General features: G+C 43.3%; 2 protein-coding genes across 2 annotated transcripts; one reads left to right on the top strand and one right to left on the bottom strand.

The window, feature by feature from the left end:
* Nucleotides 1-1407: 1407 nt before the first annotated feature.
* MFSD9 (major facilitator superfamily domain containing 9) lies at nt 1408-8701 on the bottom strand. The gene is made up of 5 exons (XM_056861886.1): nt 8617-8701; nt 6899-6942; nt 5384-5513; nt 4492-4701; nt 1408-2192 (listed from the first exon to the last, which is right to left on the bottom strand). The coding sequence occupies exons 1-5, from the start codon at nt 8684-8686 to the stop codon at nt 1408-1410; spliced, it is 1239 nt and encodes a 412-aa protein (XP_056717864.1). The 5' UTR covers nt 8687-8701.
* A 12778-nt stretch (nt 8702-21479) lies between these two features.
* On the top strand, nt 21480-46588 carry TMEM182 (transmembrane protein 182). Its single transcript, XM_056861887.1, has 5 exons — nt 21480-21620; nt 21957-22056; nt 30307-30405; nt 40466-40603; nt 46316-46588. Exons 1-5 carry the CDS (start codon nt 21480-21482, stop codon nt 46537-46539), a joined length of 702 nt encoding a protein of 233 aa, XP_056717865.1. The 3' UTR covers nt 46540-46588.
* The last annotated feature ends 25501 nt before the right edge of the window (nt 46589-72089 follow it).

The following is a 72089-nucleotide window of genomic DNA, read 5'->3' as shown; positions in this document are numbered from 1 at the left end:
CGTATTATGCTATACTTCAAGCATAATATGCTATCATATTATGCTATAATACTTCAAAACAGAATACCCTTGTTTCTGTTTGCCACATGAATGGCACTTAACCACCTTGAAAAACGGAGCTAACTGAACTCTCCTGAAAGTGTGTGTGTGTGTGTGTGTTGGCTGTAGTCGAGGGAGGGAGGGTGCTCCAGCCACAAACCTTCCCAAGTTTCTCTGTTGCTGTGGGAGGACAATCCTCTTCCTTGCTCTGTTTCTCCATTGCAAGCACAAGGGACACCTTTTGGGACATGGCACTTTGCACCATTGGAAAGAACAATCAACCATCAAAAACCAAGTAAAAGGAAGTAAAGAGGCAGGTGTGAGAACCTCCCTGGAATGCCCAGCAAATCTTCCTGTGTATTTCAGCTCTGGCTTTGTGACCTCCTGGGCTGCTGTACCCCAGGAAGAATCCAGCACAACATGCAATGCTAACATGGTCCCAGAGCAAGGATGAAAGCACTAGTGAAGAAAACGTGCACGAATTGTATATAGCCAGGTATCTGTGCCACTTGCAGTATGTGCAATGACCTCAGCACTGTGGGAAGGCCTCCGTCTCATCCTGCATCCATTCCAGCAACTGACTGCGCCTCTTCAGGACCTACCATGTATTTTGAAATCTCATTTTATCTCCAAATCAGAGGCTCGTCTCATGAGCTCTATTCTCCAATGTCAGGTATATTGGTATTGCACAACTGTAATAACTCTTTAACGACCCGTAGTATCAAACATTTGGAGACAGGAGCTGCAGACTGTCACTCTGGCCCATTCTACCACGAAGTTAGATCAAAGCTTATTTCCCCCCTACTTGGTAAATTCCCTGAAGAGTCAGTTGAGCTTTTGGCAAAGAAGCTCCTATTAGAAGACCCTCAGCTTATGCTCCAAACTGCCAAGTTCTGCGTGGTTGCTATTAAAATACGCAGAACTTTATTAGAAAATGATTGTAAGAGTATTTTACAATTTTATCAGTTTTAAGATGATAATTTTAACCAGGGGTTGCTTTTATTGATCTTATACCTTTATATGTCTGTGATTCTGCGGTGCAAAACTACTGAGTCTGGAATTTTTGATGTGTTGGCAAGTGGTCAGTCAACCGTATTAATAAATTTGAATTTGACTGTCACTCTGTCTTTAAAAAAAATGCTACAGCACCACCTTCTGTTCGCACTAGAGGCTGTAGCAATCTTTAGCTGTGTGAGTCTCACTGCAGTACTGTCCAGGCGACGGGTCAAGAAATAACTGGATCTACATGACTTGGCAACATACTTCCTGAAGAATTAATTGGAACTTCAGTGTTTCAGATGTCTGATACCATATTCTCATTTATCTCAACTGCTTGGCTATTCATTCAAGTCTGCAACAAACGGCCCACTACGCAGCTTTCAGTTTGGAATCCCTATTGCTACAGTATCGTGGTTGATTAAAAAACATGATCAGAACAGCAACAAACCCCAACACAGCTCCGAGACTGGGGGGGCCACATGGACTGAACTCCTGGGCAATTCCTGAGAGAAGAGGGGCAACTGTGCGGCCCACAGCTGACACAGATTGGCCAATGCCTATGAGCATGCCACTGGCCTGGTTTCCGCCCAGAGTCAACTCTAGATCAGTAATGCAAGTACGCCCGACAGTGGTAGAAAACGCTAGAATTGTGGAGGACAAGATCACTGTCCATATACTGGCTGATGAAGAATACAGCGTTAACAGCAAACTAGTGAGGATGGTGGATCTTAATAAAATGGCATAGTTATTGTGCTGATATAGTCTTGCGATTGGTCCAAGCAGAAAGCCTGCAGCTACTCCAAGCGTGCTGCTGTAGCTTATGAGGTAGCCAGTGAGTTTAGGCTTCATCCCAAACCTTTCTTCAAGTGCCAAGACAAAGTTGCTGTGATACAGCATTACTGCAATAGACATCAGTAGTCGTACAAGAAAAATATCCCACAGATCAGAACTTGCAATGTTGCTAAGATTCTTCGGCATCGATACAAACCCAGCCCAAGACGATCTGGTAAGAATATTACACTTTACAGCTTCATAAGACACAGGTTGAATCTGCAGGATTTGTTCTGCTTCTGCTGAGGGCCTTGCCTTGTTGCTACTGATCCATCCCTTACCAGGCATGTTTTCTTCATCAGATAGCATCATCCAGCAAAGGCCTGTGAAGGGAAATGGCACAAATTTAGGGACGGTGTCCAGTCTTTATGCAGTTGTGCAAATGAGAGATGATAACATTCACACGTTTTTTTTTAAAGTAAAATGAAGAAAGAAAAGGGTTGGTTCAAGGGAGCAGAATGAAGCAAATGTGAGTCATTCAAAATGGTATTCTCCACTGCGGATAGTCACCTAACTTGTAAGGCCTGAAATTGCATTAAAAGGAAACAGAATTTTTAGCCATGATGTGACTATGCCAATCCTTTACTGAAACGTTATCCAATTATTTTACAAGCATGTATTGGACTGCTTTCTAAGAAAGATTGCCTAAGGTGGCATACAAAACTCAGTACACACTTTGTTATCCAGCACCTGATTATCTAGAATGCTCAGTTGACTGTCACTGCCCCTCAGCTACCATATATAATATAAAATCTAGTTTATAAAGTTTATTATGCTTACACTATTTTAATACAAACTTATGGAAGCAGTGCTAGAAAAAATACAACCTAACTTTTTTATCTGTGCTAGAAGAGATCTAATATTAGTGGTCGGACTGCTCCAGCTACCTGGGGCACCATTAGTGCATGAGGGACTAAGGCTGGCACAAGAGAAGGGCACTGTTCCGCTGAGATGAACCCATCTTCCAGGGACCTTGAATCCATTCAAGAAAATCCATTCAAGCCTAGCTATTCTCCACATATCTGATCCCCTCAAGCTAGTAATCAGGCATTCAGAGGAGACTGAATCAAACATCTCTGGTCTGACTCACACCCATCCTAAGAAACTCCTCAGACATTCCTTCACATTCTAATATCTATACCAAGCAATTGCCAGCAATTAAGCAATCATACAGACATACTCTTCTTCTTTGAGAGACATTAAGCCTCTCCGCTCTTTTTCTTCGGACTCTGGAGGAGCAATCAAGTTCTTTGCCCCTGGTAAACCTTTCTTTGCCAGTTTCCTCATATTGCCCCAGGACTCATTTAGAGGTATAAATATTAGCCATCATGGCATTCATAGTGTGTGTGTGATTTTGGATCCAACACTCACCCCTTACTTGAGTGTAAGATCTCTCGCTTTCCGGAGATGCTGGTTCATTTCCCCCTCTACAGCTTTCACTCGGATGTCACTCTTCAAGATTGGTAATTATCACCCAAACCGATACTCTAGAATCCAACCCTTCCACCTTTTACTTTCTTTAGCTCTTGTGTGAATTGCGTGTATGTTTATACTGAGTGGTTGAAACTATTTTATAATAAAACCCCATTTATTATCCCCGTATAAAAAGGCTGCAAAGATCCTGGTTACCCAACTCTTGCAAAGCTTTGTCTCCATGCTAATTCCCCCAACGAAAACGGAGACACTAACAGCCCATTCCTGAGCTGAGGCGTACGGGGACGGTGGGGAAGAGGCGCAGCCTTTCCACGCCGTTGCCGGTGCCACGGAGGGGGGGAGGTGCAAATCCACGTCGCTCAGCCGCCAGTGGGACTGGCCTTGCCGGCGGCGTGAATGTGTGTAATCACATGATTACACGCATTTATGCCGACGGCGAGGTCACGCCACCTCCTATGGAGTTTCGGCCCCATTCCCAGGAAGGGGCTGTTATTCTGGTAACTCTAAAGTCACACAGATGAAATATTGAAACATCAAAAATGGTTAACGAAACACGGTTGAGGCTTGCACCCTTTTATTCAAACTGTTTCCAAAATGTAGAACACTGGAAGCTAAAGCCCTCTTCCCACTGTACAAAAAACTTGTGTTTGCTTGCCATAGACAAACCAACACTGCAATGAGAATGTGAAGAGTGTACAACGGGTATATCTCTTCTGAACATGCAATGGACAAGTAGTATAGTTGTGGACCAGACAAGTGTTGCATAAAGTACAAAATGGCTCTAAGAGATTTGTGAGGGATGGAGTATGCCAATCAACATGTCTTCTCTTAAGACATTCAGCAACACCAATTCATAGATAAAAGGTACTTCAGAGCACCAGAGAAATTATTCTGGGCAGTCAAAGAATAGCCCTGTCCTAATCAGAGTCATCTTCTATTTTTAAGCTGAGTCACTGGCATTGTACAATGAACGATGTGGTTGCAAACAACTCTGAGCAGCCACCAGCAATGTGCTTAACACATGCCTAGGGCAGTGGCTTCACATCAGCATGTATCCAGCATGCAACCCATCTCAAACATCTGCATTACTCAAACAACTTTATTCTCCATTAAAAACAACAATTACAAGGATTATAAATGACTATCAGCTTCCAGTAGCTACTGAGTGCAATAATTCAAACAACGTACCAGCATTCAAGATGAAAATTGAACCACAGATGAAGGCTGTCAGGTAAAAGCCACCCTCTAGCTCAGTAAGGTAGCCTCCAACCACTGGTCCCAGAATGAATCCAAAATTGGAGGCTGAGTTGAAGCGTCCTATGACGAGAAGGCGCTGTCTCTCGGAAACCAAGTCAGAAATGAGAACTTTTGAAACAGAGTGTGTGTGTTTAAAAATCCCTACAAGTTAACAAGAAAAGTTTTAAAAGTAATACAGCCACAAACTATCAAGTCCATATTACAGAGCACAGACTGCAGAGATAAGCAATATAAGCAGAGGCCATTTTCAAAGATATATATGGTATATAAGAACATAAGAAACGCCATGCTGGATCAGACCAAGGCCCATCAAGTCCAGTGCTCTGTTCACACAGTGGCCAAGCAGGTGCCTCTAGGAAGCCCACAAACAAGACGACTGCAGCAGCATCCTGCCTGTGTTCCACAGTACCTAATATAACAGGCATTCTGCTCTGATCCTGGGGAGAATAGGTATGCATCATGACTAGCATTCATTTTGACTAGTAGCCATGGATAGCCCTTTCCTTCATGAACATATCCACTCCCCTTAAAGCCTTCCAAGTTGAACCTTAGAAGAAGAAATATTGCTTCCCCATTGAGAAAATGGAACTAAAAAGTGCTTAACTTTTGCCAGATTACTTCTACTGCATTTAGTGATTCATGATTTCTTCTTCTCTCATCTATACAATGAGCAGTACATTCCTAAGGAGAGTTACTCCAGTCTAAGCCCACTGAAATGAATGGGCTTAGACTGGAGTAACTCTCCTTAGGAATGCACTGGAAATGATTTATGATTCCTATTGTCAACCTAAAGATGGACATAAATAGCCAAGCAGCTACTTACCAACAATAATCCGGGCAACAGCAAATAAAAACACATTGGTGGACATGCCAAGGACAAAATAACCGATTGCACTGAAGAAAATGCAGGAAAGTAGGCAATAGGGTCTTCCTACTACATCACTCCAATATCCCTGGACAAAACAGAAAAAGTGTTTTCATCACAGATGTGTCTACCATAAGTAGTTCACATAGTCTACATATTGATTCCCTTTAAATATATGAGAACATATACAACTGAAATAAGTTATCAGCCATCTTCATTTGTATTCTGCGATGATAATTTTAGTGTAGCCCAATATTTGTCAATCATTTCTATACAACAGATAAAGATACAACTACGTATTGTAAGTAGCTTGTTTCTGAAGCTATGTTCATTCTGAGCTAGGACTTGATTTATCTAAGGATAATAATGTTTTATACATTCAGTTTTTCCTATGATGATTTCTAAAAATAAAGCAAAAATTGCAGTATAATCAAAACTATTTCACTTTTTGATAGGATTAATATTGTGAAAATGTCTTTATTTCCTAAGATGTTACTTTGGTTTTATAAGAAAAATGGAAATAGAACTGATTAACAATGTATGCAGTTAGAACAGCTGAAAATGCTGTGTGTTATCTGGCTGAACAAGTGAAGTTGGCAGTATGTACAGAAAGGTGTTGAGATAATGAAAAGGAAAAATATATATAAGTATTTCTTTATAAGCTCTCAGTATGTTTATAAACATATAAGCTCTCAGTATGATTATAAGCTCTCAGTATGATTATAAAGAGATGGATTGGCTCAATAAAGGAAGCCACAGCCTTCAATTTGCAAGATCTGAGCAAGGCTGTCAAAGATAGGACATTTTGGAGGACTTTCATTCATAGGGTCGCCATGATTCGGAAACGACTTGACGGCACTTAACACACACACATGATTATAAATACTTATGGTGATGTAACTAATATCCTTTCAAATAAATTATACAGCAGTTACCTGATGTTATATTATAAATTATACAGCAGTTACCTGATGTTAGTCAATTCCCTATATTATAAACTATATTGTTTTCACTCATGATTTTTGAACATAATGGCGGTTTCACAAACATTTGTGGCAGATGGGTCAATTTAAAGAAAGAAGAAAAGGGGGGGGGGAGGCCTTTTCTGATCTTGCCTTCTATGCTTATCCAGCTCCAAACTGCCCATTATAGTTGATGTTGGCATCACAGTATCTCTTCCACAGTACTTTTCAGCCTACACAGTATCCTATATAACAAACATGCAGTGGTCATAGGAGGTAGGTGCCCAAGAAGCAAAGAAACTAAGCAAAACTTGAATCTATGACTCCAGGCTTGAAGTCTACAATACCCTTCTGCTAAGCTGAGGAGTCTTTGTCTGGAGGACAGACTCTTGCTTAGAATTGATAGGATACAACCCAGAGTGTTCAAATGCAACACTCTTTGTCCACTGCATGGGTCTATTCCAGGTCATTGACAATCAGCAACTTTTTAAAGGTCCAGGAACAAACTTACCACCAAGGTGCTGGAAAAGAGCTGCAGTACTCCATATAAAGATCCTAGAAGTACAAAATGCATACAAAGCAAAATATTAATGATCTTACTTAACTACGAAGGAGTTTTGCAACATATTTTCAATCATGGAGGAACAAGCATCTCCCATCACAAGCTGTGATAGTAGCCTTTGGTTGCCTCTCCTGGTCCGATCAGTTCCTTAAAGAAAGTTTCTTGGGATAAACTCATTATTTAGCAAGTTTGTTAGGAATACCAGGGAAACAGGATGCACCCCAGTATAATTTTTAATCCTAGGAATTCCACAGCTGACAGGCACAGAGATGACCACATAAGAAAAGGACAATCCGAGGGTAGGAAGCTTAAGAAACAATCTTCCAGACCAAGGCACCTCTGCCTTTGTGGAACAGCTGCTAAAAAAGCTATTCTTTGCATGCCAAACTTGGTCAACAGATGGCATAGTTAAACTGAATCTGCCTGTTAAAGATTGTGATAAGACACAATATCAGTACAGCACATATTTACGCACACATAAATAAGGAAGCATCATAGCAAACACTTCAGAAGAGCAGGAAATACAAGTTTTACCATATGAAACACATTGAGGAGATGTGCTCAAATGTTTCCTGTTTGCTTGAAGGTGCCTCAGTGGGGAGAATAAAACTAAGGCTCCTAGCTAAATTATTTTAAATATTATTTGTAATGAAACAGGAAGAGAAAATGGGGATTTTCCAGGGTGGCAGCAACATAACTAATTCCAGGCCCAAAATCTGATTTTGTGATTGGCTGATGCTGGAAAGGGGCTTCACCCTCCCCCACCCCAAAATCATTTCACCAACATGAAATAGGGGCTTTTTAGGGGGCTCCATGTGTCACATCCAGTGCATAAGCTGTCTGCAACAGGGCAAAAAGCAACCCCTGGGCTTTTTGGGTTGAGAAAACAGCACAGAGCTGAAGCCCCCTCTCCCGCAGTGAATGAGGGCTTGTCTGCTGATGTCTCTGAGTAACAGAGAGGACCTGCGAGGGGAAATGGTCAAGGCTCTCTCTATATTTTAAAAGAGATGAGAAGGGTACCAAACGTGATGGCCTGACCTACTTGTAACCCTAAACCTGAGAGAGATAGGTGTAGAGGGTAGAGGGTGGAAGGCACTCTGTTTGGAGAAGTGCCATCACAAGGGGTCGGTTACAAGCCCCCTGATATCCTAAGGCAAAGGTTCCTAAACGTTTTGAGTCATGGAGCACTTTTCAGGAGAGAAATTCGTCACAGAGCACTAATTTTCACCTAGCACCCATATACTAAACCAAACGACAGCAGTATTTTTTTTTGCAATCACTTCATGGAGCACTAGGAGATGTTTCGCGGAGCACCAAGTGCTCTTTGGAGCACAGTTTGGGAACCTCTGCCCTCAGGGAACCGCTATTAAGTCTCCCAAGCAAGTTCGCTGTCCAAGTGTCACGTCCTTCGACTGCCACATTGGCTCAGCTTTCCTGAAATCACAACTTATGACAGCACAGACAGCCTTTTAAAAACCTGGCCCATGTAGGGCACACAAACATTCCAAGGTCCACTTTTGCTAAATTAAGAATCAAGTTGTGTCTTTATACCAAGATTTTTTGAAGGACGTCTCGCTAGTGCAGATTGGTTGAGTGGTGTTGAGAGACTGTTGCCACAAGAGACTCGCCTTCCTTATTTGCTTATTAACGCATTAGGATGTGCTTACCTACCACTCCTGCCACCGTCGGGCTCGCTCCCAAAGACTTGACATGAAGGCTTAATAAGGGGACCACCATGCTGACGCCAAAGAAATCCTGAAAACAGACAACACTGATTTTTAGTAACTTAAGCATAGCCACAAAGACAAAATCATGTATTTCATGGAATCATAGAGATGGAAGGGACCACCAGGGTCATCTAGTCCAACCCCCTGCACAATGCAGGAAATTCACAACTACCTCGCCCCATATCCCCGGTGACCCCTATTCCATGCCCAGAAGATGGCCAAGATGCCCCCCTCTCAAGATCTGCCTAAAGCCATAGAATCAGCATTGACCTTTAGTTCACTATCACATTTCCCACACCACCAAACCTAGCATGCTGTATTTATCTATACTTCGTATTTTATTATTCTGCTCAACAACAAAAAAAAGGCTAACTGTCCCCAAAATGAGAGGGCAGTGACTACTCTCGTATGCAAGATCCCCTGAACAGAAATTTCTGGACCTTGGCTGCAATTTTAAAACTTGCTTTGCTGTGCTGTGCGCACATCTGGGTCTAGTGCAAGATCCTAGAAGGACAATAACACAAATCACTTTTCTTGAGCGATGGGCTCAGTGCAAACCTACATAATGCAAAGATTATTTCTGTGCCTTTTGAAATTCATTCATTCATTCATTCATTCATTCATTCATTCACTCACTCACTCACTCACTCACTCACTCACTCACTCATTTCCCACCCTCCCTGGCCAAAGCCAGGCTCATGGCGAGTAACAACATTAAAATCAACATACCTCACAAATAACTAAAAATTCATTAAAACAATACAGATTTCAAGATGTAAAAACATAATCTAAAACCCCTCAGTTGGCGCTAAATCCAGCATCCACTGAGACTGCAATCAGCAGGCAAATCCCCTCTAATTTATAGATTAACAAATACAATTAAAGGGGGGGGGAGACAGAGAGGCCAACATTGTGATTAGAGTGTCAGACTAGGATCTGGGAGACCCAGGTTCAAATCCCCATTCTGCCATGAAAGCCAGTCACACGTTTTCAGACTAACCTAACTCACAGGCTTGTTGCGGGGATAAAATGGGGGAAGAGGATAATGACAGTAAGCCATTTTAGGTGCCCACTGAGGAGAAAAGCACGGTGCAAATGAAGTAACTAAATACTGGGGGTTACCGCACTTTGTATTCCCAGCGATGTATTAAGAGCTTGAAAATGTTATAAAAAACATCGCTTTAAAAGGGTTTTTGGATACTACTGCTTATAAATGGTTGGAAGACGTCTTCACAGCTAAAGCGGCCAAACAAAGTGCGAACAGTATTTTTTATAACATTTTCAAACTCTTAATACATCGCTGGGAATACAAGTGCAGTAACCCCCAATGGCTCTGAATGAGGATGTTCCATTACACTATTACGCTCATGGAGCGGTGAAGTCTGATCTGGAGAACCGGGTTTGATTCCCCACTCCTCCGCATGAGCGGCAGTGGCTAATCTGGGGAACTGGATTTGTTCCCCACTCCTACACACAAAGCCAGCTGGATGACCTTGGGCTAGTCACACTCTCTCAGCCCCACCTACCTTTCAGGGTGTCTGTTGGGGGGGGGGGAAGGGAAGGCGATTGTTAGCCGGTTTGAGTCTCCCTTAAATTGTAGAGAAAGTCGGCATATAAAAACCGACTCTTCTTCTTCTTCATAAGGAAGAACTTTGCTGGGAAGGCGTGGTGGGCATTGCTTGGTGGGGTAGGTGGGGCTTGTACTATCCCCACTAAATTTAAAATGCACTAGCTAGCCATAGATACAGTTTAGAAAAGCTTTGTCACTTAATTCATCTGAGCTTACTAAACGCTCCAGTATCACATGATGAGGCAATAAAATAACCATCCAGGAATCTATTAAGATTTACATTTGGATGTGTATATTTGACTTGTTTACTTGCCAGAGCGAAACCTTGCGCTTTACCCTCTATTCTAGCATGATTATGCAAAAATCAATTATATCCCCCCCTTCCCCCAAAAAACCAAGGATGGAATACATGGTTCAGTTTTCCTCTGTTTTATCTACATGGTAACTCTGAGGAAGTTCAGGCAGGGAGAAAATGTGACCGGCCCCAATGCCATCCAGTGAGATTCTTGGCAGGCTAGTGATTTACATCTGGGTCTCCCCCCAAATCTCTCTGTGTGAAGATGATTCATTGCATCCCCACAAACAGATGAGAATTCTCTTTATGATCCCTTGCGGATCTTAAATCTGCGCTGGAACCTGGATGGCGACAGAAGTGAAGCACCCACGTGGAAAGGGGATGCTCAGCGGTAGAGCATCTGCTTGGCATGCCTAAGGTTCAACCCCCCAGCATCTCCAGTTAAGGGACATGGGCTGTGAATTGACAAACACACAGATAAATAAAGAGGCAGGGGTCTTGTGATACCTTAAAAGCTAACATTTCGGAGAGGGGCTGTAGCTCAGTGGTAGAGCATCTGCTGGGCATGCAGAAGGTCCCAGGTTCAATCCCCGGCATCTCCAGTTAAGGGACTAGGCAAGTAGGTGATGTGAAAGACCTCCACCTGGGACACTGGAGAGCCACTGCCAATTTCAGTAGACAATACTGACTTTGGTGGACCAAGGGTCTGATTCAGTATAAGGCAGCTTCATGTGTTTCTCTGGTTACAGAGAAAGGTGGGCTAAAAATGCTGGGAATTAACAAAAAAACAAATAAATAAAGAGGCAGCCTGAGACCCTGGAGAGCTGCTGCCGGTCTGAGTAGACAATGGCCATTTATGAACGGGATCTGCCGTGCTGTAGACGCCCATTTTCCCCATCTGAGTTCCCAAAACTCAACAATAAGCCCCCATGCAGAGTTTTGAGAATTCGGATGGGGGAAAAACGTGCATCTACAGAGCAGCAAACCCAAGGCAAAACCTCCCGTGCAGAAATGGCCAATGCTGACTTTGAGGGACCAAGGGTCTGATTCAGTATAAGGCAGCTTCACGTGTTCATAGAATCAGAGAGTTGGAAGGGACCACCAGGGTCATCTAGTCGGACCCCCTGCACAATGCAGGAAATTAACTGATGTGGTAAATGGGGGTTTGTGAGGGGGGGGGAGAGAGAGACCCGAGATTGTGATCAAGAAAAACAGTTTATTCCAGCTGGTCACCCAGCCGCTCTAGCAAGCAAACTAACTGGGCCCCGATTATACTGGGGCGAGAACTTTTATCACATTTCCGTGCTTTGACAGGACGTGCCAACGCTCCACGCCTATCTGGTTGTTTAACATTGTCTGGAGCCTCAAGACCTCCAACAGCTTTCCCCCCCGGTTTCAGCTCTTGTTTATCGTTCAACATGACTTTCCCCCTACTTACACACACACTCTGCTAGCTAGTATCCAGGCAGACATTTCCCCCCTAGTAACTCAACACACACACAGAGAGAGAGAGTTATCCTGCCCAGCAACAAGCTAATCCCTTGCTGTAGTAATACACTGTCAATACATTTACAGAAAGGAAAAGAGGTTATTACAAACTTATTAAATCGGGCTGCTTAAATGGATCTTCCGTATTCAGGGGAAATCTATCTGGCTGTCACATAACAATTGCCAGTGATCTTGAAAGCAGGGATAAATCACTGCGGGGTGGGGGGGGCGAAGGGAGGGCTAAAGCAGAAGGGAGAGAGGCTTTCAGCCCCGGTGCACTGGAGGGAGGGGCCCTCCAGGGGCCGGGGCTCCAAGCGCACCCGCCCAGCCTGCCACCGACCACCCCCCGACTGCGGCGGCTCCCCTCCCTCGCCCCCTTCGCCCAGCTCACCAGGAAGCCTGCAACGCACAGGCACAGCGGCAGGGCAGCAGGGGGCGCTCGCCGCCGCGAGTCCCTGCGGGGGCTCCCACGCTCCATGCGGGGTCGGCGAGGGGGAAGCGGCAGGCTGGCCGCGGAGGGGACGGGAGGCGGAGCCCAGCGGGGAGGCGGCGGGCGGAGCGCGGCGCCTGCGCGGTGGCGGAGTGGCGGTTTCGGGGTGGGAGGAGCAGGGAGGGCGCTTCTGCCCGGGCAGAGCGGTGCGGGGAAGGATGGCAAAGCGTCGAGCGGTGCTTAGGCACGGGGGGGGGGGGGTTTGCCTTGGGTTTGCTGCTCTGTAGATGCACGTTTCCCCCCATCCCGAATCCTCAAAACTCAATAAGCCCCCGGGCATTAAGAGATAATAATAGGTAAAAAAATAAAAATTAAATAATTAATAATAATAATAATAATAATAAGGCTACATCAATAATAAAATGTTTCATTTAGAAATCAATTTTAATTTGTCTATGATGCACAAGCAATGTATTGTCACCAATAGAGGGGTAGAAATCTTTATGTTTAGGGAAAATCGACAATTAATCAATATTCCTTTCCCCTTTCCGTTTCTTTTTCTTTTTTGTATATCTTTATAATAATGAAAATAAATATTATAATAATAATTTTTTTAAAAAAACTCAATAAGCCCCGTGTATTAAGAGATAATAATAAGACTACATAATTAATAAAATGTTTCATTTAGAAATCAATTTTAATTTGTCTATGATACACAAACAATGTATTATAACCAATAGAGGGGTAGAAATCTTTATGTTTAGGGAAAATCAACAATAAATCAATATTCCTTTCCCCTTTCCGTTTCTTTTTTTTGTATATCTTTATAATAATGAAAATAAATATAACAATAATAATTTTTAAAAAAAACTCAAGCCCCCGTGTATTAAGAGATAATAATAAGACTACATAATTAATAAAATGTTTCATTTAGAAATCAATTTTAATTTGTCTATGATGCACAAGCAATGTATTGTAACCAATAGAGGGGTAGAAATCTTTATGTTTAGGGAAAATCGACAATTAATCAATATTCCTTTCCCCTTTCCATTTCTTTTTTTTGTATATCTTTATAATAATGAAAATAAATATAATAATAATAATTTTTTAAAAATTCAATAAGCCCCCGTGTATTAAGAGATAATAATAAGGCTACATAAATAATAAAATGTTTCATTTAGAAATCAATTTTAATTTGTCTATGATCCACAAGCAATGTATTATAACCAATAGAGGGGTAGAAATCTTTATGTTTAGGCAAAATCGACAATTAATCAATATTCCTTTCCCCTTTCCGTTTCTTTTTTTGTATATCTTTATAATAATGAAAATAAATATAATAATAATAATTTTTAAAAAATTCAATAAGCCCCCGTGTATTAAGAGATAATAATAAGGCTACATAAATAATAAAATGTTTCATTTAGAAATCAATTTTAATTTGTCTATGATCCACAAGCAATGTATTATAACCAATAGAGGGGTAGAAATCTTTATGTTTAGGGAAAATCGACAATTAATCAATATTCCTTTCCCCTTTCCGTTTCTTTTTTTGTATATCTTTATAATAATGAAAATAAATATTATAATAATAATAAAAAAACACAATAAGCCCCCGTGTATTAAGAGATAATAAGGCTACATAATTAAGAAAATGTTTCATTTAGAAATCAATTTTAATTTGTCTATGATGCACAAGCAATATATTATAACCAATAGAGGGGTAGAAATCTTTATGTTTAGGCAAAATCGACAATTAATCAATATTCCTTTCCCCTTTCCGTTTTTTTGTATATCTTTATAATAATGAAAATAAATATAATAATAATATTTTTTTAAAAAAACTTAATAAGCCCCCGTGTAGAGTTCTGAGAACTCAGATGGGAAAATAAGCATCTAGAAAGTGGCAAATCCAAGGAAAACCTCCCATGCATAAATGGCCTCTGTGTGTGTGTGTGTTAAGTGCCTTCAAGTTGTTTCCGACTCATGGCGACTCTATGAATGAAAGTCCTCCAAAACGTCCTATCCTCAACAGCCTTGTTCAGATCTTGCAAACTGAAGGCCGTGGCTTCCTTTATTGAGTCAATCCATCTCTTGTTGGGTCTTCCTCTTTTCCTGCTGCCCTCAACTTTTCCTAGCATGACTGTCTTTTCCAGTGACTCTTGTCGTCTCATGACGTGACCAAAATACGATAGCCTCAGTTTAATCATTTTAGCTTCTAGGGTCAGTTCAGGCTTAATTTGATCTAAAACAATCTAAAAAGATGGAGGGAATCGTCAGGATCAGCCAAAAAGTTCCTTTTCATATCCATGATTTTAAACAGGAATGTGTGTGTGTTCAGTGTTGTCAAGTTGCTTCCGACTCATGGCAACCCTATGAATCAGAGTTCTCCAAAACGTCCTATCCTTAACAGCCTTGCTCCGATCTTGCCAATTGAGGGCTGTGGCTTCCTTTATTGAGTCAGTCCATCTCTTGTTGGGACGTCCTCTTTTCCTGCTGCTGAGACAGCAGGGGAAAAGTCTGCTGCAGTACAAGACTGTGTGTTGAGTCAGTGGGGGAAAAGTCATGGTGAATGATAAAGGGGACTGGATGGAACTGCTGTGCTCCTGTGCTCCTGACTCTGTGAAACTACCAGATAAGCACCAAATGTTGACGTGTCACGTCTTAGCATGGAACTAGGATAAAAGTTCATTCCCCAGTACAATCGGGGCTCAGTCTTTGTGCTTGTTAATGAGGGCCGAGCCGCAGCTACAATAAAACTGTTTTCTCGACAAATGGTCTCGGGTCTCTCTCCTCCACGAACCCTCGTTTTTCTGCAACACTGCCCTCAACTTTTCCTAGCATGATGGTCTTTTCCATTGACTCTTGCCTTCTCATAATGTGACCAAAATGCAATAGCCTCAGTTTAGTCATTTTAGCTTCTAGGGTCAGTTCAGGCTTGATTTGATCTAAAACCCACTGATTTGTTTTTTTGGCAGTCCATGGTATCCATAACACTATCCTCCAACACCATATTTCAAAGGAGTCTACTTTCTTCCTGTCAGCTTTCTTCAATGTCCAGCTTTCACACCCATACACAGTAATAGGGAATATGATGGCATGAATTAACTTGATCTTGGTGGCCAGTGACACATCCTCACACTTCAGAAATACGATTACATTAAAAGAGCAGGATTCAAGTCCAGTAGCATCTTAAAGACCAACAAGGTTTTCCCTAAATTTAGGGTTACCACCGTTGGGTTCGGAAATACCTGGAGATTTGAGGGTGGAGCCTAGGAGAGTGGGTTGGGTATAATGCCAGGCAGCTCACCTTCCAAAGAAATAAATAAGTGATTTATGTGGTCTGGAGATCAGTTGTAATTCTGAGAGGTCTCCAGCCCTCACCTGGAGGCTGGCAATGCTATTTTCCTTGGTATAAGTTTTGGAGAGGCAAATTCCTCCCAAGTTTAAAGCCAAACAATATGTTCCACAGTATAAACTTGGGAGGTATATCTGGACTCTCTACTGGACTCAAATCTTCCTTTTCTATTGCAGACCAACAGGGCTACCTACCTACACCACCACCACCATCATCATCAATATATCCTAATTTTCAATATGGCAGGATCTGCGGGTACTTAAATCTGGAGATCGGAGCCATGAACAGACAAGACAGATTTCAATAAACCTAGGAAAAGCCTCAGCATTATTCTTTCGCTGGTGCACTCGATAATGGCTTCAAGGGGAGAGGTTGGATGAGGGGGACAGACACGTGGGAGGAGAAGTGAGAATGGGCATAGGGAGAAAAACCCAAAGTGACAAGCACAGGACTGGCTTTCAATTTGGAATTGAGGCAGACTTTAATCTCAGGGTAAAACAGCATCCAGAAAACGCGAGGAGAGTGAGATGACTTCTGAAGGTTGGGAAATATATGCATAATTAAAACAAAGTCCCGAAGTAGTCAGGAGGTAACCGCAATGGGAACAATGCATAGAAGGCCTTAGAAAGGTATAACTCTGTTTTGGATTATATTGTAAAAAGTATTTTGCCAAATTGTCTTTAGAAATGTAGAGATTCTTTTAAAATGGCTAAGAGAATGCCACTGTGAAATATCCCAATTTATATCCATGTATTTTGGGGGCATTTGTAAGGGCAATGCATTTCTATCAAGAATTCAGTTTTTTTTTAAAAAAAGATTTATTTCAATTAGTTAAAGAGTTCACTTTCCAAGGTTCTCCTCTGGAGGAGCACCCGTTACGTCCTTTATGAAAATTGAGGTGGTTTGTAAATATTACTTAAGACAATCACAGCATTTTCAAAGCATCCTTTGGTTGGGGGAGGGCAGGTAGGAGTATTTTAATAAATATAAACACATATCTAAATAAATCCCTTTAGAAGACAAAGCTGTTTTTCTGGTGACTAGGAGTATTCCTTGATGGTATTTTTTATGCCGTCCTGATTTTGCTGTTGTTGTTTTCAACCAGTAATTTTAGAGCTGTGTTCTGTGTCTGTTATCATTCAAGAGGAAAAATAACACTTAGCATTTATACAAAATTCTCTGCATAATGCTTCACAACATGTAAGGATTACCCTTGTAAGGATTACCCTGTCAGGATGGTCAGTATTATTATCCCCAAATTGCAGACATGGAGATTAAGCTGGTTTGGCTAAGGACTCCTACTGAGTTCATAGCAGAGGAGATATTCCAAGTGTGATTTCCTAACCCATTACACAGTCTCTTGTCGATTTCTTTATCTTGGCCAAATTTGGAGATGTTTCCTTAAATAATTGTATAATCAACAAATCATCCTTGGTTGCTTCCATGTGGTGATGATTCTTTATGGAGCTTTCATTGCTTCTGCAAAGGTATTTGCAGAGGCACCAAAGTATTGACACGGTGATGATAATACTGTAGTGATGTAGCAATTGCCAGTCTTTAAAAAAAAAAAAAAAAAACCCCAAAGCTATTCAGGGTGGGTAGGAAATGGCTGCCATGGGGTGGGGGGGAGCTTGAGCAAGGAAGATGGTGCCAGTGTAGAAGGGACCAACATAAATGCATTGTTGGAAACAGAATGGTTTGAGAAACACTCTAGCAAGGGTATTTCTGTACAACTAAAACCACTGTGCATTCAGTTGGACTGTCATGATTCAACGGGATTAGAAGGGTGTAACTCTTAAGGAGCCCCGTGGCGCAGAGTGGTAAGCTGCAGTACTGCAGTCAAACTCTGCTCGCGACCTGAGTTTGATCCCGGCGGACGTAGGTTTCAGGTAGCCGGCTCAAGGTTGACTCAGCCTTCCATCCTTCCGAGGTCGGTACAATGAGTACCCAGCTTGCTGGGGGTAAAGGGAAGATGACTGGGGAAGGCACTGGCAAACCACCCCGCAAAACAAAGTCTGCCTCGTAAACTTCAGGATGTGATGCCACCCCATGGGTCAGGAATGACCCGGTACTTGCACAGGGGTCCTTTACCTTTAACTCTGTTTAGGATTGTTATATCAGTGTGGTACTGGATTTGGGAGGTCCAGGTTCAAATCTTGCCGTGAAGCTTGCTGGGTGACCTTGGCCCAGCGTCATAGCCTAGCCTCTTGGGGTTTTGGTAAAGATAAAATCAGGAAGAGAAACATGCATGCCATCCCTTAGCTCTTTGGGAAAAGGTTGGTTTAAACATGTGATAGATTTATACATATGGCCAATTGGAAGGAAGTAATACAATGATACTCTATTTTAGTTATAGCATGTGTGATTATATGTATTGCTTATTCTTATTACAGTACTACTTTTATCATCAGGGGTTTTTTGTTTAAAAAACAGCATTAATATAATAAAGTTGAACATGGACTGCCTTTATTGCTATGTTCTCTTTCCTGTTCTCAATCAGGTATTGCCCTAAATTTGCTTTAAGGGGAAAAACACCCCATCCTTCATAAAGAAACACAAATTTATAAATTTTCAAATAAAGATCTTATGTTCATTTATTGAGATGGATAAAGGCAGAATTTGAAATTTATTGTAATAAATGGGACATGTTCTTGGATTTCTGTATTGCAAATAGGAGATCAAGACCCACAAATGGTTCATTTATCATAAAATTTAGCCATGATTTACATTTTCCCCTGGCATTTTATTAGGACATTTAGCAGCTATCTCAAATGCTAAATGTGCAAGCTGCACACAAGTTTTTAAAGTAATCACTATATAGGAAGATGGTGAGATGCTACATAAAGAATAGCATTTTTGGAATGGCTGAAAACTTAAAATCTCTTTTAAAAGAGCAATGAATCTTATCTATGGAAAATCAACTCTGTAACTCAAAGTAGCTAAGAGGAAGCATGATCAGTAATTTAATGAGTGATATGACAAGATTTGTTTCGTAGAAGGGTTCCTGATAGTCCTCCCCCCATTTGACATTCTATAAAAGAAAGTTATAATAGAGGGAATTAGGTGACCACAAATAATGTAGTGGTTAAGAGTGGTGATTTGGAGGGGTGGACTCTAATCTGGAGAACTGGATTTGATACCCCACTCCTCCATATGAGCGGCGGATGCTAATCTGGTGAACCGGGTTGGTTTCCCTACTCCTACACATGAAGCCAGCTGGGTGACCTTGGGCTAGTCACAGCTCTCTTAGAGCTCTCTCAGCCCCACCTACCTCACAGGGTGTCTGTTGTGGGGAGGGGAAGGGAAGGTGATTGTAAGCCGGTTGGATTCTTCCTTAAGTGGTAGAGGAAGTCAGCAAATAAAAACCAACTCTTCTTCTTCTATTCCCATTTGAAATTTATATACTGCATTTGATTCAAAGCTATTGTAGTGTATACCATCCATTCATTTGTTGTACCTGCAAAAATCAGCATCAATTTTTTGGTATACATTGTCCTATTTATTCAGCACACATTTATCCCACCCTTCCTCCAAGGAGCTCAGGGCAGCACACATCATTCTCTTCCCCTCCATTTTATCCTCACAGCAACCTTGTAAGGTAGGTTAGGCTGAGAAAAAAAGAGAAGGAATTGCTCAAGGTCACACAGCAAGCATCACGGCAGAATGGAGGTCTGAATCTGGGTTTGCATTGGAATCTGAGTTCCTCAGATCCTAGTTCAACAACCTAAACACTACTCCACACTGGCCTTATTTTCAGACATTCTGCATGTTTGAAGGAAGACGGATTTCCAAGGGGAAAAGATTGATGTTTTGTAGAGTCGAGGCATAATGGAATGTTGGGCGGGGGGGGGGGGGAGAGACAGATATAACCAGCCACAACCTGGAGGTTGGCAACCCTAGCTTAGAGTCAGTATTTAGTGAAACTTCAAGGGTTGTCTTTGTGCCAGAGATAAATTTGGGCCAGCAACCTCTGCATGAAAAATCTGAATCTTATAAGATTTTATCTTCATCAGGAGAACGAATAATTGTTTCTCTGAGACTGGAGGCCACAGTATGAGTGAGTATGATTACACATCTTGCAATGAAACATACGGAACTGATTTTAGAGTAGCAGATGCCACCATGAGATTTCCCAACAAGATTTGTGAAGCAAGCAGCGCAGATTTTGTTTATTTCATAACCAAGCTTTATGACATGAGCGATTTTCATAGTCAAAGGGGAGTTATCTTCAAAGATGGGAATGTTAAAATAACTTTAAAAGCCTACAAAATGGTAGGTGGTGTATGCAAGGGGAGAGGCAGGTGGGTGGCAATGGCAGAATGCTAGAGTCAGGCAGGTTTTGCTTTTTAAACCAACCAAACTCCTCATGATTACTTCCCCAGTTTACCACGTTTTCTATGGAGGAGGGGGCTGACTACTTCAGGACCCCATAAAATTGGACCCCCTCTGTCCCAATCTTCACCAAACCTTGGAGTTCATGCAAGGAGAGTCCTTTGAAGCTATCGCGACAGTTTGGGAGCTCTACCGCCAAAAATGTCCCCAAAGGAGCTTTGAAAAAAATCCCCATAGACTTAAATGGGCCTGAATTTTTCAGTAAACCTGGAAATAAAGCTGAATATCCTTTTACCAGTATGGGTATTTGGTTTATTTCGGGTTTACTGGAAAAAATTGGGCCCAATAAACCCAAACCCAAAATTTACCAACCTTTTTTTTTTTTTGCACAGCCCTACATAGGACCCAAATTTTAGCTTTCAGTGTTTTGGAATTGCACTGTAACAATTTTGATATTCCTGTGAATGAGCAAGTCAGCAAGTCAATGAGATCCAAGCATTTTAATACACTGTATGATAAGCCTACGCCCTGACCTGGATGGCCCAGGCTAGCCTGATCTCGTCAGATCTCCGAAGCTAAGCAGGGTCAGCCCTGGTTTGTATTTGGATGGGAGACCACCAAGGAATACCAAGGAATACCAGGGTTGCTGTGCAGAGGAAGGCACTGGCAAACCACCTCTGCTAGTCTCTTGCCATGAAAACCCCAAAAAGGGGTTGCCATAAGTCAGCTGCGACTTGAAGGCTCTTCACACACACACACATAAGCCTACATTCCTTGGGTCTCAGTCTTGCACTGTGCTTTTGGTGTTTGTCCCTAACTGAGCATGTACATTCCTTGCCTGCTAATGGGAGGAGACACAGAGATTGCAGGTAGTACCTCTTGGAAGTGCTTGCCATCGCTGGTATTGAAACCCAACCTGTGCTAAATAACAAGAGCACAAGTAACTTTATCCCCCTTCCACGTCTGTTGATGCAGCCAGTGCAACAATATTTCAAGTCAATACCCAGCTAAGGGAAGGTCAGCTATTTTGGGCTGGCCACGCCTAGCTAAGAGAACTAGTGAAAGTTCTTTCATGGAGTGTTCAAAAATAGAAGCCTCTATCCATCTGCTAGGTTTCAAGCACTTTAATGGAACACATATCAAACTGCAGCAAGGGTGGAAAATCCCGTCAAAGAAGATTAAAAAAAAAACTTCTTCAGAGACTTTCCCCACCAGCACTTCCGGTCCTGTGTTTTAATCCTCTTCTAACTTTTTCTAAGTAGGATTTTTTCCTAGATATCTAAGTCTAATTGTAAATAGATCACCCTTTTTTTAAAAAAAAGAATCCACAATGAAACTAAGCGTTGCAATCTTTTTTGGAGGTTTGTTCGGAGCTTTTGGGATTTTGTTATTTCTGGTTGCTTTTGGAACTGATTACTGGCTCCTTGCTACAGAAGTTGGAAGGTGTTCAGAAGGGTTGAATGACACCAGGGTTAGTATACATTTTTTCTTCTCAGCATGCCCTCGTGCACGGAATGATCTCTCATGGGTGGGGACTGTCCTCTGTAATGTGGGGCTGCTCTAATTCTCATTAGATCTAAATCTCATTAATATTTTGAAGATCATTTCATTTATTTTGCATTAGTTGGATTTATTATATTCAAAATAACTGAGAGATAAAGGAAACTTTCCCCGCCCCATTTATATGGATTTTTTTGGACAAAAATTATGTATTGAAATTTTTGTTATTTGTTGTCCATATTTACAGCGGAGAGTACAGCGCATGTGTTCACAGGGATAAAATATAAAGTGTGTTTATTTTATGCAGGAAGAGATTACTGCTTACCACCATGAAGGTTTCTTCTGGAGGTGCTGGTTTGCTGGGAGCATAGAGGAGAATACTAACAGTATTTGGAAATTCTGGTACAGTAAGTATCCTGGTTTCACAATATAATTATAGAGTGAATGAGTGCTTCCTTTCCAGTTATGTAACCTTGGCAGCATTCACCCAAAGTGAGCAATGTGTATAATGCTTCACATTCTTGAAGTTGCAATGTAGCAATTAGAGTGTTAGACTACAACCAAGGAGACCAGTGTTCAGATCCTTATTGTACCATGAAGCTCATTAGCCATGCCACCTGAAGTAGAGTTGCACCCCTTTAAGTATAGTTAAGTCAATGGGCTTAGAAGGGTGTAACTCTGCTTGCCATAGCGCTGTAGGTGACCTTGGGCCAGTCACTTACTCTCAACCAAACCACACAGGGTTGTTCTGGGGATAAAATGGTGGAGTGGAGAACCTTGAACTCGTTGCAGGAAAAGGCCTATTTCATTTTTATTCTAGTGGTCCTGGTTGTAATAAATAAGAGTCACTAGAGAAGACAGTCATGCTAGGAAAAGTTGAGGGCAGCAGGAAAAGAGGAAGACCCAACGAGAGATGGATTGACTAGAGAAGACAGTCATGCTAGGAAAAGTTGAGGGCAGCAGGAAAAGAAGAAGACCCAACAAGAGATGGATTGACTAGAGAAGACAGTCATGCTAGGAAAAGTTGAGGGCAGCAGGAAAAGAGGAAGACCCAACAAGAGATGGACTGACTCAATAAAGGAAGCCACAGCCCTCAATTTGCAAGACCTGAGCAAGGCTGTCAAAGATAGGACGTTTTGGAGGACATTGATTCATAGGGTCGCCATGAGTTGGAAGCGACTTGACGGCACTTAACACACACACACAATAAATGTATGGCACCCAGAACAGGAGTGGTTACATTATGGCCTAGGAGCTGCTTGAGGGCGATGAGCCTTCCAAGTATCATACTTGAGAGCCTGTGTCAAAAGTGAATGGATGTGGACGATCAGTCACAGAGTGCCTCTATGTAGGTGGGACAATGCATGTAGCACAAAGGTGCCACATATGGACAATGTATGTAGCGCAAAGGTTTGTCCTTGTTCCCTGCTCCTCTCTCTCCTTTCAGCCAGAAGACTAGTGCTGATGGATATGGAAAAAAAAGAGTGAGCACAATGGCATGGTAAGCTAGATGGCAAGATAGGAGGAAACAGCAAATGACACAGAGAGAAACGTCTCAGTATTCTAAAGTTGACTGAGGGAAAGATCTGACAATATCACGTACACGTACACATACCTTTATTGGCATAATCACAATGCTTTAGACAAAGATCCAAACAGAATACAGATAAAACACCCTGCAAATTGGGAAGATACAGTAATATTCCATATAGATTATAATATTACAAAATATACTAATTAAAAGCAGTTTTGATCTTAATCACTTTTGCGAGAAATTGAGCCACCATCTCAGTTATTTCAGGAGTTGAATCATTCAGGGGGAATTGACATTTCAGTTCATTGTTCAGAGATCTTTTGGTAGCTAGTAGAGTAGATAACCATCTTTTGCGTGTGCATTCATATAGCGTTCTAAGATTATATGATCAACGGAGTGATCTGACAATATCCATGTGATCAATTCACAGGGTTTTAAATCTTGCCCTGTGCAATTTTTTTTAAAAAACCCTTTATTTACAATTTGTCTAGTTTAATAAAATATAATCCAACAATACCACACTAGAATTGGCAGCAATAAAATTTGGAAAATGCAATACAATAACACATAAATAAAAGCTATAGCTTATATGTTATTTGCTGTAAAGGTCTTGGAGCAAATGAAATAGGTCAGATTTTTGCAACAGACAAAATAAACAAAGCAGCACAAAGAATATGAAAAGCATTGGCTAGTGCACTTAAAAGAACTAAGACGTCTATTTTCTGGCACCTGAAGCCACTGGCTTGCACTAACCACTGGCCTATTCATTCAGGATCAAATAATCGTAGATGAACTATTTTTCCTAGAACCAGCCTTGCCCTGTGCAATTTTAAGGGCTCCCTCTTGTTGAAAGGAGCATTGAGAGGATGTATCCCAGTAAGACCACCCAGTAAGAAGACTATATGGAGACTGGATACTGATCTGCCTCACAAGGTTGTTGTGAAGTTTGGAACTAGTGTATTTGGACTTTCATGAGGAATACCACAGGAATGAAAAGTAGTACATAAAAAGTGTCAAAAGCATATGTATATGAAGGAGGAATAATTTAGCAACCCAAGTTAGTTGTGGGATGTTCTGTTTATATTTGTGAAATAGAGTGGGACTCCTGATGTTTGCCAAAGATAACCGTGGAACGCTTCACAGTAAATATCTATGGCCACTTCAATGAGCGATGAGCAAAGTGCCACATGAGTCATGTGGCATAAATAGGGTTGCTAGGCCTGGCCTGGCCACCAGTGGGAGACTGGGGTGCATAGGAACATGGGAGCATCAGAAGTGGTGTGATGTCACTTCTGGGAAAACCCAGAAGTAACATCACATCTCTATTAATCACCAAAAAGTCTATGGTAGAACCATAAAAAATTGACCGGGTTTTGCTGGAAAGGATGGGCTTTTCCTGATGGAATGTTTTCATTGGTTCTGACCCATACTGCTTCAGTTTACCTCCTGATTTCTGCACACAGTTTTGTGCCTTCAGTTTTCACTTTTTTCTTCCCTGGATTTTTTTTTTTTTTTTGTTCTTATGAGGCCACTTTTACATTGGTGTTTTTCTGGAAGCCGATTTTGAGTTGGCTTTTTCCTCATGTGTAATGCTTCTGTCGATTTTCTTTGTCCTCCCACTCCCACATAGCCCCAGCCCACTTTTCAATGACTGGATTGTGATAGTCAAATCATTTCCTCTCTCCCCCCCCACACCCAGAAGACAAGTAGATTTGGGTGTTTTTGTGTGTGTTTTTTTAAAGCCACTAAAATATTGATATATTGCTAGAGTGTTGTAACTATAGGCTTAACAGGTTCTCTGAATTTCCAGCTTTCATTTTTTTTTTTAAAAAGTAAGTCTCTAGTTTCTTCCCTCGTGGAGCGATGCCTTTTTCCTTATATCTCCACAAGGGAAGGTTCTAGAGACATACTTTAAAAAAAGTTACAACACTCTAGTATATCAATATTTAGTGCCTTAAAAAAAGGGGGGTACTGTGATGCCACCGATGCCCCCACTGATGACAACAGCACCATCCCTTGAAAATCCACATTATTTAAGGCATGTGCAGAAGAAAATAAATGGACTCCATAACTGTGAAAATGTAGAGGGCAGATCTGCAGAACAACCAATGCCAAACTGATTCCAATGCTTCTGGATCAACTCCCAAGAAAATCAGGAGTTAGTTGGGTGTACAGAAAAGTCCCACAATCTCACAGATGGTTTTTTTTTAATTTCCCTCTGGCTGCTAAAGTGGTGGTGCATAGTGCCCACTGGGTGGGGAAGATCTCCCACTCCCAGTGCGCATATGGCAACCCTGGATATAAAGGAAAGCTCCAAGTTCTCACCCAACCTCTGCAACTCCAGAATGACAAAGCTATTGCATATAGGCTTACCCGGTCTTGCAGATCCACCAGCGGGAGCTTTTCTTTGGCGCACGATGCGCTCGTGCTCCTGGCGCGATGCGCCCACGTGCCTGGCACGACGCTTGCGCGTGTGCAGCGTGATGCACCAAGTCACTTGTGGTTTTACCTGGAAGCGATGTGGATGCTCTATCATTCTCTGCCGAAACTTTATGGTTTCTATAGAATTTCGGCGAAAACTGCTAGAGCGTCTGCGTCACTTCCAGGTAAAACCGAAAGGGACGTGGACGCGCAGCGCGGGCGCAAGGGCACGTGTGTATGCGTTGCCCGCTGGCCCTCAGGTGGTTGGCAGGCAGCCCAGTAGATTGGCGGGATTTTACCCGCCACCACCGGGCACTTGGCAACCCTAATTGTATAGCTTTTTTCTGAGAGGTACATAATGACAAGATCATAACCCAATCCCAATGCATTCCACTTGTCAATCAGAAAGAGAAGTTTTGGTTGGAGGTTTGAAAGTAAGGATGAAAGATCCCAACCCATCTCAATTCATTCCAACAGCCTTTTGGAAAGACAGATTTTGGTCTTTTTTCAGATAAAGGATAATGTTATTATTCCGAGACCTCTATTCATGTATGTCTGGCCACATTTGTGTAGTCCCTGAAGATCTGTCTGTAATTAGCCTTTGCTTTAATGCATACCAGTAGCCATTTTTTGTCATTTACTTTCTTACTCCCCCATTCTGGGAATGGGTGTTGGGAAAAACATTGGCAATACTACTAGGGTGGAGTTTACAGAAAACCTACCTTGGGATGGCCAGGAGAAAGATGGGTACATAAAATACTTTCAGTAAATAAAACACTTGTAATGGAGAGAAAGCATCTTTTAAGGGTCTTGGCTATACACAGGTTTTAATGTAAGGATCTTATGAATCTTCAGCATTCTAGGCATCACTGGAAATCAATAATGTTTCTTGGATGTGTGGGCGATCTGGCTGCGACATCTGTCACCCCACTGATCGCCAGGGTTGATTCGGCTGATCTGGCTGGCTAGGCGGGTGTCCCCTCCCTCCCTCCCCGCTCCATGTGCGTCCCTCCTGAAGCTGCGTGCTCGGTGGAAGAGGACGACCATCCCAGATAGAAGGAGTGTACCGTTCTTCGGTCAAGGGTTATCACTCAATAATGTTGCTTTGGAATTTCCATAAATTTTCATTTGCTTGCTTGTCTTAAAATGCCAAGGTATGTGCTCAATGAAATCCCAGTCAGAATAACTTGGAGGAAGATTAACCTTTAGGAAATGTTCAGATGCTCTAAAAACTCCTTCCTGTGTAGTTGTTATCTTTCCCAGTCAAAGGGGATCTTCAGCTCTCCATCTACTAGCATGTGAACTATTTATCATTTGGTGTAGTTGCTTTCTCTCTCAACTACCCTAAATCATAAGGGGCTTTTGCAGTGTGATTTGTATAACTCCAAAAGGCCATGTTAAAATTACAGGAAACAAGTATTTTTTCTTGATTTAGAATTTTGGACTCTGGATCGTTTTCTGTAGTTGCTCCAACCCATTGGCATTCTCTTTCAGAGGAAGTTAGAAGAGCTAGTTTTTGATGCATTTTGATATGGATCTCCCTCTAAAAGAAGAAAAAAGCCTGTCTTCTTAGACCTGGGCCTTTTATGCCCTAGATATACCTAGGTAATCCTAGGATTACCAACCTCCAGGCAATAGCCGGAGTTCTCCTACTATTCCAACTGATCTCCAGCCGATAGAAATCAGCTCCCCTGGAGAAAATGGCTTTGGCAATTGGACTCTATGGCACTGAAGTCCCTCCCCTCCCTAAACCCCCTCCTCCTTAGCCTCCTCCCAAAAAACCTCCCGCTGGTTGCGAAGAGGAACCTGGCATCCCTACTATTTCCCCTGTGGTCACCCTCCCCCCGACTGCTTTGGGGTTTTGCTTTGATTATGCATGCCTTTTCCGACCATCAGAGGTCGCCTCATTCTCCTTGCGCATTTCCACGCGTTTTGCCCGCATTTTCTGGATGCTGGCTAAACAGAAATCCATAAAATGTGGGCAAAACATGCAGGGAGAGTGAGATGACCTCTGACGGTCGGAAAATGCAAGCATAATCAAAGAAAAGTCCAAAAGTAGTTGGCGAGGTGACTGCAAGGAAACAGCCATGCATAAATGACCCAACTTTTCACTGATATGTTTTTATGAATCCTGTTGAGAAGTGTTTTTGGATTGAACCTTGTTTCTAGTGTACTATATTCATGTGCTTAGAGATTTTATCGGAGCCTTCCAAATGGAGACAGGCTTGTATAGTTTCCCTGTTGCTGCTTCCGCTGCTAATACAGCACAGTGGCAACACAGCATGATTTCCTGGTAGTCTTTTTAAATTGGTGATTTAACAGAGTTATAGTGGTATACTGTTATATTAAAATAAGCATCAGGTCCCCTCAGATCCCAGTTTTCTTTTTCTTTTTTAAAGTAACTCTTTAGCCGTAGCCTTTGGCCATCCTGCCTTGTTGCCTGCTACTGCCTTGGGCATTAGCAGGAAGAAATGGTGGTGGAGGTGGTGGTGGTAGTGAAATGTGCGCCAGCACTGTGCTGGTGCGCTTAAACAACTTCTGGTAAAAACTTCTGGTAAAAACCAGAAGTGACATGGCAGATGCTCTAACTTTTTTTTTGCAAAAACTCTACGGTAAAACCATATGGTAAAAATGTTAGAGCGTCTGCCATATCACTTCTTTCTTTTATCGCAGATACACTCCCAGGCACAGGCAATGGGGCTCCCACAGGAGGGTTAGAACAATTCACCCATGGAGAGGATGCCCACCACCTACTGTACCAGTGACATGGAATTTGCCATTTGCCATCAGAGAACCACCAAGAGAAGCTACAAGTAACATCTGTTGTGCAGCCTAAAGACAAATATGCCCTTTCCCACTTTACAAAGGATACCAAGGAGTTCATGAACACGTCTTTGGTCGGACCAGAACCAACGGGTTGAAATTAAATCAAAAGAGTTTCTGTCTAGACATTAGGAAGAATTTTCTAACAGAGCGGTTCCTCAGTGGAACAGGCTTCCTCGAGAGGTGGTAAGCTCTCCTTCCCTGGAGGTTTTTAAGAAGAGGTTAGATGGCCATCTGTCAGCAATGCTGATTCTGTGATCTTAGGCAGATGATGAGAGGGAGGACATCTTGGCCATCTTCTGGTCTCTAGGGGTGTGGAGGGGGGAGGTAGTTGTGAATTTCCTGCATTGTGCAGGGGGCTGGACTTGATGGCCCTGGTGGTCCCTTCCAACTCTATGATTCTATGATTCTGAGAACGGGCACCTCCCACCTCCCATATACCCAGTCCTGCCTCTGGGAGATTTGTTGGGGCATTAGCAGTACACTAGGACTGGCTACTACCCAGATTTTATTTTTTTAAATTTCCTCCCAACTGCATTTATATATGCCAATTATACTTGCAGCAATGCTGAATGTAATATTACTTTTTTATTTTTTAATAAAAATTTTAAAAAATAAATAAGAAGTGACCTGAGTGTGCCGGATCAACACTCGCTGGCATGCCAGGCCTTTCCCCCCATTTTCCATCCTGTGGTCGCTTGCTGTGGCCTGGCAGCCTTACTCTCATCTGAAAGGAATGGGCAGATGGTGTGTCCTTGTGAACAGAAAGTCCAGCATGGATTCTGGAAGAGACACACAGAGAGGAGCAAACAGTCACAGCTTGAGCGGGCTGAATCATTTGGGTTGTGTGCAGACTTTGTCTCTCTCAATCTCTTTGGGGTTTGGGGTGGAGCGGCAGATCTGGGGTGGGGTGGCCCTGCCTCTATGCCTCCACCTATTCTCCACTTTTATATTTGTAGGATTGAAAATATTGTTTAAATGCAGCAGTGGCCAATGGAGCACAGGTATGGGTGACTCCTCAGCTCCTACAGGGTTGTTATGAGAGTCCGTGGGGAAAGCAGGTCCGTACAAGCTGCCTTGAGCTCTTTGGAGGAATGGTGGGATAAAAAATGCCTTGTATATTTGTAAATGAAGTATATATTACAAAATGTCACAAGTCTCCAGTGCTCTCTCTGTTAAAGGGAGCCAGTCTAGGTAAGTGCTAGTCCTAGAACGTCCCATGACTCTGACATAGGGTTGCCAACTCTGGGCTGGGAAATTCAATTGACAAAGCCGCCATTTTCTCCAGGTGAACTGATCTCTATCGGCTGGAGGTCAGTTGTAATATCAGGAGATCTCCAGCTACTACCTGGAGGTTGGCAACCTACCTGGAGATCAGTTGCAATTCTGGGAGAACTCCAGGCTCCACTTGGCGGTTGGCAATCCAGGAGTCTGAGACTGGGTAGGGTTGCCAACCTCCAGGTACTAGCTGGAGATTTCCTGCTATTATAGTTGATCTCCAGCCAACAGAGATCAGGTCACCTGGAGAAAATGACCGCTTTGGCAATTGGACTCTATGGCATTGAAGTCCCTCCCCTGCCCAAATCCCGCACTCCTCAGGCTTTGCCCCAAAAACCTTCTGCTGGTGGTGAAGAGGAACCTGGCAACCCTAGAAGTGGGGCACACATAACAGTATATTATGGATTGTTTCTTGATATTCGTAACCCATCATGATGTCTTAGTAACTAAGTAAATGGAAGTAAGTAAATGGAAATAAGTAAAATAGAAGCCAATCCATTATTTACCAAGCCTGCTTAGATGTTTGTGCTTGAGTAGGATAAAAGTTCTGTCTTGATGTAAATGGAGAACAAGACTGTTAACATGTTATGCTTTTTTTCAGCTAACCAGGCACCGTCTAAAAACTGCACCCATGCCTATCTCTCTCCATTTCCATTCTTCCAAGATGAACACAATTCAACTGCCTATGATTCAGCAATTAGTGAGTATTTTCTTGGTCACCAGGGTTTTCCGAGGGTTATTAGGGTTAGCCGGTGACTGTCTGTTACTGCAAAGAGGATGATGGACTAATAGGACAATCCCAAGTATACTTACCCCTTCTAAGCCCGTTGACAGTTTAGGACTGCACTATTGAGGTACCTTATCAAGCGATGGAACTCTTATGCCCTTTTGGGTGCCAAAAACTTTGATTTTTCAGGATAATTACTTGGAAAATTTAAAGGCCAAACTATCACACAACATATATGAAGCTTGGCAATGAACACTGCGCCCAGTTTCAACAAACATGGGAAAAGAATTATCCTGCTGGGTCAGATTTAAAAAGTTGATTTTGTCCAATGCTGCACGAATGGTGCAACCTTCCTATATTCAAATCGGCCAGTGTTCACTTTGTTTTCAGTTATACCAGAAATGAATCCGTAATTGACCATGTTTTCCGACCTGATATCCTATTTCAGGAGTTTTTATTATTCATGTCGTTTACGTATTATAATCTTGAGTTGCAAAACCAGCAACATGTGTCTGTCCACAAAGGTTGGATACTGTCTCATGCAAGTATACAGATGCTGGTAAAACATGTTTAGAATAAGAGCCATCTTAAAGAATTATAATGGATCAAATATCTATAGAATTCCATTGACCTAATTACCACCACAAGAAAGTAGCTGCCTCTGTGGGACCACCTCTCCTGGTATGTTCTGCCTCTCCTAGTATGTCCCCAAAAGAAGGTTAAGATCATCTAATACCAACTAACTGGTGGTCCCTGGCCTGAGGAATGTCTGGCTGGCCTCAACAAGGGCCAGGGCTTTTTCTGCCCTGGCCCCAGCCTGGTGGAACAGTCTTTCTGATGAGACCAGGGCCCTGGGGGACCTTATGGAGTTTTGCAGGGCCTGTAAAATGGAACTGTTCCACCAGGCATACGGTTGCGGTAAAGTTGCCAACTGCCAGGTAGTAGCAGGAGATCTCCTGCTAATTCAACTGATCTCCAGCCGATAGAGATCAGATCACCTGGAGAAAAATGGCCGCTTTGGCAATTGAACTCTATGGCATTGAAGTCCCTCCTCTCCCCAAACCCCGCCCTCTTCAGGCTCCACCCCAAAATCTCCCGCCGGTTGAGGAGAGGGACCTGGCAACCCTAGGCTGAGGCCAGATATGGTCCTTACTTAGGGTTGCCAACCTCCAGGTAGTAGCTGGAGATCTCCTGCTATTACAACTGATCTCCAGCCGATAGAGATCAGTTCCCCTGGAGAAAATGGCCGCTTTGTCAATTGTACTCTATGGCACTGAAGTCCCTCCCCTCCATAAACCCCGCCCTCCTTAGGCTCTGTCCCAAAAAACTCCTGCTGGTTGCGAAGAGGGACCTGACAACCCTATCCTTACTAGAAATGCTGGCCTCCCTCTTTGCCACTTGCGGGAGGTTTTTGGGGTGGAGCCTTAGGAGGGCAGGGTTTGGGGAGGGGAGGGACTTCAATGCCATAGAGTCCAATTGCCAAAGCGGCCATTTTCTCCAGGTGAACTGATCTCGATTGGCTGGAGATCAGTGGTAACTGCAGGAGGTCTCCAGCTGGTACCTGGAGGTTGGCAATCCTACCCGCCGCTGCCAAACAACTGCCTGCAGGCCATAATATGGCCTATATTGCAATGTTAGAAATCACAATTTTAATTACTTAGGGCAGTTTTAACTTATTGTCATTTGTGATTTTATGGTTCTTATTGTATGTTTTATAGTTTGTGTGAGCCGCTCTGAGCCCAGCTTGTGTGATCCGCTCTGAGCCCAGTACTGTGGGTTATAAGATTGATACAATAATAAATAAATAAATAAATAATTCTGAGTTAGACCATTGGGCTGCCTACTACTACTGCTAAGCAAGGGGTCCTCTGCAAAGTCTGTCTTAAATTTATTTATAGAAATTGATTATATACTGGGTTGAATCCAGCCTGCTTTTGCACTGAATTGTATCCAATTCCTCTCCACTCCCCTATCCATCTAGCTTTTGTTCATGCACTTTCCTTGATCCCCAGCATAGCCTTTTTGCATGGTTGATGGAGACCATTCCACCTATGATCAACAGCAGAAAAGCTGGTTGGATCCAATGTAATGCCTTCTTAAGCATTTTCTTATTATTGAAGTAATCATGGTGCGTAGACATTGATATGGATTATTTTTGATTAAATGTTTTGGTTTAATTATTATTGATGCTTCAGATTTATTTATATCTTTTAAAATCTATGCTGATGCAGAGGTCACACCGCCTCCAGAGGCATTTTGGTCCACCCCCCTTAGGGTTGCCCACCAATTCAGTTTAACCTCTTGCTGGTTTTCCTGACACTCTCTCTACACACTAGAGTTGCCGGGTCCCTCTTCGCCACCTGTGGGAGGTTTTGGGGGTAGAGCCTGAGGACGGTGGAGTTTGGGGAGGGAAAGGACATCAATGCCATGGAGTCCAATTGCCAAAGCGGCCATTTTCTCCAGGTGAACTGATCTCTATTGGCTGGAAATCAGTTGTAATAGCAGATCTCCACTACTACTTTGAGGTTGGCAACCCTGCTACACACAAACACACACACAAACACACACACAAATGATACTGGAAAGAAACTAAGCTCAGGAATACACATCTTTATTTACTTTATATAGGCCAATCTTATTGCATATTTATGATTTTAAGATTTCCATAGCAAATAGCAAGACAAGGCCTGCAGACATTGCTGGACTACATAATGTGGGCGCAAAATGGGATTTAAGGTACACCAAGGGATCCTGCGATATCCTGTCCTCGGTTACCCAGTCCCTAATTTTATGCCTGATTTCGAATGAATGAAATATGTGGTATAGTATTTGTCACCCTTGCTCACAATGTGTGCACACTGCAGTTTATCGATGTTCCAAGTCTTGTGCATGCATTACATTTCTCATCATATTTATCATAGCTCATAGATGGCATTCCATTTCTCTTCCAAGTGTCTCCTGTTACATCCCTTGATTCTAGCTGCAGTGACGCGAAGTACTTTTTATATGTCCTTTTCAAAACTGGGCAGAAAATGAAAGCAGCAAGTTTTATAACCTTAGAGATACTTACTTGGAAGTTCAAGTAAACCTGCATAGGATTGCAGCGTTTATCACTAATTAGTGAAAATTCATCACAGGCATGGGGGCTGCCTGTAGGGTTGCCAGATGGCTTGGAATGGTGGGCAATTGTCTGCCAATCCATCTGTCGGCTCATAGCAAGGATTGCATGCATGCGGTCGTGAGCAACGCGATCCCTTCACTTCTGGTTTACTTTAGGAAGCACCGCAACTCGAAGGGACGATTTACCACTCAAATGGGGGTTTGAGTGGTGAATCGTCCCATTGTGCAGCGGAAATAAACCAGAATTGACGGGATCATGTCACTCATGGCTGCACACGTGCGATCCCCGCCCCAAAAAATCTCATGCCGGAGGATAGGGGGGATCTGGCAACCCCAGCTGTCTGATGCTCAACCAATTCTGATAAAGCAGAACAGCTTGTTACCCAAATCGGTCTACACACGTCAGTGCCACAATCAGGAAAGCATCCCCTTGCTAACATGGAACAAACACATCTTCTTTGGATACTTCAGTACTTGGGATCTTAGCTTGTGTATACCAAGCTCCAGATTCAGATCAACACTCAGAAAAACGGGGGGGGGGGAATCTTAAACTGTAGTGTTTTTTTTTATGAACAGAAGAGAAACCAAGTTAATTTAAGCAATATGGTACAGCAAAATGGAAGCTACTGAATGGAAAAATGCAAAACAGCAAATAAAGCACAAAAACCTTTCCCTAAAGAGTCTTCATGCCTACAAGGGGGAATGAACCTATTAAAGACAAGGAAACACACAAGTCTGTTCTTGAAGAGAAGCGGAGGTGTCCTCCGCCATGAAGAAGGAGCTTTGGGAGGGAACTGGAACTGACCAGGAGGGGGGAGGGAAGAGTGGCAGGTTCATGGGGCGAAGAGTTGAGATCGAAGAGATGAGGGGCCAATCATAAGGCTGGGGTAACAGTATAAGTTGCTACTGGCTCCAAAACTGGCTCCAAAAATTGGGGTTGAAGGAGGAAATATTTATACCTTTTTGCCTGGGATGAGGAATGGAAGGGGTGTTGACACTGGAGTGTAGAGATAATAAAATTGAGATCTTTCAAGGATGAGCCAGCCTGAAAAGAATCCCTTTTCTGTTTGGTAAAGGGAAGTTTTCCTTTTGTGCATGAGAAGTATAAAAAATGTTCCCTTAGGGAGACTGGGCAGTTAAACCTATGGTCAGGTACTTGTCACAATTGAAGAAGTGATGGAACCTTCCTGTCCAGGCGTTTATATACTGAGGAAATTGCTGGAACTGGCCTGTTGCTTATTGCTTTGGAAATCTGGGATGTTAGTGAAGATCAAATTATTTGGGAGGGGGCTCCGAGGGGGCTCCGGGTTTAGCACGAGCTTTGTATTTAGTAACCTCCAGGTACTAGCTGGAGATCTCCTGCTATTACAACTGATCTCCAGCCGTTAGAGATCAATTCACCTAGAGAAAATGGCCGCTTTGGCAATTGGGCTCTATGGCACTGAAGTCCCTCCCCTCCCCAAACCCCGCCCTCCTCAGGCTGTACCCCAAAACCTACAGCCAGTGGCGAAGAGGGACCTGGCAACCCTATTCATGGAAGTTCTTTGGATCCAGTAGCCTTGGTTTTAGTCTCTTTCCCTTCCATAGGTTAGAAGTGCTAGTTGGATGATTGCTAGTTGGATGATTCATGCTCATCCAACTAGCAAACTTCTTCGTTTTAGTGGTAAAGGGGCCCTTTACCACTAAAACTAAGAGGAATAAGGCCCCTCGCGAGGCGGAACTTCCGGTTCTAAACCAGAAGTGACGCCGCGGCATGCACGCGCTAGTGCACGTTTGCCCGCCGACCCTCAGGTGGGCAGAGGGGTAAATGGCTGGGGGTTTGCCTGCCACCAGCAGGCACCTGGCACCCTTACTCAGGGCTTACATCTCCTACTTACAGTGACCTGAGTTTCTTTACATGCTCACACTTTGCTAGATGGGGACTAGATGGACATCAGTATTGTTGTATGAAGGGCGTTAAAGGAATAATCTATTAGTTGCAGGGCTGGTGATGTCACTATGGCAAACCTCAGACTGATGTACAGCCCATCCGTCGGATCCTCTTGTACCATTCCAGGCTGCAGGATATTTTTAGCTCTGTGTAACATTGCCAAAGCAAGTGCTGTGACATGACAGAGAAAAATGTTGTGGAGCTAAGTTATGGAAACTATTCTCTTCAATCATGTTGCAACACAGAGTAGTCTGGCTTCAAATGCATAGCACTGGCTGAGTTACTATGCTTCTTTCCTACATCCTTCTACTTTTACTATAGGAAATATCTTGAATATGAAAATTGCAAGTATGTCTGTTCTAGAGGGGGATAATTTAGCTCTTAAGAATAGCACCTAGTGTTATGATTACCCAATCATCCTCAGAGTAGTTTAAATTATACAAACACAGGTGGGCTTATGCAGAAGGTTGAAATAAAATATTCTGGGCACCAATTGATTTGTATTTCATTATTTAATTGGACTTGTAATTAGACCTGTTACTAGGGTTGCCAACCTCCAGGTACTTGCTGGAGATCTCCTGCTATTACAACTGATCTCCAGCCAAAAGAGATCAGTTCACCAGGAGAAAATGGCCACGTTGGCAATTGGACTCTATGGCATTGAAGTCCCTCCCCTCCTCAAATCCCTCCCTTCTCAGGCTCCACCCCAAAAACCTCTCATCATTCGTGCCTTTCCGTGGCTCTGGGGGGGCATTTTTGGAGGTAGATGTCCCAAACTTTCAGATGTCCCAAACTTTGAGGTGACCCTTCTTGCAAGAACCCCCATGTTTTGTTAAGATTGGATCAGGGGGGCCTGAGATATGGGGCCTGGAAGGGGTCCCCCCTCCTTAATGTGCATCTTTATTCCATTAAAAACACATTCGCGCCTTTCCACGGCTCCGGGGGGGGCATTTTTGGGAGGTAGACGTCCCAAACTTTCAGCGTATCTTGAGGTGACCCTTCTTGCAAGAACCCCCAAGCTTTGTGAAGATTGGATTAGGGCCCCCCGAGATATGCGGTCCCCCCCATCCACCCAGTGGAATGAATAGAAATAAATAGACCGTTTGGACTCGGAGTTTGCAAAACCATGCAAAGGAACATGTGACACGACCTTGGGAGTTTGCAAAGCATGGAAAGGGACAGAGGCGCACTAGCTATGCATAAGGAGCAGGTGGGGGTGGAATTTCCCCTTTTGCATCGGACTCGGGAGTCGGGACTCGGGACCGGGCAAATGCATTGTTTAAGTCACAATTTGAAAACCAGTTTTGAGCAAGCATCAATAGACCTAACCGATCTTATGAATGAGGGAAAACCTGAGGACACACAACTGAAGCCCCTCACCCTCAAACCAGGGAGAGAGAGAGAGGCGCGAGTGGACACACACACACCCAGTCAGAACGGGTGAAGCCCCCCCTCAAACCAGTATGGTGCGGCTCAACCCCAAATGGGAAAAAACCTAAGAGGAGGAGGCGCGGCCCGGGTGCCAAGCAAAGAGAGACTCGCTAGCCGCCGCACAGACTCAACTTTACACTTTAAAAGTAGAACACACACTTACGCAGAGGCAAGTGGGCACACCCCCCTCGGCAGAACGTGTGAAAGCCCCATTAGGCTTCCCCCCCACCCACAGAAACTGCTCTTCCACACACACACACTCAGACTCTGCTTCCCCCCCCACACACACACAGGAAAAAAATTATAGAGAAAAGCCCCAAAATGGGTCTTACTGTGGATGTCTTCTCAGGAGTAATTCAATATGATTTACGCACGGGAGGTTTTGCCTTGGATTTGCCGCTCTCTAGATGCACAGGATCATGCCTGCTCGCAATCATTCCAGTGGGTGAATGGGGGGGGGGACCGCATATCTTGGGCCCCCCTGATCCAATCTTCACAAAACTTGGGGGTTCTTGCAAGAAGGGTCACCTCAAGCTACGCTGAAAGTCTACCTCCAAAAATGCCCCCCGAGCCGCAGAAAGGCATGAATGTGTTTTTAATGGAATAAAGATGCACATTAAGGAGGGGGGACCCCTTCCGAACCCCATATCTCGAGCCCCCCTGATCCAATCTTCACAAAACTTGGGGGTTCTTGCAAGAAGGGTCACCTCAAGCTACGCTGAAAGTTTGGGACGTCTACCTCCAAAAATGCCCCCCGAGCCATGGAAAGGCATGAATGTGTTTTTAATGGAATAAAGATGTACATTAAGGAGGGGGGACCCCTTCCGAACCCCATATCTCGAGCCCCCCGATCCAATCTTCACAAAACTTGGGGGTTCTTGCAATAAGGATCGCCTCAAGCTACGCTGAAAGTTTGGGACGTCTACCTCCAAAAATGCCGCCCCCTGAGCCACGGAAAGGCACGAATGTGTTTTTAATGGAATAAAGATGCACATTAAGGAGGGGGGACCCCTAACGGGCACCATATCTCAGGCCCCCCTGATACAATCTTCACAAAACATGGGGGTTCTTGCAAGAAGGGTCACTTCAAGCTACGCTGAAAGTTTGGGACCTCTACTTTCAAACATGCCCCCCCCCCAGAGCCACGGAAAGGCACAAATGTGCACCCCCCCCACGGGGATCTCTCTTTCTCACAAACTCTTTCTCTCCCCGGGCTGTGCAGCAGCTGGGCTCACGCACTCAACCGTGACTGATTGGCCAGAAGAAGACCCAGCTTGGCCACCGATTGGCCGCAGAAGAATGCTGCTTACTAATTGACGGTTATGCTGCTGATTCTGAGCCCCCGAATTTGCTGGATTTATTTGGTGCGCCCCGAACTCACCGAATTCGGCTCGTCGTTTTCCCGCCTTTTTTGAATTCTGTTCCATCCGAACTGAAAACCGCCGAATCAGGGGAAATTCAGCTGTTTTTCGGTTCAGGACGAACCTAATCGACAGCCCTACATAAAACTGACTGCCATCCTTTTCCAAATGAAAAAAGTAATGTACATTTGATCTTTAAATTCCAGAAACCAGGGAGGAACAAAGCAAGTCTGCAGCAAAATATCATTTAGCGATTGAATGGTAAAAAAAAACAAAAAAGAGGAAAAAAGATAAAAGATAACACATTCATATTTTCATTACTAAAATCCTGATACTAACACATAGTTAGACTATACTTAGTGATATTTCCAGTTGCTTCTGCCGTTCTTTCCCCCTCACATTATCAAGGACTATGTTCTTTTCCTAAGAGTCATGACAGTCAAACAAATTTCAGTCAGTTTAAATGTGGACATTGCCATACATAGAAGGTAGGGTTGCCAACCTCCAGGTAGAGATCAGTTCACCTGGAGAAAATGGCTGCTTTGGCAATTGGACTCTATGGCATTGAAGTCCCTCTTCTCCCCAAACCCTGCCCTCCTCAGGCTCCGTCCCAAAAATCTCCAGGTGTTTCCCAACCCAGAGCTGGCAACTTTAGTTGAAAGTGTCATTCTGCATGGATAGCTTTTTGTATATGTTTATCAGGGCATTTTTAAGGCCAGGTTAAAATATTTCTGTTGAATAAATTTTGGTTTTCTTTTGCCCTTTTGCTGTCACCACAACAGATATTCAATAAGCAGTGAATTTAGAAATAATTTAATAGACAATAAAAGAAAAACCCATTAAAAAAATTTCAAGCTGGTGCAGTCTTTATCTTTAAAAATAATGAAATCATTTCCAATCAATTATAATAAAATAAGGATGTACAGAATATGAAAAATTACATTTAAAAAAAACACAGGGAATGAAATTAAATTATATGGAATGAATTATAAGGAATGAAAGCATTTCACGATCAACATATTTAATAAAATAATATCTACATTGAGGATAATATACAATATAGATTGCTGGAATTTTATACATTGTAAAATTGATCAGATACCTATTCACATAAAATTGTTGAATGACTATAAGATGTCTTAGCTCAGTGTTATTAATACTATATATTTTATTAAATGACTTTTGATACCACTTATTGCTTGAAATACATGACTTTTTTTTGGCTTATCTCATAGTTTTTTAGCTCTACAGACCATGACAACTCGTAATTTGTCTAATAGGAGGAATTAATATGCCTATGGTACAATGTCTAAAATGAATTTATTTCCATAGCTATCATCTTTCTAAAGTGTCTCCGAAAATAGATGTACAATTTAAGCAGCTAAATTATTGTTATGAACAATTTTTTTTTTGGCTGCAGTATGTCACAGAACTCCAGCTCATTTATTACCAGATGCCTCCATTAATTCAGCTCAGCTTGCCCTTGCCTCAATGAGATTTTGTACTTTTGATGTTTCAGTTGAAAAATATACAAATAACTGTTCTACTATTTCTGAATGCCTCTTCAATGACCAGTAAACTTGACTGTGTTTTTGAATATATTTTTTTGCCTTGTTACTCTGTTGCTGGTTCAGTTTTGTTTTTTGGGGGGAAAAATCACATGTACATACAATTTTTTAAAAGTAAGTTGAACGATCATTTTTTTTTAAAAAGAGCCTGTATTTTAAAGAATTTTTTTTTTTGCGTTTCTAGGCCCTAACTTAAGAATTTCCTTATGTACTTCCTTTGTAATCTCTGTTTCTACTTTGGTAAAATAAATTTTATCTATCAAAACCATAAAATTATCTACAAGAATCTTGGCAACTGTTCAGCACACCATTTTATGAACAATTTCCATTGACCAAGTAAATGAACTTATTAACCACATGCATATATTCTGTAGACATGAAGCAACAGGGTTTCATAGTGTTCTAACACACATCATTATATTCCAAGATCATCTGATAGGATTTGGCATTAAAACCTAATGAAGGACATATGGTGTCTAGATTGCTGTTATACAGGAAGCAGTGCAGAAACAAATTCAGCTTGCTAATGAGAAAAATGAAAACGAGTGAGGGGAAGCCTTATAAAATTGCTAAGCTTTTGATAAACCCACTTTTCTGTTTCTTTTCCCCTTGGGAATATACAGTTTATCGTGGTTTCTGGTCAGTTCTCCTGCTCCTGGGAGTGGTCACGGTGGTCTTCGCTAGTTTCTTCATCATCTGTGCTGCACCTTTTGGCAGTCATGTCCTCTACAAAGTGGGGGGAGGCTTTTTCATTACTGCTGGTAAGTGTATTCTTCAAGTCCGCAACCTCCATCCTGAATATGTGCAGTTGTCAAAACAAATAAACAAACAAAAAACCAAATACACATTCTGGTGAATATTGTGTTCTTGACTCAAAGAAACTGATTTTAATGTTTTAATTAAAAAAACAACACACAGTTTACTGGGAATTTCTCCAGCACAAATCTAATTGAAAGGTATAATGCTGACTGAAAGAGCTCATAATGCATCTGCTATTCATTTCGACAGGAGATGGGCAGGAGACATTCTGGCTGCACTGTGCTCAGTAACTCTTGCACAACTATATATATAGTTATATAAAGTTTTTTTCACTGTTTAAAAAGAATTCATGAACATCTGGTTCATAAACACAATGCATGACTAATTTTTAGTTTTATGCTGTACATAAATTGGGACATAAATTTCTACAATGTCATCAATGGACATGTATATAAGAAATGGATACGCAGTGTTTTCGTAAGATCATATCATACAGCCCATTCCTGAAGTGGGGGGTGGACAACAGCATGGGAACCGGTGTGACCCCTACGGCAGCATCCATGCCACTTGCACCATGCAAACTGGCAAAGACACTGGCATAGGGTAACTTACGCCGGCCCCCAATGGACGCCGGTGGCTGTGTGGTGCTCTGGCACTGGTGCTACTTACCGGCAGCGTTTTCCTGGTGCCAGCACCCAGGGGGTGTTGCCAGGGCATAGGTGCCTTTAGGCAGCTTCGTCAGCCTTTTCGGGCTGGGAACGCGTCATTTTGCAGGCGTTCGGTTACCCCTGCAAAATCATAGCATAGCCCTGTGGAACTCTATGGGGAGTTCCACGGTACTCCCCACCAAAAAGTGCTTTTAAATTTTTTTGGGCTTGCTGCACTAGCAGCCAGCCACTCTGGAGGCAGTACAGCTGTGCTACCTTTGGACACCTCCTAACTGCTCCCCCTTCGGGAATGGGCTGTTCGGGTGATCCTTTAGAGTTCCACCATCATATAGGACATTTATAGAATGGATTCCTGGTGTTTGATGGTTGGAAGAAATGTAATGGCAAAGGACAGAAGGGTGGCTACTGAGAATTCTGGAGATCTTCCTCACACAACTCTCTTGATACCGCAGGAGATCCATAATCACACAACTTCCTCACACAACTCTACGTTTGCTGTTCTGAAGTCAATGGAGAAAGAATGGGATAAAATTGTACTTGGTAGGTGGCAGAATTTGACCTCTGTCATGGTGGGCTCCTGTTGTTCTTTGCCTCGGTTTTTATTTCCTCTCTCTCCCCCCCCCCCCCGGTTAGAGCATTGGACGCAGATCTGGGAGAGCCGCATTGGTTGTAAGACACTTTGGGTCCCCACTGGGAAGAAAAGTGGGGTATAACTGAAGCCAGATAAATGTGATTATTGTTGCCCTTATCTACCCCTATCTTCACACTATGCATCAATGCATAGTTAAATTGTGGAACTCCCTGCCCCAGGATGTGGTGATGATGGCTTCCAACTTGGAAGGCTTTCAGAGGGGAGTGGACATGTTCATGGAGGATGGGGCTATCCATGGCTACTAGTCAAAATAAATTCTAGTCATGATGCATACCTACTCTCTCCAGTCTCAGAGGAGCATGCCTATTATATGAGGTGCGGTGGAACACAGGCAGGATGGTGCTGCTGCAGTCATCTTGTTTGTGGGCTTCGTAGAGGCACCTGGTTGCCACTGTGTGAACAGACTGCTGGACTTGACCGAACTTGGTCTGATCCAGCAGGGCCTTTATGTTCTATGATCTTTATGTTGATGAGCTGAGTAAGTCTGGACTACAAGACCCAAGTGTATTTAAGCCTACAGGATTTTGACTTGAGTCTGGCATACCTGTGTTCAAATTTATGCTTGGCCAAGGAAGTTCACTGTTTGATTTCATGGCCAAGTCAATAGCCTCAGTTTCCTTAATAAGTAAAATAATTACATCATCCTACCAAGATGATGAAAACAATAAATACTGTTCCACATTAACTGTAAATAGCTGTTCATGCCATATCTGTGATCTGAATTAAGGCTGACCATGCAGCTATTTGACTTTTTAAAATGTTGGAATGAGTTGATCATGGATCTCCTGCGGTATTGTCCAGTTAATACTTCAGCTATTGGTTTCTGTTTTTACTCAGTTCTTGCTAAATTATGCTGTTAGATATATCTGCTCATTGTGATTGCCGTCACTTGAACCCTATAAACAGAAGATACCTGGAACCTCAACAGCTGAATTTGTCTCTTCTAGTTAAATATACAAAAAGTATCAATATGTACACTGACAACAGCCCCAGTGAGAAGAAAAGCTACGAGGTAAACACGTGAACAAAACGATTGCTTAGTTCTAAATTTACTAAAGGCACCAGCCTGGGGCTCCTGTCACTCTGCTCAGCACCTGTTGACTTAATGCCTGTAGAGTGGAAGCTTTGTGCTTTAAACCACCCTTTGCTGCTGACAAGTGAAAGGCATTTCTACGTGGGAAGAATGAGTACTAAAGGCCAGGAAATTGCTCTAAAAGTCATAGGCATTTCTGAAGGGTCGATGGGCTCCCCCCCTTTCTGAAATAAGCACAAGTATATGTGTGAAAAGAGATTCAAAAGAATAAATGTTAATGACAGAAACAACTGACCTTAGAGAAATCATGTCTTATCTCACTGCACAGCACTGGGTATCAAACGTGAGACTTCTTTAAATATAAAAATAGCAAAATAGAAAAGGCGCGTGGTGGGGAAAGAGAATGAGTGTTCATTTTGTCCTAATCTCTCTCTGACACATATTTTATTTTAGAAATAAATTTATCCATCCATTTGCGATTTGTTGCCGTTCTCTTAAATTCGGTTACATTGAACAACAGACATTTGTGCCCTGAGCAAAGGTCTAACCAGCTGAAAGCGTAGAAACGGGTTGCAGTCTGAAATGTTTCTAAAAATGCATGCTGCTTAAAGCCAATGGTAAGCCTGAGAGCAACCTCAGCCACCGAGGTCGGAAGCGTTGGCTACGGCTGTTCCTGACAATTGTCAGCATAAGAGGCGAAATAACAGTTACCCCCACATAAATAATGCATCGTATTTGGCACATTCCCTGTCACAAGGAACTGACAATTAGATTTGCACTGGGTTCTTTCTGGGCTTTCGAAGCATGCCTAATGTTCTGAAGGAAGAGATAATGATAGTTCAGGGATATGGGAATGAGTGGCTGCAGAAAATTGTTTGAATGTTATTCCACAGTTTTGTATACGGATGATGGTAATTCAGTCTGTCACGTAGTCATTAGCTGTTTTAGGACTTTTCCGGCGCAATTCTCGGGTGAGTTTCTCCCTTTCAAAGGTCTTACACTGGAGTAACCCTGCCTAGGAGTTATGTCCCTGAAATCAGTGGCATTAAAAAGGTATAACTCTGTTTAAGATTTCACTGTTACAGCCCATTCCTCAGAATTGGGCCGAAACTCTTTAGGAGGCGGTGTGACCTCGCCGCCAGTGTAAGTACATGTAATCGTGTGATTGCATGTACTTACGCTGGCGGTGAGGCCAGACCCGCCGGCAGGCGAGCATTGCGGGACCGCGCCTCGCCCCTCTGCCGGCGTGGCCTCTCTGTGGCGCTGGCAATGGCGTAGAGAGGCCGTGCCGGCACAGGGGGGGCGGGCCAGGGGGAGGAGCCGCTTCCTCCCCCCTTTCGGCCACTTCCGCCAGCGCCGGAAATGGCAGTGCTGCACCTGCTTTTTAGCAGGCATAGACTCGCTGTTCCCTATGGGGCGAAAGGCCCCAGTTAAAAACAAAACAAACAAACAAAAAAAAACAGTGAAGCCGAGTACGGGAATTGGCTTAGGAAGAGGCACCGCTGCACCTCTTTCCCGCCATCCCCGTACGCCTCAGCTCAGAAATGGGCTGTAAGAGTAGTTTATATTTCTTGCACACTAGAAGATAGTAACTTCAGATCCAAACATATATTGTAAAAAAATATGCTTCAGCAGCCCAATTCTATAAGCCCCCAGGTGATGTAGCATTCCCATCCTACATACAAGGATAGTTATGACAGCCTGTGGCATTGGGCTAGTGGTGAAAGCCCTGAATCCTAAATTGGCTTCAAACGCCAGTGCAATGCCACAGGCTGTCATGATGAGCTAGCAGTGCAAGATGCCCAACAACGATAGGTGGCAGTATCAAAAGCAGTATAAGGTAGGAGGCAAGAAATTGGGCTACAATGGCCCATGAAACCAGAAACAGCCTGTCAGTGAAGTGAGACATCCTCTTTAGGCTGTGGATTTGCAGCAATATGCAGAATGGCCAGGTAGAAAACAGACTCACTCAACCATAGGTGCCAATTCACTGGGAGATTCGCCTGCTCAAGTTTCATTGCAACAAATGCGAGCCATACAAGGTACCGTGTGTTGTACAGTTTCCTGTTCACTTCTTCAGGGCTTGTGCGGGAGAATCGCTTGTGCCCTGTGTTAATTAGCTAGCATGGGTGGAGGGCAGGCAGGAGATACCATTTCCTTTTTCTGCCTCAGGCACCAGAAGGTTTCAGTCTTAATGAAGGAGAATAATGTTAGAGACTTAACCTTAGGTACTTAACCTAAGTACCATCACGGGGTCACTACTGCCCCAAACTGTCAATATTGTTCTGTTAGCTACTGTGCTATTGAACAAACAAACATTTAACAACTTTTTTCCCCAACCATTTTTTCTATTTAAAAATATTTCTATGCTACCTATTAATCCATGGGTTTCTGACCCATCGCATGTTGTGGAATGTGGTTTGTGTCCCGCGTTTTCACCTCTGCCTGGAAGACAGCTTTAAAGGGGAGAAAGTGCATTTATTTCCTGTGAAAGCAGAAGTATTTAACAATGCAGCCCTAAGCAGAGTTGTACCCAAGTCCCATGGATTTCAATGGACTTACAAGGGTGTAACTGCTTAGTTCAGTGTAGGTCTTAAAATAAGGAACTGTAGGCCAAGGGAGAAGGGGAGGGATACATATGGGAACAAATCTGCAGAATATTCATGTCCACAACAACAAACCATGGTTTATTGTTACATATAACCTATGCCATTAACTCAGTAATCTTTATGAAAACCTTGTAAGGTCCAATATTTCATAAGGCAATTGAGGCTGACATGCTACTGTTTTCTGGGGTTACCTGAGCGGACAGATGGACCAGGGATTTCCCAGTGCACAGCTCATGGTAGACATAGTAGGAGGTATTGTCGAAGGCTTTCACGGTCAGAGTTCATCAGTTCTTGTAGGTTATCTGGGCTGTGTAACCGTGGTCTTGGTATTTTCTGTCCTGACGTTTCGCCAGCAGCTGTGGCAGGCATCTTCAGAGGAGTAACACTGGAGACACTGTCCTTCAGTGTTACTCCTCTGAAGATGCCTGCCACAGCTGCTGGCGAAACGTCAGGACAGAAAATACCAAGACCACGGTTACACAGCCCAGATAACCTACAAGAACAGATAGTAGGAGGTGTTTTTGACACAGGTTTGCTATGTGTGGTGACACTTGCTTTTAGGGTAGAAAATACTGAAGTTTCACTCAGCCAACTCTTTGTCTTTCCATTACGGTATTGAAGGCTAGTAAGACCACAATAATATTAAGAGCTTCATCTGACAGTGCCTAGCCTTTCACCAGACTCCCAGGTCCTTCCAAGGTATTTCCATTCTATATACTAATCTTTACTATCTTTTTCTTCCCCTTCTGTAGGCATCTTGTTCACAGTGGTGGTTGTGATGTATGTCATCTGGCTCCAGGCAATGGCTGATCTCAATAACTATGTGACCACAAAGAAAATAGACTGTCCAGACTTTGCTATCTATGTACGCTATGGGTGGTCTTTTATTTTGGCTGGAGTAGGCATATTTTTTGCTATGTTTTCAGGAATGCTGTTCCTATTGGTAGGGCGTACAATTCACCTGCACTCTAATTAATCCATTGCCAAGTATTTCAATGATTGGAATCGTGGTGAAGCTTCACTGGAAAACCATTTTCCTATATCCATCTCCCTTCTGGACCTGCTTAGGTGACCCTGCATGGTTTTTCTTAAACGACACAAAAATCCCTCTGAAATCCCACCCTTCAGTCTTGTCAAACTCCTTCAAATCTTTATGAATTGCATGCTAGTCTTTCCCCTCATGCCATACGTTTTGCAATTTTTACATTTCTTTGCTGAAAATGGAAACAACAACAACATGAAATGGTTCAGATAATAATTATATTTTGGATAAGGGACAATTCAACAGTTACCATCTGAAAGAAAACACACATGTAATAAAGTCCCACATCTTTTCCACTGGCATTAATCTCTAGAAGGAAGGAGCAAGTATCCCAGACTGTGGTGGCATAATGCCAACGGGCACATAAGATCTGAGGCAAGTACTGAAGGCTCTTCAAGACTAAAGCTTTGTACGAGCCCTGGAGGGTCCAAACAACCATACAAACATGTAGTTATCAGCAACAAAAACTTCAATGAGGTAGGTAACCAGGAAAGCTCAGTCTAAGAAAGGATGGAAAATAATAAAGGGGTGACTCCTTAACTAGGCATTTTGAGTTTGCCACTTGAATAGGAATGTAGCGGTTCCAGGCTCTTCATCCCAGGACTCACCATCACAGTCAATATTGATAATCACAGTCAATATTAAATTCTTTACCTTTGGTTTCAGTCTGATAGTTCCTTGCTCCAACTTCTAGAATCCCTGGTGGCTGCAGAACTCAGACTCGTCAAACCTGTTCTGTCTCTCTTCCTTCTCTTGCTCTCTCTCTTCTCCCCTCAGGAGAAAAGCCACTGTTTCTTAGGCAGAGCCAGGGGCTGTTAGAAGATGTACTCCCTACTGTCAAAATTACTATTACAAGAGGTAGAGATTTCCCCTTCCAGAATTCTCCTACCCCTCACTTTGTTCCATGTTTCCAGGCAGGCAAGATTCCTTAGTTGTACTAGCACCACCACACATCCATCAAACACCTTGCTCTCTAAGGAGCTCCACTTGGCTCATGTTTTCAGTGGGTACTCTACTCGACAAATGGATGGTTTTCTCTTTCCATTCTCTTGCATCATGTTCATGCTGGGATTCTTTTTTTCACAAGGGGAGAAGATCCACACATTTTTTTTGTGCTCAGATCAGAATATCCACTGCTAGAGATAAATGACAGAAATAAACTCAGCTTTTATTTGGTCAAGTTTGTGATACGTGTGTGTATGTGTGCCGCCTTGGATATCTTGCATCAGTGGGAAGCTAAGGAATGGAGAAGATTGTAAAAAGACCACCGGCACACTTTTTGGGGAAATTAATGTGGGCATTAGTGTTTCTTTACTAAGAGCGTAATATGTGAATTGGCCCTTATAAAGAAGAGAGGAGTGATTGTTTAAAATGTTCCATAAAGGATCTTAATACCCTATTCTCTCTTTATGTTTTAAAACTTGGCATTAATTTTAATATGAACAATATTTCTGCTTGTAAAAATAATCTACAGTTGCCCAGGTAGTGCTGTAGTGACTGTAACAGAAGATGGGTTGCTTTGATGCTGCTATGAAACAGCACCATGTGGTCCAAATAATAGATAGTTGTAACTAGTTCATTCATACATGCACATCAGTTGATTACTGTACACCTAGTAGTAACTGAAGCATGAATGGGCTCCATCAAAATGTACTGGACTTGAGGTGATATGAAAATGTATTCAGCAGCGTTAAATCTGTAATAGCCTAGTCACACATGGAAATCATTACCGCAGGCTGCAGACAACATGCAAGTATGAACAAGTAATGAACACACATGTGTGCACCAACCTTTATTTTATTGAAAATTAAATTCAAGAAAACCAAAAATGTTATGGGTCATCTAATCCACTCCTTTGCAAAAACAGGACTCAAAAACTATACATGATTTTCTTGTGTTGACTGTTGAGTTTTCCTCCTTCCTTCTGTCCTTCTTTTCTTTTCCCAGCTGTAGTGTATGTCTTGGCTCATTTGGCATGTTATCTAGACTGTTGTTCAGCTGCCATCCTTTTTGTGGTCATCTTCAGGGTGGGAAAAAAAAACCCAAGATGGAAAAAGAAAATCAAAACCCATGAGGTAAACGCTCCGAAGCCCACCACATGGCAGTTCTCTGAAACTTCTGGCATCGTGGGAGGTTTTATATTATTATTATTGTCACTACCCCACACAGAGTTGCTTGGAAATACAAGGAAGGAGCCCAATTCTTGGATTGCCATTTTAGCTGGAAACTGGTTGCCTCTGGCTGCTGCTTGATTTCCAATAATCCAATTCCTTCCTCAGACCTGGACCGTGTAGGTAGAATTATAACACGCTGATGGGTAAAGGGTGCCGTCTTGGAACACTGGGTTCAACTGCATTGGTCATTGCTCATTTCCAGAGTTTGTAGTTCTATGAGCATTCAGTCTTTAAAAATTGAAATCCTCCAAGGAGGAACTTCCCATAGCTTGACTGGGCAATGTGATCCATTGCCTACTTTCTACAGTTTTGAAACCTGCCTAATGGCTAACCTTGTCTGCTTATGTGTCCTTGCAGTGATTCCCTGGTTATGAGTTGGAGCCTAAGCAACTGCGCTCATGGAGTAAAACTTACTCCCCTTCCCACTGCAGCCTGCTAAGCTCCTTACTGCCTGGGGTTTAGTGGATCCTTGGGAACAGTGTGGGGGTTGCAGTGTTATAGTACAAAGCTCCAGATCAGAGACAACTATGTATTTATTGCATGATCTATCAGCCAGGATCAAGTGATAAACAACCAGAATTATGCCAAATCTATATTATGAAATTATGGGCTGGTTTCAAAGACATTTGCCAGATTGATAATTGGTTTTAAAAAAAATAAAATTATATGAATTCTATGTTTTGTAGAGAAAATGGGTAAGTTCTTTTTTAAATAAAAAGTTTATTATTAACAATATTTGAGTAAGTTTTATTTCCCTACCAGAACCATGAAGTTGAATATCATTATTTTAACACAGCTATGATACTTTCTCCTTTGCATGTACAAAGTGGTAAACTGTGTTTGTTCCTCCCGCTTTCTGGATACACTTTGGGCGAAAACGCATGGTCACTTTGGGCAAAAACGCACTGTCACTTACTCCAGTTTCTGCCCAGTTTCCTCCCCGTTCCACCCAGGATTAAATGAACCTGGGCTGGGGGAGAATCTGTATGCATTACCTTTGTTGATCCGTGGTGAAACTATGTGCTGATCCCTCCGTGAAAACAGAAAATGTGAGAGACACATACTTCCTGGTCGTTCAGCAACGCCCCCCTCCCCCTGGTGATTGGTCGATTCAGACTCTACTGCCATCACTGGATAGGTCTATCTGCCCTGCCTTTTCAAGATCTGGGCAGCTCAGCCAATGAGAGCCATTCTATCTCCAGATCCTCTACCTCAAGGAAATTAAGCTATTAAGACGAGCCAGGGATAACAGTTTGGCTCCTTGATTGCAAAACAGGGTTTGTTTTGAGTCGACATATCGCTCAGCCAGCAGCAAATCAAGTGCCGTTCGTTTGCAAGGATTTGATCCTGGGTGAAATTGGGAATAAACAGGGAGGAAACTGGGCAGAAACCGCAGTAAGTGACCGTGCGTTTTTGCCCTTTAGCCTCCTTTATTCCCTGTTTCAGCCAGGATTCAGCCAGTATCGAATGTATGCGTTTTGTGCGTTCGATCCTGGCTGAATTCTGGCTGAAACAGGGAATAAAGGAGGCTAAAGCGACCATGCGTTTTCACCCTTTGCAGTGGCGTAGTGTGGGTTGTCAGCACCCGGGGCAAGGCAAGTAATTTGCGCCCCCTAACCCGTGGATTTTAGCACTCGAGTCTCTTCCACTAGATTAGTTAAAGAAACCCTTACCCCCTAAGCACATGTATTGTTTGTTATGAAAATACTGATGTAATTAAAGTAAAATGCATCTAAATACAAGTTTATTTTCAAACACTTCTCAGAAGAGCATCCTGGTGTCTGCAGCTTCCGCCAGGGCTGTAATGTGTTTCCAAGGAGAGGGCCTGTGGGGGGGGGGGGCACTGGTCCCCTGCAGAGCATGTTGTGCTAACTGGGGCCTGGGAGGCCTGGGTTCAAATCTTGGCTTTGCTGGGGGGCGCAGAAGGGAGGACAGCTTGATTTCTGGGGCTTGGGGAGGGGGTCTTGCTGCAGGTCGTGCTCCAGGGGCTGGCTTGGAAGGAAAGGCCGGCTGCAGAAGCCGAAGGGCCGGCCTTGCGCCGAAAGGGCGCGTTCCCGCGGGAGCGGGGCTGCTAAGCCGCGCAGGGGCCGGGCCGGCTCCGCTCCCTGTGCCACGCAGGTGCTTGGCGAGGGGGCCGGGCCGGGCCTCGCCTCCCTGCGCCACGTCTGCTGGCCCCGCAGCAAGAGCAAGAGCCGCCTGGACGCCGCGCAGGTGAGCGGGCCGGGGGGCTGGGGGGGCGTGCGTGCCCCCGGGCTGGCGCGGAGGCGCGGGGCCGGCCTGCCTGCCTGCCTCCCTGCCAGCAAGCGGCCAGGCCGGCTGCGGCGCCAGGAAGGGTGGCTTGGCGGACGCTCGGCGGGGCAGGGGTCGAATCCCGGCTGCGTCGTGCACGCGTGTTGGGTGGTCTCGGCCAAGCGCGTGCATTCTCCGCCTGGCCCACCTCACCCGGTGGGGGGGAGGATAACATGCTGCAGAGGGGAACGACGTGAGCCGTCTTGGGTCCCCACTGGAGAGCAAAGGGGTGGCGGGTCGGGTGAAGCGCCCTTTTGCCGGAGGGGAGGCTTCCCCTTGAGACCCTGGCGGGCGAGGCGAGGCTGGAGCGGACTCTGGAGAAGAGCAGCTGCTGGGGACGGGGGGGGGGTCTGCCCCCCTCCCCCAGCCATGGAGACCCGGCCCCTCGGGGCAGAGAGCTGCGAGTGCGAGCGCCCCCCCCAGATGTTGCGCCCGGTGCGGCCGGCCCCCCCTGCACCCCCCACGCTACGCCACTGACCCTTTGTCATAGCAGTGCTATCCCAGTTCCAGGTCTGATCCTTTCAAATTGAGAAAGGGGATGTTACTTTTGTGCTACTGTTTCTAGAGGGAGAAATTCACACAGGAATTTCTCTCTCATTCCTAATTTAAAAGGCGGAAGTAAGGGTCAAACTACACATAACATTTTTTAAAATGAATTGGGTCTGTGTCCCCCAGAGGTAAGGACCCCGTTTGTCTTCCCTACAGTCGTATGGCGCCTATGGGGAAAGGCATTTTTGAAATCCCAAGGAGGCAGATTGGGTCATCATGATGGATCAGTTGGATGGTGTGGTTCTTTTAAAATAAAAATGGCAGCATCGTTGTCAAACAAGCAAAGACTGGACCTCAGTGGAAATATGTGTCTGTCAAAAACAGTACGGCTGGAAACTGAAGCACAAAATGAAAATAAAATATGTCTGATCAAGGGAGCTTTGACTCTTGAAAGTGTATACTTTGGTCTCTAAGGTGCTACCAGATTCAAATCTAGCTGTTCTACTGCAGACCAACATGGCTACCCTCTAAAACTGCATTAACAGCCCATTCCTGAGCTGCGCCGGCGGCCACACCAAAAGCCCTTTGGAGGCTGCGCCAGCCCACGCTGGCGCAAGTGCCCACAGCACCGGCGTCCAGAAGGCACATGCCAGTGTTCGTAGCCCCAGCGTCAAAGTGCAGGGCCGGACGCCGGTCTCCAGCCGCTGCTGCAGCAGCGCTGGGCCCAGAGGCCGACGGAGCCTGCCGCTGGCGTTCAGACGTCGGTAACGGCCGCGTTGTCGTCCTGGGAGGCGTTACGTCATCCCAGGAGGTGTTCCGGAATCCTGGGAGGTCTTCCCGGGGGGGGGGGTAACTGCATCCCGGGAAGCGTTCTCAGGGTGTTCCGGCACTGGCTGGGGGGCGGGGCTGCCATTAGGCAGCCTCCTGAGCCGTTTTGGCCCAGGAAGGCCCCCCCTTTTTTTGGTCGAGATACATCACCTTTTTTTGGTCAAGATACACCACCCGATGAGGATTGCACAGATTTTTGGTGCTGGGTGGAGGTTTCGGCAGTGCCAAAACCTCCTTAGGAGAAATTCCCCTGCATTGCCTCCTAAGCCCTGCGCATGCATTCCTTTCAGGAATGCACTGTCAATTTGCATTCTGTTTAAGAAGATTTTAAAAGACAATGCAACATAAAGAGTTAATGAAAAATGTTTCCTTTTTTTTACATCAACGTGACTTGATATTATGTGGTTTTACTTTGAAACAGATCATTCACACTGCAACACGTTTAATGGTGCCAGTCACCACATGGTATATTTGGCAGCTATTTTAAGCTCAGATCACATTACCCCCATTGCAGCGCTTGGCACTAGAGTTCCCAACTAGTATGCAACTGATCTAAACAGAAATCATCTTACAGGTTTTTGTTCTCCGAAATTAAATGTGATGGCGTGATCTCTATGATCTTTTCTTTTTGTGTGTTATTTCTTTTTGGAACACTGTTCTTTGCTAGCACCACAGGGGAAATTCAGTGAGGTTGTCAGTCAGACATCGTGAATTATCAGATATATTAGCTTTTCCTCCTGCTTACATTTGCTTAAGAGCTTATAAACCACAGAGAATAAAAAAGGGCTAAACAGTATGAAATGACCTGTCAAGGGTATTTGGGAATGATGTCACACAATTCTGATGGCTTCAAAACTCACAGGACTGATGGTGAGATTCTGGGAGATCCATGAATGGATTTTCCTCATAGCTTTTGCTGGTAAATAGCAGCCATGAGGACTCTCAGTTTAGATTGAAGCCACAGCGTGTTGCCTGCTGGAAAAAACCTTGCCCAGAGCCATGACACTTCTCACCCACACCTGGGTTTTCCTAAGGCTTGGAGCCATATTGCAGCCAGAAGTACAGAGAGATTTCATCTTGTATTACGCCAGAAAATCACAATCAGGCAGACATTCCATTAAGATGCAACTAAGGTGCAACATGGGAAGGGGCTGTGGCTCAGCGGTAGAGCATCTGCTTGGCATGCAGGAGGTCCCAGGTTCAATCTCTGGCATCTCCAAGTAAAAGGACCAGGTAGAAGGTGATGTGAAAGACCTCAGCCTGAAACCCTGGAGAGCTGTGGCCAGTCGTAGTAGACTATAATGACCTTGGTGGGACAAAGGTCCAATTCAGTATAAGGCAGTTTCATATGTACATATGGGCATGGTGCACCTACAGACGGCACAACCAGCATCCCACGGAAAAGTTGTCACGCACCCTAATCAAGACTTTGTTCTGTGACTTAGGAATCCATACACAATTTATGTTTGCAGGGGAATAACCTTACACTTCACCTTACTCAAGAGCTATCTCTTCTCCCTTTTTCACACAGGGATCACAGCTATATTAAATTAAACGTGTGGTCACTGTGCTTTGCATAGGATTAGAGTTCATTGGTTAATCCTTTGCTGGGTATCTCATTTTAAATTTGCCAGAGTATAGTGTCTAAAAATTTTTGGTCAAGATCAGCAAATATCCATCATTTTGTGTGTGTGGGTTAAGTGCCGTCAAGTCTTACGACTTACGACGACTTACGACTTATGGCGACCCTATGAATTAATGACCTTCAAAACATCCTATTGTTAACAGCCTTGCTCAAGTCATTCTCTACTGGCACAAAATTATAGGCTTAGTTTATGATGCTTGCTGGTACAATAATATAGGTATAAACTCAGTTTGCAAAGACAATGAAGGACTTAAAAAGTTAAAAGGTAAAGGTAGTCCCCTGTGCAAGCACTGGACCATTACTGTCCTATGGGGTCACGTCACCATGTTTATTAGGCAGACTATGTTTATGGGATGGTTTGCCGTTGACTTCCCTAATCATCTACACTTTTCCCCCAGCAAGCTGGGTACTCATTTTACCAACCTCAGAAGGTTGGAAGGCTGAGTCAACCTTGAGCCGGCTACCTGAAACCGACTTCTGTTGGGATCGAACTCAGGTTGTGAGCAAAGCCTTGACTGCAGTACTGCAGCTTACCACTCTGTGCCACAGGGCTCCTATTATGAAGGACTTCCCTTTTATGAAGGACTTTTATGAAGGATACCCTATTATTGAGAATTTGAGGAGCAGATTGCTAAAAGTATTAAAACAAACAATAAGCATTTCTTATGCTTATTGCTTCAGGGAAGGAAACCAGTCAGAGAAGCAGTTGGGCCTTTGAATGACCAAGAAATAAAAAGATTGCTAGTACAAGAGGGCAAGGTGCCAGAGAACCTCAGTGAATTCTTTCCACCTCTGTTCACTGTGGGAAGGGTTGGACATGTACCCCTGCCAGAACCACTATTTTCAGGAAGGGAATCTGAAGAACTGGATCAAATTGATGTGATGAGAGATGACTATTGTGAGGAATGGACATACCTATGATATCTTTATTCTGATTCTACCACATCTGTGATGCTTACATGTTTTGCTTATGGAGGTTACCGCATTATGTATTCCCAGAGATGTATTAAGAGTTTGAAAACATTATAAAAAATACTGTTTGCACTTTCTATGTATTCCCACCAATGTATTAAGAGTTTGAAAATGTTATAAAAAACACTGTTCACACTTTGTTTGGCCCCTTTAGCTGTGAAGATGTCTTCCAACCATTTTTTAGCCATGGTATCCAAAAACCCTTTTAAAGTGATGTTTCTTATAACATTTTCAAACTCTTAATACATCGCTGGGAATACATAATGCGGTAACCCCCTATCTCAGCACATTCTGTTTTGGGGCTCAAGTGAAATTTCACATAGGAACTGGTTTATTTTCTTCCAAAAGCATAGAGGTCTATCATAACACTATCAACCCTGTCATCACTTCCCTTTGCACCTTCCCTTGGGCCTTCCTACCCCTCACACCCAAATTCTACTTCTACCTACTTGACCTAGGCTTTGTCCATGGAAAACCCCTTTATTAGCTATGATAGCTAATGGAACCTCTAAGGACCAAATTCTGAGGGCAAAACAGTGGGGGAAGACCATCTCCTTCATGCCCTCCTTGTGAGATTCTAGAAGATTCTAGAGGCATCTAGCTGGCTGCTGTTGGAAACAGAATGCTGGAATAGCTAAAAAGACTTAGCCAGGGTGGCAAATAAAACGGAAGGCAGATGGGGAGGGATCCAAGCACGCCCCCAAATTCACTCCTTTGGTTCCATATTTGTGTCTGCAACGTTCTTTTTACTGAAGCCTTCCAATTTGTTTCCAGGCCCAATTAAAAGTAATCCTGATTTCTTCCCTTGTATGTTTCTTCACTGCCTTGTAAGGTCTTTTGTTTTAAAGTGGAATGAGAAAAGTGTGGTCCTGGAATTGGACAGTTACACTGTTGTTTCTAGAATCATAGAGTTGGAAGGGTCCACCAGGGTCATCTAGTCCAACCCCCTGCACAATGCAGGAAATTCACAACTACCTTCCCCCTACACCCCCAGTGACCCCTACTCCATGCCCAGAAGATGGCCAAGTTGCCCTCACTCTCATGATCTGCTTAAGGTTATAAAATCAGTATTGCTGACAGATGGCCATAACCTCTTCTTAAAACCCTCCAGGGAAGGAGAGCTCACCACCTCCCGAGGAAGCCTGTTCCACTAAGGAACTGCTGTTAGAAAATTCTTCCTAATGTCTAGACGGAAACTCTTTTGATTTAATTTCAACCCATTGGTTCTAGTCCGACCTTCTGGGGCAACAGAAAACAACTTGGCACCTTCCTCTATATGACAGCCCTTCAAGTACTTGAAGATGGTTATCATATCACCTCTCAGTCTTCCCCTCTTCAGGCTAAACATACCCAGCTCCTTCAACCTTTCCTCTAAGGCTTGGTTCTAGTATTTAATGGGTTTATAGATGGCCCAGGCTATCCTGATCTCATCAGATCTCAGAAGCTAAGCAGGGTCAGCCCTGGTTAGTATTTGGATGGGAGACCACCAAGGAATACCAGGGTTGCTGTGCAGAGGAAGGCACTGGAAAACCACCTCTGTTAGTCTCTTGCCATGAAAACCCCCAAAAGGGTTTGCCATAAGACTTGATGGCACTTTACACACACATGGTTGGGGCCAGATGTTGCCTGGTTTCAGAGAAGAAATAATTGAAGCATACCAGATACAATCAAGCATGTAAAGGACCACAGAATACTTAACGGGGATCTAATCTACCAATGTAAACTATTCCGTCTAAAGAAAAGTAAATGCCGTTATACTCAGAATATCTGATGCTACAAAATACAGAATGCCATAAACACGCCTTGCACCAATGGGAGAGGGCCTCAAGCTCAAAGGAGGCCTGAGATTGATACACTTGTTAAGGACCATGTCCGCACTTCGTGTTTGTAGCTCCGATTTCTGCGGGCTTTCCTTGCACGTTTGCACTCCATCTCAACCGAAGGATTCCGGAGACGTCTCCAGAACACAATTTCTCCGTGTTAAGAGCATTCGCTTATGCGGCGAATTAATAGAAATGAAACGTTTTCCTCACCTGGAGCCTTAAAGTGCGAACAGAAAATCTGTCTTCACTCCATTTCCTGCTGCCAGTCCACCCTCACTCCTCCCCCTCCTCCCTAACTGCCCACACTCGTTTCCCGCCCTTTTTTCCACTTTGCAGAAAAGCGCAACCGTTTGCGCGAGCAGCCGCATGTTTGCTACCATCTCATCAATTGCAAAGGCAATTGCTTGCATGAAACGCCATGAGGTTGTGTCATCTTTCCTCTGCTCAAAATAAATGGAACGTCTGCAGCTTGCGCTTATGCCCACGTCATGTCGTTTGATCGGGAGGGTTTGTTGGAGGCGATGTGCAACATCTCTTTATTTTTGACTGCTTAGGCAAAGGCAGATGTGAGGGGTGGGATGGCGGCAAGTTTCGCTTTCCCAAAGTAAACTCCTTCTCTGCATTACAATCACAGGTTTTGTTTGTCCCCTTTTTGCCGCCATTTTTTAAACTGGCTTTCCCGCAACCGTTATGAAGTGCCCCGCTAATTTTCCTTAATTTCCCCTGGCGCTGACGCTGGATCAATCACCGTCCTTGTTTCGAGCACCGAGTGGGCATGCGCGGCAGGCTACCACCTCAGCCAATCACAATGCTCCTTCGAGCTGGCGCATGAATGCTGCCGCGCATGCGTGGGAATTTGACGGCGGTCATTTCTGTGATGGCAGAAGCGCTGCCCCCCTTTCTCTTCCAAAAAATACACTCTAAATTGGAGAGTGCGAGGGGAAAACATACAAATTTTATCTAATACAGCGGAGGAAGGCATCGCGGTGGGAACAGAAATTTTAAGTCGTGTTGGATGCTTGTGTACTGGACACGTTTAAATTGCGAGGTAACTTGCTAGTGCGTTCACGGGCAAGGTTTTGCATTTACTAAGTTTCAGAACTTGTTTTTATGCATATCCCTCTTGGAACAGAATGTGACACAGTCAGAGCTATAACTTTAAGCATATAAAAGATGTGATTTTATAAAAGATGATTTTTGGTTAACTGTAGGGTTGCCAACTCCAGGTACTAGTTGGAGATCTCCTGCTATTACAACTGATCTCCAGATGATAAAGATCAGTTCACCTGGAGAAAATGGCCACTTTGAACTGTATGGCATCAAAGTCCCTCTCCTCCCCAAACCCCGCCCTCCTCAGGCTTCGCCCACAAAATATCCCACCGGTGGCAAAGAGGACCTGCCAACCCTAGTTAACTGATATAGATTTTGTCACTCTTTTTGTGTGTATGGTTCATTTTGTTTTCGTGTGTCTTCATTTTTAATTTTTGTTATGTCCAGGGACCTCAAATGCTGGAAGTGGCCTGGGCCTCACCAAACTTCTGAGGACCTGCATACACTCTCATACACTGTTTTGAAAATACAGATTGTGAAGGGGTAAACACACACAATGTCACAATCTATATTTTACAACAGTGTTTTACATGCAGCTTGGTGTTACAAGTTGCTACTCGGTGTTACGTGTTACAATAGGGTTGCCAGCTGTTAGATGGCACCCGATGGGAGACTGGGTACATGTGGGGGCATCATCACTGTCTTTGGAGGTCTTTAAGCAGATGTTGGATGGCCATCTGTCGGGAGTGCTTTGATTGTGGGATCCTGCATGGCAGGGGGTTGTACTGGATGGCCCTTGTGGTCTCTTCCAACCTTGTGTGATTTTGTGATTTGTGATTTTTGTGATCACAGTGATGGCGTGATGGCATTTCTGGGGCAAACCAGGAAGTGATGTCATGCTGCTATAGGATTCAACAGAAAATCTGTTGTTTTTCCCTGAATCCTAGAGCAGAGCGGCGTGATGGCATTTTTGGATTCACCCCAGAAATAATGTCATGCTGTTGATGTGACAGCAATTTTTGCCCTATTTCCCCCACAGGTAGGGGGCTGATATCAGGAGGTTTCCTGTTATTGTGAGAGCCTTGGGAACCCTGTGTTACAAGCATATAACTCAGTAGTGATTCTTCAAAATCAATAAATTCTTCTGTCCTACAATGGGTACTGACCACGTTGGCAGCAACAGCAGAGTAAACATGCCAATAACGACCCCCTCCCAGTTTTAGGAATCTCTTTAGGATTTCTCGCTTTGATCATTGTTGGAAAAATAATACATTGCATGACGCTCACTAACTGACAAGCTTCCCTTCATATGAGGTTTAAGTGATTTCCCCCCTCCCTGCCCCTAATTCCTCACTGCTAAAACACATCACATAAATTTCTGTCCATCCTAGTAAAACATGTGATGATTGTTGTCATTTATTTTAAAATACTTTGTCACTTGTCTTCCAAAGTCATCTTTCTCATAAATTAAGATGCAGTGCGTGGAGGTTTTTTTTCACATTTATACGCACACTCTTGCTTGCGCTCTGCCCCTGACACAACATTTGATCAATGTCTCCCTCTCCTCTAATGAACTCTCTGTCAGTGGGCCAGGCGGATATTCTTACCTAGGATTAACTGCACAGCAGAGCAAGAGTGGTGGATAGTCGGGAATCTTTAAATTGCTAAAAAGAGGTAGGTCAAAAAGCTTCGGCATCAGAGGAGTTAATGGCAAAGTTACCTAGACATCAGTGTAGCTTGATGTCATCTGAAATGGTAATAATAGCAGTAGCAGCATGAAGAAATCTGGTATCACCCAAAGACTGCCCCCACCCCACCTTCAACGAAGTGAGGGGAGGGGCGCATTTGGCTGCGCTGGCGCGAAAGAGAGCCAGTCTTTTTGCATCTTCTGGCCTGACGTGGGAAGAGGGCGGGCCAGGAAAAGGGCTTAATAGCACCTGGGTGGAGGTGTTTTGAGACGTTGATCTTGAAAGGGTCAACATGGATGCATCAGGGATCCCCAGCTAGTACCTGGAGGTTGGCAACCCTATCCATGAATGAATCCATAGGATGGTTGTGTGTACAAGGGATGTGTGCTGATAATCAATACGCAAGATGTGCATTGGTCCCAGGGTAAGTTTGGAAGAGGTTTGCGGGAGGTTTTTGGGGTGGAGTCTGAGGAGGACAGGGTTTGGAGAGGGGTCGGACTTCCATGCCATAGAGTCCAATTGCCAAAGCGGCCATTTTCTCCAGGGGAACTGATTTCTATTGGCGGGAGATCAGTTGTAATAGTGGGAGATCTCCAGCCACAACCCTACACAGGGCCCTGAATGTCACTAGGCAGAGCATTCCACCAGGCCAGAGCCAGGGCTGAAACAGCTGCGCTCTCCTAGGGCTGGGGACCACCAACAAATTATTATTAGTGTAACGTAATGTCCTTCAGGGAGTGTACCAGGAGAGGGGTCTTGAAAATACAAGGGTCCCAGACTGTGTAAGGCTTTAAAGGTCAAAGCCAGCACCTTAAACAATCAATAACTTACACAGTTATAATGAGTAATATATTAAGTAAGCACGAACACATTTGTGAAAAAGTTATATACTTGGCTGGTTATGCATATTAATGTATTAGTCATAATATCTGCAGCACATTTTAGTGCCTTAGTTCATCAGTCTACTTTATTCACTGCTCTGTCCCCTTTTTCCTTTCTTGTGCCCCATGACAGGAGTCACACTAGTGAGGAGTTTGCTTTCACATTAAAACAGTATATTTGATCCCATAATCCCCCCCCCCATCTGCCTGTCATCCTTCCTCATAGGTGTGCAGGGCAGCATACATGGTTTTTACTTCTCTGTCTTATCCCCTGTGAGGTAGTTTAGTCTGAGAGAGAGATTGACTGGCCCAAGGTCCCCCAGCAAGCTTCCATAGCAGAGCAGCAAGTTTGAACTCAGATCTCCCCAGTCTTAGTTCAACACTGATCACTACACCATGTGGGCTCTGGGCTGAACCTGAAGAAACCAGCAATGTAGACAGCCTAAAACAATACAATTTTTCAGATAAGGCAAATGGTAAGCCAACAGGCTGAATCAACTTGCTGCAAACGTCTTAGGCAATCAGGTTTGGTGCCCAGCTTCACAAAGCAAGTTCAGTTCCTGGTGTAAGGTCATTTGCACCAGGGATGGATTTACTTGTACGTGTTTGGATCGTCTTCCTGACCTGGAGATACGTGACTACAATATTATCACTCCTGCTGAAGACCTTGGAGCTGTGCAAGGAGTATTAATCAGACCGACATAGATATGCTTCCCATGTGATAAGAGAACAAACTAAGCCTGGAAGGAAACGAAGAGAATCAATCTGCCTGATTGCCCTCGACTCTTCATTTTGCACTCCACAGCCCCTTGCTGAGCGGAGCAGCAGGGGTGCTGGAGCCTGCTGGCCTAAAATCCGGCCGCCAGATGGTGCTATGGACTGCGCTTTTTTTGAACACATTTCAGAGCCTTCACTGCTGGCAAAGGTGGATAGACCTTTGACAGAGCTCAAGGGTGATCATATGTTGTTACACTGGGAATGTTAGATGGGCCTGGAATAATGATAATAATAATAGTAAATCACCAATATTTTTTTTTAAAGGGAACAGGATCGTTGATGTGCATATTATGCTTTGAAAACTTCTTCAGGGTGATCAACAGCTGTCAATCGAAGCGAACACAGAATTGCTCATCTCCTCCCTTCCCTTTTCTGCAGACCCTACCCTGCATATTAATCTACGCTGATGAGTTAAAGCTGAAGCTTTTGAATAGTTATTGGTATCCCATGCCCCTCTCTTGCTTTGTGTGTTCCCTCTTGGACATAAATCCGGCCATGAGGCTTAATGAACAGGTTTGTTGATTATTTGATGCCTTTAGACCTCTGAACTCATATGTCTGGCTCAACAATGTCCAAATTGGATTTGACAAGAGACTCATGGCTGCCACTGAGAGGAGGAGTCTGCCCCTCTTTGTCTGTGTCTCTGAGCTATCATTTCCTGGAGTTTAGACCTTATGCTCACATGCAGGAGAATGAAATGACAAATATGGCACCGTCATATTCGGGAATGCTCCCCTATGTTAAAAATTTCCTGCAAATAGAAAGTCAAACAAAAAGAGAGGCTGTCTTAGTTTTCCATTTGCATGGAGGTTTTTTTTTTTTGGGTGGGGGGGAGGTAGCGGCAGCGGCAAAAGAATATCGATAGTGCAATCCTATGCAGAGTTACTCCAGTCTAAGCCAGTAGAAATCAATGGCCTTAGACTGGAGTAACTCTGCATAGGATTGCACTGTCAAAGCTGGAATCTGGCACCTTCAACCATTTCTACCATAGTGTGCTGTGTTCTGCCATTAGGTCTCTGCCTCCTCATTTTCAGCATATGTAAAGCAGGCCCTAGTTCCCACAGGCAGAAGTATGAGGCGGTAGAATTAACTGTACCACTTCAGTCTTCAAGTGGAGGATCACGGAGGATCACATTTTTGGAACGTTTCCTTATGTTAAAAACGACCTGCAAATAGAAAAAAATCAGTGTATCAAGACTTTTCGTTTCTTTTACAACAAGGTGCATGCAAAACAGCCCTCCACCGCTGAGTCTGAAACGGTACTGTTCATTCTATCATCTCAGTTGGCTTAGAAAAGGCACAGCGCTTTTACTTGCCGCTTGACACCCACCGTTCTGCTAGAAGGAATTGGGGGCTTGTGTCTTCCTTGACCAGTCTATTCAAACCATTTAACTCTCAGGCTGTTTATGCTTGGTAATTAGCAGAGCGTTCCAGGCTGAAGTGCCCTCATTTTTTTTTTAAATTTCTTCACTCTGAACCGTCATTGCAAAGTCAGCACATACCCGCTTCGCCTTTCTTAAGAGCCCCTTTAACGCGACCTTTTGTATTTGCTCTGCCCCTGCATCGAAGCATTCACTGAAGAAAGCATGCAGAATCCCAGCCACCTTAGCTATGCAAACGACTATTGCTAATAGCTATGCGAACAAAGGAACGAAGGAGCAGATGTGTGTGTGTGTGGGGTGGTGGAATTTGTTTGACTTTCTCCTCTTGCAGCAGGACTGTGAATAATCATTTTAAAGGTTGGATTTAAAAAATCAGCATTGAGCGAGGAGCAGAGTCGACCCTGCATCAATGGCCTCAGTCTTTCCTCTATAAGATTTGCCTTCCTAATAACTTCAGGGCTGCTGAGAGGGTGTGAGTAGGGGGACAAGATTCTTGTGGTCACTCCGAGGCCCCTTGAAGCCAAGTAAATCATGCAACTTTATTTATTTATATGAAACCTGGTTTCATATGATGTTTGAAGGGGTTCTAGATAGTATGAGTGGGGGGCCTTTGAATCGGTGGCCCATGGTGATGCTTGAGAGCCCTGACTTGGTTCTACTTTCCCTTTCACCCAGATTTTTGCAAGGCTCCTATACTCCATTTACCATCAGTCCTTAAGGCCAGCGTGGTGTAGTGGTTAAGAGCTGTGGTTTGGAGTGGTGGAGTCTGATCTGGAGAACTGGGTTTGATTCCCCACTCCTCCACATGAACGGTGGAGGCTAATCAGGTGACCTGGATTTGTTTCCCCACTTCTATACATGGAGCCAGCTGGGTGACCTTGGGCTAGTCACACTCTCTCAGCCCCACCTACCACACAGGGTGTCTGTTGTGGGGAGGGGAAGGGAAGGTGATTGTAAGGCAGTTTGAGTCTTCCTTAAGTGGTGGAGAAAGTTGGCATATAAAAACCAACTCTTCTTCTTCTTTTAAGTCCTCTTTATGTAACTGAATCACAGCAAATGTATGTATTTGTCATAGTAAGACAAGGTGATGGCCCCAAACAGTGATACCAAACAGACAATTTGCCATTGTCTCTTCTCAAAGGCACACTTTGCACTTCTTCAGCCTGTGTACGGTAATACTTGAAGACTGATTTGCAGGGAGAGCATTGTGATGTGCGGAATGTAGCGAGAAGCAATAAAACCTTCATGAGAACATTACAAACCATTAGGAAAACCGAACTTTATTTATCTGACTGATTGAGGGTAATTTGGATACTATTGTACGAGTGAGACCTTGCTTTGTCCTCTGTCTGAGATTGCTAGGAAAAAGGTTTTGGCAGGAGAACTGCTTTTGTCTTGGCCAAGGTGAAAGAACACTTCCGTTGATGAGGCAAGCGGAGGGAGGGGAGGAGAGATTCAATTGTCTCTGTGTGGACTCTAGGGGATCCTTCTTGAAAATGTTTCCAGAACACCAACAATTTTTTGGCGAAGTTTAAGATTTGCCCTGTAATATCTCTGTGCTTTTCCATTTAACCCAGTGCTAGCTAATGAGCAATTTAAAAATCTACTTAGGTTTACATTACCTAGCAACTTTACTGACAAATGGCTTGCTTTTACAGAAATAGATAGATGCCCCAGAGTAACTGCATTACTTTATATTGAAATATATGGTACCAATTTGAAGATCTGGCACTGTATGATTGTTGTAGTTGATGGCTTACTCAGTCAAGGATCCAATGTCCCAAATTTCCATAACTGGAGCATCAGCATGTTTAGGAATTTTCTGATTATATGACTGGAGAATCACAACTTTTAACTGTGTTAATGAGGGCATGCTATTTTCTCTAGCTTTTCTCTAGGTCTTCAAAGTATTACAGTTATTCTGTATGTTCTTTCTTTTATATGCCAATAAAGGCTTGTGTTGTGTTGTGTTGTGTATGACAATTATTCAAGCTTTTCCTGGGGTCAGGTTACTGCTGAACCTATGATTGACCTTATTGCATTATTTTACTATAATTGTTCAAGGTAATGTTGAGCTTCTGGTAATAAATTGATTAATAGCCTCAAAAAAGAATCTGGGTGAAACACTGGGAGAGCCTTACTACCACTATGATTCAAGCTGCCTTAGCATGATTGTGGATATGGAGAAATGGCCAAACTCACTGAAAAACTCCATTTGACCATAGGAAAACGGATTCCAGTATCTTTTCAGAAGAAGTGGACTCTACTTCTTAATTATTGGAAAAGACAGATAGGTAATTTAAATATAGATATAACTTTTTCCCCAATGATCCAGTACATAAGAAATGTGTATCATGATTTGATTAGATTTAATGAAACTATAGCTGTTCCAAAGGTTCTCCAGCTGATAGCTTGTTTACTGCACCCATGGAACCCTGACAACCTCTATTCTGGAGCAGAAATTAATGATGTTCCTCTTGCTCTTGATCCTGTTTACTGCTCACCCACACCTCTGATCAGAGTAGCCACACAAGAAAGACTTTCTGGGCTGGACCACTGTGTAATATATGTATTTATGGGGTTGGAGGGGGGAATTAACACATTTGAATAATTCTTTTTTTAAAAAAAGAAAAATCTATGCATGCAAAAGCTTACTCACTAACATTTTGCAGATGAAAACAGTGCCACTCTTGCATCATCTCTGTTTTTCTTGCCCAGGATCAACACCTCAACCCTCCCCCCCACTCTTTATCATTACCACACATCCCTGAGCTCCACTATGCTGGATTTATTTATTTCACCCTAACCTGCCCCGCATTAATTTAAAAGCAAAAGAGACATTTAAAAAGAACTAAAGGTGTACTAAGAGGGGGGACACATAATTGTCCTTCAATACGTTATCAGCAGTTCGAAATATACCTCAGCAGCAGCAAGTGTGTGTGTGTGTGTGTGAAACTGCAGGCTGTTAGAGGTATTTACCTCAAGATGGCAAAATGAATGCATTTAAGTGATGTACCTCCCCTAGCAAGAAATTTAACTTCTAGAGATGCAGGAAAGAAATTGAATTATGAAAAGTATTAAATACAAGGTCTCAATTTATTAATGTTTTAGTCACAGACCTTAACAATGTTCAGATTAAAACCATACAAAATGTATAACCCACAACACCCAGGGTTACATGAATAAAAATTTTCAAATGTTACAGACAGCCACATATATACATATTGATTGAATGTTATAGTTCTCCTAAATTATTCTTCCTGTGTCAACTTCAGGGTCTGATTTTCAACAAATTTCTTCCTTAGCTTAGAAGCTAACATGATATAAAAGGCCACACTAAGCGTGATCTTTGAATTAACGTCTTCCATTAAAAATCTAACTTGGCCCTCAACTGTATCTAAAACAACTGGGATATGCTGGGTTAATTTAAAATGAATGGAGTTGTAAAATGGGGCAACTAAACAGAATATGTGGGAGGTCCTCTATTGAACCTGAGGAGCAGGGACATAGCCTTAGGTTATGAGGATTTTTTTTATATCTACCATGGGTGAATGCTGAAGGCATCGTTTGGAAATGCTCTCCTTAACCCTGGGTCCAAAAGCTCCATTAAATAATTTGAAAAGAATTTATTCGATTTGAATAACGGATACCATGGGGAGTACTTGTGCTTTTGTATTAGGCACATATCATTGTCAGTTTCTTTGTCAGCAATCCATTTTTTGATATCTTTTGGGTCCCATGTGTTTAAGATTTCTAGCAAAGGCAAACTATATAATTGTAGGATGTGTATAAGGACCATTTTGAAAAGTATAGCAAATGACAATAACAATTTTTTTAAAGGCAAAACCGGGGACAACAACTAGCCCTGGTAAACAGAGACAAGTAGGAGCATGTTTAAGTGTTATAAGACTCGGACTGTAATTCTTTGTTTGTAAGAATTTATTAGCCCATGTTTTCTGTTTCATCTTATTTTATCTGGCTAAGGGCCGTAAATAAATTATCTATCTATCTAAGTAGGAGCATGTAGAAAAACACTCTGTAGCTGAAAAAGTTTCTACGCTACAAATTTACTCTTCTCTCTGAAATACTAATATTTTTAATACACAGGGGGTGGGGGTTGTATGAAAGGGAGATCATTTAAGTCTTCAGTCCTGCCCCTGTAATCTGAAGGGGGTACAGCTCAGCAAAAGGGTGCTGTGCTGATTGTTTTGCCCTCAAAATGTGACCTATCCAGTGCTGACTCATCTCCTCCAGTGTCGATGGGACTTTTCCTCATAAGTCAAAGCCTCAGTCAAAATGTAGCCCAGCTGGGAAAGGCACAAGATGTAATGGCCTGATATGGTCTGTGTCCACTGGTCTCATTCCCTACCATCTCTCTGCATGGACTGTTCTCTGAACGAGTTTCCTTTTCTCGGCCAGACTCTTGATTACAGAGGTCTCCATGTCAGCAAATGGTGGCAGCAGAAGCATGCGCAGCTTGGTGTCTTCTGCCAGTAGGGTTGCCAACCTCCAGGTGATTGGCACGGGAAGAATACAGTACAATAGTAATACAAAATGTGTATTGTGTTTCAAACAATTTAACAAGTACAATGGACGACAAAAAGTGACATCAATATATACAATATGTACAAAACATCATGCTTAACCCATCATGCTTAACGCTTTATGAAGACTCTGTGATCATTTATACATGTACCTTATGGACTTTTGAAACTAATTTTCCTACATATATACATACCAAGAAGGCTGTACTATATTTTGACAGCTTAAAACATGTTTGTACATATTGTATATATTGATGTCACTTTTTGTAGTCCATTGTACTTGTTAAATTGTTTGAAACACAATACACATTTTGTATTACTATTGTACTGTATTCTTCCCGTGCCAGTTTCCAAACCTCACGGTATTAGCATGGAGGTGCTCTTTTTTCTTATTGTTGCTAACCTCCAGGTGATAGCAGAAGATCTGCTATTACAACTGATCTCCAGCCAATAGAGATCAGTTCACCTGGAGAAAAAGGGCCGCTTTGGCAATTGGACTCTATGGCATTGAAGTCCCTCCCCTCCCAAAACCCTCTCATCAGGCTCTGCCCCCCAAATCTCCTGTCAATGGCGAAGAGGGGCCTGGTGGCAGCCCTATCTACCAGGCTTGAACAAAAATGCTTTGAGAGAAATCTATTTGATACGAACTCTACTCCCCCCAACATTCATTTGCAAGAGACAAACATTTAGATGTGCCGGTATTTTAGGCCTACAAGTTATCTTTTCTGTTTTTTATTTCACTCACATAATGACATTGAAAAGTGCACACTGATTAATAGAAATGTTCATTTTTTAAAAAAATCTATTGGAGTGGTGACTGATTTTGAGATTAAAATACCTGGGAGAACATTACATTTAAGCACCTTTCTCCTCACACGGAAGCGCTGTGTCCTGAACAGTCTCTCTCCCCACCACCACCACCCTCGGTCTATCAAGGGGAAATCTATGTGAATGTATAAGTAACAGAGCTGCAAGATTGTATATGTGAGTGATGGGGGTGGGGAGCAGAGCAAGAATTCCTGATTCTCTCTCACTCCTATGTATATCTTTAGAAAGAGCATTCTGCACTATTTTATGTATGTGTCAGTGGAGTCTGAAAAAAGAGAGATATTTTACAGGGAGACGGCAGCTGATTTCCAATGACATTGCTATGCCCACAAAAAAAGGATCTTTCTAAATGTGCCCACACCACTAAATAACTGTAGTTATGTGTGCCATGTCCTTTTACAAGTTAGAGGAGTCATCCTGATTATAATGTAACCCCATTTCTTTCCAACAATCTCAAATGAGGGAAGAAATTGTGGAACCTGTGCTGGTTACTGGAAGGGAGGGTAAAGGGAAAACACAGAGGTTCCATCTGCTGCTAAGAGGGGAATTGCCAGTAGTCAAAAGAAAGGAAAATACAGTTTCAAAGCAACTCCCCATACCCTCTAATCTCCTTTTACCCTTCACAAGTAGACCTCAAAATACAAACAGAGTTTATTCAACAAAGAGAGCTGGAAAACCTAAGTAGGATTCCCATGTATAAACATTCAGGGTAAAAACGCATGGTTGCTTTAGCCTCCTTTATTCCCTGTTTCAGCCAGGATTCAGCCAGGATCGAATGCATGCGTTTGGCCGAACGTGCGTTCGATCCTGGCTAAATCCTGGCTGAAACAGGGAATAAAAGAGGCTAAAGCGACCATGCGTTTTCGCCCTCAGACTTAGGAATAGGGTTGCCAGGTCCTCCCTGGTCACCAGTGGAGGATGGGGGATACCAGATCCAAGTTGGGAAACTCCTGGATTTGGGGATGGAGCCTGGGGAAGACAGGGACCTCAGTGGGGTACAATGCCATAGAGTCCACCCTCCACTCCATTTTCTCCAGGGGAACCGATCTTTGTAGTCTGGAGATGAGCTGTCATTGTAATGAGCTGTAATTGTAGTCTGGAGATGAGCTGGGATCCCCAGGCCCCACCTGGAGGCTGGCGTCCCTACTTCAGCCACCCAATGACAGTTGGAACCACATAGGTGACACACTTTTGTGCGCTCTCTCTCTCTCTCTCTGATGCCATCTGAAAATCTTTCAAGTCACAGTCAGTCTTGGCTGTCTTTCTGTGGCCTTTTTTGCATGGCGGTTCCCCCCGCGGTCACCCCTCCAACGACTTTGGAACTTTGTTTTGACCATGCACGCGGTTTCTTGCTCTCCCCCCTGCGTTTTGCCCACGTTTTCAAACCTGAGGTAAAACAGGTCTCTGACAACTCGGGGAAAATGTGGAGAAACGCAGGGAGAGAGCGAGGCGACCTCTGACAGTCGGAAACAGCATGCATAATCCAAACAAAGACCCAAAGTCGTAAGAGGGGTGACGGCAAGGGAAACAGCCATGCATAAAAGGCCTGTAGTGGTGTGTCTGCCATTGGGGATATTGCTGCTGCAGTCAACAGCTCTGCTTTAGGCTTTTCATCAGACTATGTTATTCTCGGCACAGGTCACTCGTTCTCATCAGATTTTCCCTCAGAAATCTCTCGATTCTTCCTTTCCTCAGAAAATCTCTCCATTTATTTATTTGTTTTTTCACCCTCATGTTTCCTCAGACACTGCTTATGGCTCTTTTACCAGGACAACCCCTCTCCCCCCAATTTCCCTTAGAAACTCCATCATAGGGTCAGGCACCAAGCATTACTCTAAGAAAGTTTTTTTTTCCTTACAGGACTTGGAGAATGTTGTATGCTTAGGGTTTCCAACCTCCAGGTACTAGCTGGAGATCTCCTGGTATTACAACTGTCTCCAGTCGACAGAGACCAGTTCACCTGGAGAAAATAGCTGCTTTGGCAATTGGACTCTATGGCACTGAAGTCCCTCCCCAAATCCCACCCTCCTTGGGCTCCACCCCAAAAACCTCCCACCGGTGGCGAAGAGGGACCTGGCAACCCTATGTATGCTCGTCCTTCAATTGTACTGGCTTGCAAGAAGTAGGCAAGCATTGGTGATATTCTGCCTACTCAGCTGATTCTTAAAACTCTTCTTTGAAGGATTTGTCATTCAGAAGAAAAGAGAAGCAAACAACACCTGTCTTTCCTCACCAAACATGTGTATACTGTATATGGTTTCTTGACTACATATATGTTCATGTATGTGTGAGTTTGTGTTGCATGTGTAGCAAATACTGGAAGGGCTTAAAAACAATCACGTGGGCATCCCAAAAAACAGGTATTTTCTACTCCCTTGCTCATTCTACACTAGAAATATGGCACAATAATAAGAAGCACAGTTGATCTACCTCTGTTCTATGCAGTATATTCTCTATGCCAAGGCATTAATTGAAGCACCCTAATTTGACCAGGACCCTGCTTTGTAGCCTACAATTTGTTAATGTTTCCAATAGCTGAGAACAGGCCTACTGGTTCCTCTGTAAAATGATGAAGAGAAGCTGTCATATATGTAAATAGGATAATTTCCCAGGAACTGAACCAAAGGAACAATGGGCATACTTACCCAAACAAAGCACAATTTCGTCAGAGGGTCTCTTCTGGCCAGGGCTGTTTAGCATAATGGTTCATCAAGGGATACGGCCAATCCAAAATAGAACTGTTTCCTTCAAGATATCAGAACAAATCTTTAACTTGGGTGAGATCCAAAGTATTGATTTCTATAAGGGAAGATTTCAAAGGAAATCTCAGTAGTGATTGCAGACTTTCAATCAAGTCTATATTTTCTTCATATATTTTCCCCCCTTCAGACATACCACACTTCAAATAAAACTTCTATTAACTAAGGCTCTAACCACAGATTAAATATTTCTTCTGACATTATTTGACTGATAATATCAATTTCAAAGTTCAAATTTTAATAAGGTATTACAAAGCATGGGAAGAAACAAGCTAATCAAGCCCAGTTTCATATTTCCTCCCTTTGTATAAAATGATAATTGAATTTAAAGCTATGCTTTGTCTCTTTAATATCTGCTAAATATGGATGAATTACTGAATATATATTTATTCTCAGACTCATTTGAAGGCAAATATTTACAAGGCTTTTCTCTTGTAATCTGATTTTAATATCTCAACTGAAAATGATTCATAACATGTGGCTTCAAATACCCTGTCGTTAAGGAGGCCAAAAATTAATTAGCTGATTCTAGCATGGGTTTCTTGAAACTAACAGTGCCATTTGTCTGATTATTTTAAATTATTGTTGCTTTCATTAGGTAGCAGCGACCTGTAACCAACCTGTTCTGCCTTTGATACCACTCTGTGATTATAGTAATATGGTGTGTCTTACAGTACCTTCTGTGGCTCAGCACATTCTAGACATCCTTTACAGCTTCTGTTCAGTACTGTGTTGATATATAAAGAAAACCATTATCTATCCTGAAATATATTTTTAAACCTAATAAATGAGCAATTCTTACATTGTTGTATCAGAATGACCGCAGCAGATTGGAAGGGTTTACAAATATCCTTACTCTGTCATCTTCAGGATGTAGTCACTTGGAAGCTAAAGACGGCCAGCTTGGACATTTCCAAACACTCTCTGTACAACAGGGAGCTGAATGCAAAATGCTGCAACGTTTTGTGTTGTAAATGGGCAAAGATGCTCTGTCATTCCGTGGCAGAGACACATCTCCATGACATTCCATACCATGAGTACTTTGAGGAACATCTTCCAGACCTCTAATTTTTCAGAACAAGCACTTCTACATGCCTTTTAGCTTCCCTTTTGGTCCTATTCTGAGTTCCATGTCTCATCACATCCCCACCAATGTCATAGGAACATTCTGAGAACTGGAGGTGTCCTTACCCCTCTACTGCCCCAGAGACACTCCTCTTCCTTTCCCTTCCCCACAGAAGCAGTGGGTTTTGCTGCATCAACCCTACTTCACATGCCAAGATTGCTGGAAGTTGTAGTTTCCTGGCTATTGAAACTACAGTTCCCAGTGAGTTACAGAAGGGAGCCTCAGTATT

Source organism: Euleptes europaea, chromosome 16 (assembly GCF_029931775.1).
Source record: "Euleptes europaea isolate rEulEur1 chromosome 16, rEulEur1.hap1, whole genome shotgun sequence".
NCBI lineage: Eukaryota > Metazoa > Chordata > Lepidosauria > Squamata > Sphaerodactylidae > Euleptes > Euleptes europaea.
Note: the sequence above shows the minus strand (reverse complement) of the source record. Positions and strands in the feature narration are given on the sequence as shown.

Excerpts from the sequence above, each read along its gene's own strand:
- MFSD9 (XM_056861886.1), bottom strand. The coding sequence starts at position 8,686 with ATGGTGGTCCCCTTATTAAGCCTTCATGTCAAGTCTTTGGGAGCGAGC. Across the intron at positions 4,702-5,383 it reads TGTTGCCCGGATTATTGTTG|GGATTTTTAAACACACACAC; the intron begins GTAAGTAGCTGC and ends GTTAACTTGTAG. Across the intron at positions 2,193-4,491 it reads AATTTTCATCTTGAATGCTG|GCCTTTGCTGGATGATGCTA; the intron begins GTACGTTGTTTG and ends TTCCCTTCACAG.
- TMEM182 (XM_056861887.1), top strand. The coding sequence starts at position 21,480 with ATGAAACTAAGCGTTGCAATCTTTTTTGGAGGTTTGTTCGGAGCTTTT. Across the intron at positions 22,057-30,306 it reads TATTTGGAAATTCTGGTACA|CTAACCAGGCACCGTCTAAA; the intron begins GTAAGTATCCTG and ends GCTTTTTTTCAG. Across the intron at positions 30,406-40,465 it reads TGCCTATGATTCAGCAATTA|TTTATCGTGGTTTCTGGTCA; the intron begins GTGAGTATTTTC and ends GGGAATATACAG.